At 45.8% G+C, this 72,089-nt stretch overlaps 1 protein-coding gene across 1 annotated transcript; it reads right to left on the bottom strand.

Annotated features, from left to right (window-relative positions):
* Nucleotides 1-25,515: 25,515 nt before the first annotated feature.
* LOC125525213 (putative protein phosphatase 2C 37) lies at nt 25,516-48,569 on the bottom strand. Its single transcript, XM_048690222.2, has 5 exons — nt 47,873-48,569; nt 47,465-47,751; nt 45,622-45,652; nt 45,425-45,536; nt 25,516-25,838 (listed from the first exon to the last, which is right to left on the bottom strand). Exons 1-5 carry the CDS (start codon nt 48,428-48,430, stop codon nt 25,516-25,518), a joined length of 1,311 nt encoding a protein of 436 aa, XP_048546179.2. The 5' UTR covers nt 48,431-48,569.
* Between the last annotated feature and the right edge of the window lie 23,520 nt (nt 48,570-72,089).

The following is a 72,089-nucleotide window of genomic DNA, read 5'->3' on the forward strand; positions in this document are numbered from 1 at the left end:
CTTCTATGAAGCAATGAGGACAATCCTCAGTTTACGGACCTAGTCCGCATAATTGCTACTTTCAACTTTCAACTAATTTTTTTCTAGGAACATATCTAAACAGTAGAACTAAAGCGCGAGCTACGACATAATTTGCAAAATCCTTTTGACTATGTTCAGGATAATTAAGTTCATCTTATGAACTCCCACTCAGATAGACATCCCTCTAGTCATCTAAGTGATTACATGATCCGAGTCAACTAGGCCGTGTCCGATCATCACGTGAGACGGACTAGTCAACATCGGTGAACATCTTCATGTTGATCGTATCTTCTATACGACTCATGCTCGACCTTTCGGTCTACTGTGTTCCGAGGCCATGTCTGTACATGCTAGGCTCGTCAAGTTAACCCTAAGTGTTTTGCATGTGTTCCGAGGCCATGTCTGTACATGCTAGGCTCGTCAACACCCGTTGTATTTGAACGTTAGCACCTAACACCCGATCATCACGTGGTGCTTCGAAACACGAACTGTCGCAACGGTGCACAGTTAGGGGAGAACACTTCTTGAAATTGTTGTAAGGGATCATCTTATTTACTACCGTCGTTCTAAGCAAATAAGATGTATAAACATGATAAACATCACATGCAATCAAATAGTGACATGATATGGCCATCATCACTTTGCTCCTTTTGATCTCCATCTTCGGGGCTCCATGATCATCATCGTCACCGGCATGACACCATGATCTCCATCATCATGATCTCCATCATCGTGTCTTCATGAAGTTGTCTCGCCAACTATTACTTCTACTACTACTACAGCTAACGGTTAGCAATAAAGTAAAGTAATTACATGACGTTTATGTTGACACGCAGGTCATAAATAAATTAAGACAACTCCTATGGCTCCTGCCGGTTGTCATACTCATCGACATGCAAGTCGTGATTCCTATTACAAGAACATGATCATCTCATACATCACATATATCATTCATCACATCCTTTGGCCATATCACATCACATAGCATACCCTGTAAAAACAAGTTAGACGTCCTCTAATTTTTGTTTGCATGTTTTACGTGGCTACTATGGGTTTCTAGCAAGAACGTTTCTTACCTACGCAAAACCACAACGTGATATGCCAATTGCTATTTTCCCTTCATAAGGACCCTTTTCATCGAATCCGATCCGACTAAAGTGGGAGAGACAGACACCCGCCAGCCACCTTATGCAACTAGTGCATGTCAGTCGGTGGAACCGGTCTCACGTAAGCGTACGTGTAAGGTTGGTCCGGGCCGCTTCATCCCACAATGCCGCGAATCAAGATTGGACTAGTAACGGTAAGCATATTGAACAAAATCAACGCCCACAACTACTTTGTGTTCTACTCGTGCATAGAATCTACGCAATAGACCTAGCTCTGATACCACTGTTGGGGAACGTAGCAGAAATTCAAAATTTTCCTACGTGTCACCAAGATCTATCTATGGAGAGACCAGCAACGAGGGGAAGGAGAGTGCATCTACATACCCTTGTAGATCGCTAAGCGGAAGCGTTCAAGAGAACGGGGTTGATGGAGTCGTACTCGTCGTGATCCAAATCACCGATGATCCTAGTGCCGAACGGACGGCACCTCCGTGTTCAACACACGTACAGCCCGGTGACGTCTCCCATGCCTTGATCCAGCAAGGAGAGAGGGAGAGGTTGAGGAAGACTCCATCCAGCAGCAGCACGACGGCGTGGTGGTGGTGGAGGAGCGTGGTACTCCAGCAGGGCTTCGCCAAGCACCGCAAGAGACGAGGAGGAGAGAGGTAAGGCTGCGCTAGGGTGAGATCAAATCGTCTTCTGTTGGGCAGCCCCAAAACTCAACTATTTATAGGAGGAGGGGAGGAGGGTGCGCCTGTTGGGGAACGTAGCAGAAATTCAAAATTTTCCTACGTGTCACCAAGATCTATTCTATGGAGAGACTAGCAACGAGGGGAAGGAGAGTGCATCTACATACCCTTGTAGATTGCTAAGCGGAAGCGTTCAAGTGAACGGGGTTGATGGAGTCGTACTCGTCGTGATTCAAATCACCGATGACCAAGTGCCGAACGCACGGCACCTCCGCGTTCAACACACGTACAGCCCGGTGACGTCTCCCAAGCCTTGATCCAGCAAGGAGAGAGGGAGAGGTTGAGGAAGACTCCATCCAGCAGCAGCACAACGGCGTGGTGGTGATGGAGGAGCGTGGCAATCCTGCAGGGCTTCGCCAAGCACCACAGAAGAGGAGGGAGAGAGAGATGCAGGGCTGCACCAACAAGAGATCGAATCACGTCTGTTTTGGGGCAGCCCTAGGCCTCTATTTATATGGGGAAGGGGAGGGGCTGCGCCCCCTCTAGGGTTCCCACCCCTAGGGGGGGCGGCAGCCCTAGATGGAGACAAGGGTGGCGGCCAAGAGGGGAGAGGGGAGGGAGGCGCCACTAGATGGGCCCTAAGGCCCATCCCCTTTAGGGTTTGCCCCCTTCCCACCTCTTAGGCGCCATGGGCCCTTGTGGGAGGTGCACCAGCCCACTAAGGGGCTGGTCCCTCACCACTCTTAGCCCACGCAAGCCTCCGGGGTTGGTGGCCCCACTTGGTGGACCCCCGGGACCCTCCCGGTGGTCCCGGTACGCTACCGATAAACCCCGAAACTCTTCCGGTGACCAAAACAGGACTTCCCATATATAAATCTTTACCTCCGGACCATTCCAGAACTCCTCGTGACGTCCGGGATCTCATCCGGGACTCCGAACAACATTCGATCACCACATACAAACTTCCTTTATAACCCTGGCGTCATCGAACCTTAAGTGTGTAGACCCTACGGGTTCGGGAGACATGCAGACATGACCGAGACGTTCTCCGGTCAATAACCAACAGCGGGATCTGGATACCCATGTTGGCTCCCACACGTTCCACGATGATCTCATCGGATGAACCACGATGTCAAGGACTTTAATCAATCCCGTATACAATTCCCTTTGTCTATCGGTACGATACTTGCCCGAGATTCGATCGTCGATATCCCGATACCTTGTTCAATCTCGTTACCGGAAAGTCTCTTTACTCGTTCTGTAACACATCATCCCGTGATCAACTCCTTGATCGCATTGTGCACATTATGATGATGTCCTACCGAGTGGGCCCAGAGATACCTCTCCGTCACACGGAGTGACAAATCCCAGTCTCGATTCGTGCCAACCCAACAGACACTTTCGGAGATACCCGTAGTATACCTTTATAGCCACCCAGTTATGTTGTGACGTTTGGCACACCCAAAGCACTCCTACGGTATCCGGGAGTTGCACAATCTCATGGTCTAAGGAAATGATACTTAACATTAGAAAAGCTTTAGCATACGAACTACATGATCTTGTGCTAGGCTTAGGATTGGGTCTTGTCCATCACATCATTCTCCTAATGATGTGATCCCGTTATCAACGACATCCAATGTCCATGGTCAGGAAACCGTGACCATCTATTGATCAACGAGCTAGTCAACTAGAGGCTTACTAGGGACATGGTGTTGTCTATGTATCCACACATGTATCTGAGTTTCCTATCAATACAATTATAGCATGGATAATAAATGATTATCATGAACAAGGAAATATAATAATAACTAATTTATTATTGCCTCTAGGGCATATTTCCAACAGTCTCCCACTTGCACTAGAGTCAATAATCTAGTTCACGTCGCCATGTGATTAACACTCACAGGTCACATCGCCATGTGACTAACACCCAAAGAGTTCTGGGTTTGATCATGTTGCTTGTGAGAGAGGTTTTAGTCAACGGGTCTGAACCTTTCAGATCCATGTGCGCTTCACAAATTTCTATGTCATCTCCTAGATGCAGCTACCACGCTCTATTTGGAGCTATTCCAAATAACTGTTTTACTTGGAGCTATTCTAAATTGTTGCTCCATTATATGCATCCGGTATCTCTACTCAGAGCTATCCGGATAGGTGTTAAGCTTGCATCGACGTAACTCTTTTACCACCTCCATAATCGAGAAAATTCCTTAGTCCACTAGTTACTAAGGATAACTTTGACCGTTGCCCCGTGATCCATTCTTGGATCACTCTTGTACCCCTTGACTGACTCATGGCAAGGCACACTTCAGGTGCGGTACACAGCATAGCATACTGTAGAGCCTATGTCTTAAGCATAGGGGACGACCTTCGTCCTTTCTCTCTATTCTGCCGTGGTCGAGCTTTAAGTCTTAACTTCATACCTTACAACTCAGGCAAGAACTCCTTCTTTGACTGATCCATCTTGAACACCTTCAAGATCATGTCAAGGTATGTGCTCATTTGAAAGTACCATTAAGCGTTTTGATCTATCCTTATAGATCTTGATGCTCAATGTTCAAGTAGCTTAATCCAGGCTTTCCATTGAAAAACACTTTCCAAATAACCCTATATGCTTTCCAGAAATTCTACGTCATTTCTGATCCATAACATATACTCATCAGAAATTCTATAGTGCTCCCACTCACTTCTTTGGAAACACAAGTTTCTCATAAACTTTGTATAGACCCAAAATCTTTGATCATCTCATCAAAGTGTACATTCCAACTCCGAGATGCTCACTTCAGTCCTCAGAAGGATTGCTGGAGCTTTGCATCCTTATTAGCATCTTTTCAAGATTGACAAAAACCTTTCGGTTGTATCACATACAACCTTTCCTCAAGAAAATCGTCGAGGAAACAATGTTTTGACATCCTATCTGCAAGATTTCATAAATAATGCAGTAATTGCTAATATAATTCCAACAGACTCTTAGCATCGCTACGAGTGAGAAAGTCTCATCGTAGTCAACTCCTTGAACTTGTAGGAAAACATCTTAACGACAAGTCGAGCTTTCTTAATGGTGATACTTACCATCATTGTCCGTCTTCCTTTTAAAATCCATCTGTACTCAATATCCTTACGACCATCGAGCCGTTCTGCCAAATTCTACACTTTGTTTTCATACATGGATCCTCTCTCGGATTTTATGGCCTCGAGCCATTTATCGGAATCCGGGCCCACCATCACTTCTCCATAGCTCGTAGGTTCATTGTTGTCTAGCAACATGACTTCCAAGACAGGATTACATATCACTCTGAAGTAGTACGCATCCTTGTCATCCCACGAGGTTTGGTAGTGACTTGATCTGAAGTTTCATGATCACTATCATAAGCTTCCACTTCAATTGGTGTAGGTGCCACAGGAACAACTCCCTGTGCTCTGCCACACACTAGTTGAAGAGACGGTTCAATAACCTCATCAAGTCTCCACCATCCTCCCACTCAATTCTTTCGAGAGAAACTTTTCCTCGAGAAAGGACCCGATTCTAGAAACAATCCCTTATTGTTTTCAAATCTGAGACAGGAGGTATACCCAACTGTTTTTGGGTTGTCCTATGAAGATGCATTTATCCGCTTTGGGTTCGAGCTTATCGGCCTGAAACTTTTCCACATAAGCGTCGCAGCCCCAAACTTTTAAGAAATGACAGCTTAGGTTTCTCTAAACCATAGTTCATACGGTGTCACCTCATCGGAATTACGTGGTGCCTTATTTAAAGTGAATGTGGTTGTCTCTAATGCTTAACCCATAAACTATTGTGGTAATTCGATAAGAGACATCATGGTATGCATCATATCCAATAGGGTGCAGTTATGATGTTCGGACACACCATCACACTATGGTGTTCCAGGCTGTATTAGTTGTGAAACGATTTCCACAATGTCTTAATTTTGTGCCAAACTCGTAATTCAGATATTCATCTCTATGATCATATCATAGATCTTTTATCCTCTTGTCACGACGATCTTTCAACTTCACACTGAAATTTCTTGAACCTTTCAATAATTCAGACTCGTGATTCATCAAGTAAATGTACTCAACATCTACTCAAATCATCTGTGAAGAAAGAACATAACGATATCCACTACATGCCTCAGCACTCATTGGACTGCACACATCAAAATGTATTACTTCCAACAATTTGCTTTCTAGTTCCATTTTACTGAAACCGAGGCTTTCAGTCATCTTGCCCATGTGGTATGATTTGCATGTCTCAAGTGATTCAAAATCAAGTGAGTCCAAACGGTCCATTTGCATGGAGTTTCCTCATGCATATACACCAATAGACATGGTTCGCATGTCTCAAACCTTTCAAAAATGAGTGAGTCCAAAGATCCATCAACATGGAGCTTCTTCATGCGTTTTATACCGATATGACTTACGTGGCTGTGCCACAAGTAGGTGGTACTATCATTACCATCTTTTGGCACGAACATGTGTATCACCATGATCGAGATTCAATAAACCATTCATTTTAGGTGTAAGACCATTGAAGGTATTATTCAAATAAACAGACTAACCATTATTCTCCTTAAATGAATAACCGTATTGCGATAGACATAATCCAATCATGTCTATGCTCAACGCAAACACCAATCTCGATGGTAGAGGGAGCGTACGATATTTGATCATATCAACATAATGTATATCCAATATACTTCTATCGACCTTGCCAGCCTTCTAATCTACCAAGTATCTAGGGTAATTCTGCTCCAGTGGTTGTTCCCCTTATTACAGAAGCACTTAGTCTCGGGTTTGGGTTCAACCTTGGGTATCTTCACTAGAGCAGCAGCTGAATTGCCGTGTCGTGAAGTATCCCTTCTTGCCCTTGCCCTTCTTGAAACTAGTGGTTTCACTAACCATCAACAATTGATGCTCCTTCTTGATTTCTACTTTCGCGGTGTCAAACATCGCGAATATCTCAAGGATCATCATATATATCCCTGATATATTATATTTCAACACGAAGCTCTAGTAGCTTGGTGGTAATGACTTCGGAGAAACATCACTATCTTATCTGGAAGATCAACTCCCACTTGATTCAAGCGATTGTTGTACTCTGACAATCTGAGCACAAGTTCAACAATTGAGCTTTTCTCCCTTAGTTTGCAGGCTAAGAAATCGTCGGAGGTCTTATACCTCTTGACGTGGGCACGAGCCTGAAATCCCAATTTCAGCCCTCAAAACATCTCATATGTTTCGCGACATTTCAAAAACATCTTTGGTGCCTCAATTCTAAACCATTTAACAGAACTATCACGTAGTTATCAAAACGTGTATGTCAGATGTTCGCAACATCCACAGACGACGTTCGAGGTTCAGCACACTGAGCGGTGCATTAAGGACATAAGCCTTCTATGAAGCAATGAGGACAATCCTCAGTTTACGGACCTAGTCCGCATAATTGCTACTTTCAACTTTCAACTAATTTTTTTCTAGGAACATATCTAAACAGTAGAACTAAAGCGCGAGCTACGACATAATTTGCAAAATCCTTTTGACTATGTTCAGGATAATTAAGTTCATCTTATGAACTCCCACTCAGATAGACATCCCTCTAGTCATCTAAGTGATTACATGATCCGAGTCAACTAGGCCGTGTCCGATCATCACATGAGACGGACTAGTCAACATCGGTGAACATCTTCATGTTGATCGTATCTTCTATATGACTCATGCTCGACCTTTCGGTCTACTGTGTTCCGAGGCCATGTCTGTACATGCTAGGCTCGTCAAGTTAACCCTAAGTGTTTTGCATGTGTTCCGAGGCCATGTCTGTACATGCTAGGCTCGTCAACACCCGTTGTATTTGAACGTTAGAATCTAACACCCGATCATCACGTGGTGCTTCGAAACACGAACTGTCGCAACGGTGCACAGTTAGGGGAGAACACTTCTTGAAATTGTTGTAAGGGATCATCTTATTTACTACCGTCGTTCTAAGCAAATAAGATGTATAAACATGATAAACATCACATGCAATCAAATAGTGACATGATATGGCCATCATCACTTTGCTCCTTTTGATCTCCATCTTCGGGGCTCCATGATCATCATCGTCACCGGCATGACACCATGATCTCCATCATCATGATCTCCATCATCGTGTCTCCATGAAGTTGTCACGTCATCTATTACTTCTACTACTACAGGTAACGGTTAGCAATAAAGTAAAGTAATTACATGACGTTTATGTTGACACGCATGTCATAAATAAATAAAGACAACTCCTATGGCTCCTACCGGTTGTCATACTCATCGACATGCAAGTCGTGATTCCTATTACAAGAACATGATCAATCTCATACATCACATATATCATTCATCACATCCTTTGGCCATATCACATCACATAGCATACCCTGCAAAAACAAGTTAGACGTCCTCTAATTGTTGTTTGCATGTTTTACGTGGCTGCTATGGGTTTCTAGCAAGAACGTTTCTTACCTACGCAAAGACCACAACGTGATATGCCAATTGCTATTTACCCTTCATAAGGACCCTGTTCATCGAATCCGATCCGACTAAAGTGGGAGAGACAGACACCCGCCAGCCACCTTATGCAACTAGTGCATGTTTGTCGGTGGAACCGGTCTCACGTAAGAGTACGTGTAAGGTTGGTCCGGGCCGCTTCATCCCACGATGCCGCCGAATCAAGATAAGACTAGTAACGGCAAGCATATTGAACAAAATCAACGCCCACAACTACTTTGTGTTCTACTCGTGCATAGAATCTATGCAATAGACCTAGCTCATGATGCCACTGTTGGGGAACGTAGCAGAAATTCAAAATTTTCCTACGTGTCACCAAGATCTATTCTATGGAGAGACTAGCAACGAGGGGAAGGAGAGTGCATCTACATACCCTTGTAGATTGCTAAGCGGAAGCGTTCAAGTGAACGGGGTTGATGGAGTCATACTCGTCGTGATTCAAATCACCGATGACCAAGTGCCGAACGCACGGCACCTCCGCGTTCAACACACGTACAGCCCGGTGACGTCTCCCAAGCCTTGATCCAGCAAGGAGAGAGGGAGAGGTTGAGGAAGACTACATCCAGCAGCAGCACAACGGCGTGGTGGTGATGGAGGAGCGTGGCAATCCTGCAGGGCTTCGCCAAGCACCACAGAAGAGGAGGGAGAGAGAGATGCAGGGTTGCACCAACAAGAGATCGAATCACGTCTGTTTTGGGGCAGCCCTAGGCCTCTATTTATATGGGGAAGGGGAGGGGCTGCGCCCCCTCTAGGGTTCCCACCCCTAGGGGGGGCGAAAGCCCTAGATGGGGACAAGGGTGGCGGCCAAGAGGGGAGAGGGGAGGGAGGCGCCACTAGATGGGCCCTAAGGCCCATCCCCTTTAGGGTTTGCCCCCTTCCCACCTCTTAGGCGCCATGGGCCCTTGTGGGAGGCGCACCAGCCCACTAAGGGGCTGGTCCCTCACCACTCTTAGCCCACGCAAGCCTCCGGGGTTGGTGGCCCCACTTGGTGGACCCCCGGGACCCTCCCGGTGGTCCCGGTACGTTACCGATAAACCCCGAAACTCTTCCGGTGACCAAAACAGGACTTCCCATATATAAATCTTTACCTCCGGACCATTCCGGAACTCCTCGTGACGTCCGGGATCTCATCCGGGACTCCGAACAACATTCGGTCACCACATACAAACTTCCTTTATAACCCTGGCGTCATCGAACCTTAAGTGTGTAGACCCTACGGGTTCGGGAGACATGCAGACATGACCGAGACGTTCTCCGGTCAATAACCAACAGCGGGATCTGGATACCCATGTTGGCTCCCACACGTTCCACGATGATCTCATCGGATGAACCATGATGTCAAGGACTTTAATCAATCCCGTATACAATTCCCTTTGTCTATCGGTACGATACTTGCCCGAGATTCGATCGTCGGTATCCCGATACCTTGTTCAATCTCGTTACCGGCAAGTCTCTTTACTCGTTCCGTAACACATCATCCTGTGATCAACTCCTTGATCACATTGTGCACATTATGATGATGTCCTACCGAGTGGGCCCAGAGATACCTCTCCGTCACACGGAGTGACAAATCCCAGTCTCGATTCGTGCCAACCCAACAGACACTTTCGGAGATACCCGTAGTATACCTTTATAGCCACCCAGTTACGTTGTGACGTTTGGCACACCCAAAGCACTCCTACGGTATCCGGGAGTTGCACAATCTCATGGTCTAAGGAAATGATACTTGACATTAGAAAAGCTTTAGCATATGAACTACATGATCTTGTGCTAGGCTTAGGATTGGGTCTTGTCCATCACATCATTCTCCTAATGATGTGATCCCGTTATCAACGACATCCAATGTCCATGGTCAGGAAACCATGACCATCTATTGATCAACGAGCTAGTCAACTAGAGGCTTACTAGGGACATGGTGTTGTCTATGTATCCACACATGTATCTGAGTTTCCTATCAATACAATTATAGCATGGATAATAAACGATTATCATGAACAAGGAAATATAATAATAACTAATTTATTATTGCCTCTAGGGCATATTTCCAACAGCGCCCCCTCTAGGGTTCCCACCCATAGAGGGGCGGCAGCCCTAGATGGAGGGGGCGGCCAAGAGGGGGAGAGGGGGGCGCGCCCTAGGGTGGGCCTTAGGCCCATCTGCGCCTAGGGTTTCCCCTTTCTCCTCCTAGCTGTGCCTTGGGCTTTGTGGGAGGCGCACCAGCCCACTCAGGGGCTGGTCCCTTCCCACTTTTGGCCCATGCAAGCCTCCAGGGCTGGTGGCCCCACTTGGTGGACCCCCGGGACCCTCCCGGTGGTCCCGGTACGTTACCGATAAAACCCGAAACTTTCCCGGTGACCAAAACAGGACTTCCCATATATAAATCTTTTCCTCCGGACCATTCCGGAACTCCTCGTGACGTCCGGTATCTCATCCGGGACTCCGAACAACATTCGGTAACCACATACAAACTTCCTTTATAACCCTAGCGTTCTCGAACCTTAAGTGTGTAGACCCTGCGGGTTCGGGAGACATGCAGACATGACCGAGATGACTCTCTAGTCAATAACCAACAGCGGGATCTGGATACCCATGTTGGCTCCCATATGCTCCACGATGATCTCATCGGATGAACCACGATGTCAAGGACTTAATCAATCCCGTATGCAATTCCCTTTGTCCATCGGTACGATACTTGCCCGAGATTCGATCGTCGGTATCCCGATACCTTGTTCAATCTCGTTACCGGCAAGTCTCTTTACTCGTTCCATAACACATCATCCCGTGATCAACTTCCTTGATCACATTGTGCACATTATGATGATGTCCTATCGAGTGGGCCCAGAGATACCTCTCCGTCACACGGAGTGACAAATCCCAGTCTCGATTCGTGCCAACCCAACAGACACTTTCGGAGATACCTGTAGTGCACCTTTATAGTCACCCAGTTACGTTGTGACGTTTGGCACACCCAAAGTACTCCTACGGTATCCGGGAGTTGCACAATTTCATGGTCTAAGGAAATGATACTTGACATTAGAAAAGCTTTAGCATACGAACTACATGATCTTGTGCTAGGCTTAGGATTGGGTCTCGTCCATCACATCATTCTCCTAATGATGCTATCCCGTTATCAACGACATCCAATGTCCATTGTTAGGAAACATAACCATCTATTGATCAACGAGCTAGTCAACTAGAGGCTTACTAGGGACATGGTGTTGTCTATGTACCCACACATGTATCTGAGTTTCCTATCAATACAATTCTAGCATGGCTAATAAACGATTATCATGAACAAGGAAATATAATAATAATCAATTTATTATTGCCTCTAGGGCATATTTCCAACATGTTGGCTCCCACATGCTCCTCGATGATCTCATCGGATGAACCACGATGTCGAGGATTCAAGCAACCCCGTATACAATTCCCTTCGTCAATCTGTATGTTATTTGCCCGAGATTCGATCGTCGGTATCCCAATACCTCGTTCAATCTCGTTACCGGCAAGTCACTTTACTCGTACCGTAATGCATGATCCCGTGACCAGACACTTGGTCACTTTGAGCTCATAATGATGATGCATTACCGAGTGGGCCCAGTGATACCTCTCCGTCATACGGAGTGACAAATCCCAGTCTTGATCCGTGTCAACCCAACAGACACTTTCGGAGATACCCGTAGTATACCTTTATGGTCACCCAGTTACGTTGTGACGTTTGGTACACCCAAAGCACTCCTACGGTATCCGGGAGTTACACGATCTCATGGTCTAAGGAAAGGATACTTGACATTGGAAAACTCTAGCAAACGAACTATACGATCTTGTGCTATGTTTAGGATTTCTCCTAATGATGTGATCTCGTTATCAATGGCATCCAATGTCCATAGTCAGGAAACCATGACTATCTGTTGATCAACGAGCTAGTCAACTAGAGGCTTACTAGGGACATGTTGGTGTCTATTATCCACACATGTATTACGATTTCCGGATAACACAATTATAGCATGAATAAAAGAAAATTATCATGAACAAGGAAATATAATAATAATCCTTTTATTATTGCCTCTAGGGCATATTTCCAACAGTCTCCCACTTGCACTAGAGTCAATAATCTAGTTACATTGTGATGAATCGAACACCCATGGAATTCTGGTGTTGATCATGTTTTGCTCTAGGGAGAGGTTTAGTCAACGGATCTGCTACATTCAGGTCCGTATGTACTTTACAAATATCTATGTCTCCATCTTGAACATTTTCACGAATGGAGTTGAAGCGACGCTTGATGTGCCTTGTCTTCTTGTGAAACCTGGGCTCCTTGGCAAGTGCAATAGCTCCAGTGTTGTCACAGAAGAGCTTGATTGGCCCCGACGCATTGGGTATGACTCCTAGGTCAGTGATGAACTCCTTCACCCAAATTGCTTCATGCGCTGCCTCCGAGGCTGCCATGTACTCCGCTTCACATGTAGATCCCGCCACGACGCTCTGCTTGCAACTGCACCAGCTTACTGCCCCACCATTCAAAATATACACGTATCCGGTTTGTGACTTAGAGTCATCCAGATCTGTGTCGAAGCTAGCGTCGACGTAACCTTTTACGACGAGCTCTTCGTCACCTCCATAAACGAGAAACATTTCCTTAGTCCTTTTCAGGTACTTCAGGATATTCTTGACCGCTGTCCAGTGTTCCTTGCCGGGATTACTTTGGTACCTTCCTACCAAACTTACGGCAAGGTTTACATCAGGTCTAGTACACAGCATGACATACATAATAGAACCTATGGCTGAGGCATAGGGGATGACACTCATCTCTTCTATATCTTTTGCCGTGGTCGGACATTGAGCTGAGCTCAATTTCACACCTTGTAACACAGGTAAGAACCCCTTCTTAGACTGATCCATATTGAACTTCTTCAATATCTTATCAAGGTATGTGCTTTGTGAAAGACCTATGAGGCGTCTCGATCTATCTCTATAGATCTTGATGCCTAATACGTAAGCAGCTTCTCCAAGGTTCTTCATTGAAAAACTTTTATTCAAGTAGGCCTTAATGCTGTCCAAGAGTTCTATATCATTTCCCATCAAAATTATGTCATCTACATATAATATGAGAAATGCTACAGAGCTCCCACGCAGAGGACCAGTCTGATCCAGGCGCGAGATCCTCTGCGCTGGGGGTCTCTGTAGTACCTCCTGCCACTACTCCACGTCGCACATGGCTACAACAAGGTTTAATTAAACCCGTTGATTATAAACATATCACAAAGCATGGGATGATCTGTTCAACAGGTGAACCAGGAGAACCCAGCACTCTTGAAGAGGCTCTTGGTGATGCACATTGGAGAAAGGCAATGCATGATGAGATTGTGGCACTAAGGAAAAATAAAACGTGGCACTTGGTTCCTCCAAGACAAGGTAAAAATCTTATTGACTGTAAGTGGGTCTTTAGGATAAAAAGAAAAGCTGATGGAACTATTGACCGTTACAAAGCTAGACTCGTTGCAAAGGGCTTTAAACAAAGATATGGTATTGACTATGAGGACACGTTTAGTCCAGTTGTTAAAGCAGCTACCATACGTCTTGTCTTGTCCATTGATGTATCTAGGGGATGGAGTCTACGACAGCTAGACGTTCAGAACGCGTTCCTCCATGGTGTTCTGGAAGAAGAGGTTTACATGAAACAACCTCCTGGGTTTGTAAATGCACAGGCACCACTTCATGTGTGCAAACTTGACAAGGCGTTGTATGGACTGAAACAGGCTCCAAGAGCATGGTATTCTCGCCTCAGTAAAAAGATGCAAGCACTTGGTTTTATTCCTTCAAAATCTGACACTTCGTTATTTATTTATAACAAGTCAAGAATATCCATATTTGTTCTCATTTATGTTGATGATATAATTGTGACAAGCTCATCTGATGAGGCAATAACAGCACTGTTGAAGGATTTAAGTGCAGAATTTGCTCTCAAAGATCTAGGGGATCTACACTGCTTTCTTGGTATTGAGGTTAAGCAGCACAAGGATGGTCTTCATCTCTCCCAAGAAAAGTATGCAGCTGACTTAGTAAAAAAGGCTGGTCTGCAAAGTTGTAAGCCTGCACCCACTCCTTTATCCAGCACAGAAAAATTATCTCTTGCTGAAGGAGAACTTCTAGACGCAGAGAATAGTACAAAGTACAGAAGCCTGGTAGGTGCTCTTCAGTACTTGACATTGACACGACCAGATATCTCATTTGCTGTTAACAAAGTATGTCAATTCCTTCATGCACCTACCACAGTTCACTTGACTGCTGCAAAACGCATAGTGAGATATGTGAAAAATACATTGAGCATTGGTCTGAACTTTAGCAAGTCATCCTCCACACTTATCAGTGCTTTCTCTGACTCAGACTGGGCAGGGTGCTTAGATGACAGACGCTCAACTAGCGGTTTTGCAGTGTTCTTTGGACCTAATTTGATATCTTGGAGTGCAAGGAAACAAGCCACAGTCTCTGGATCTAGCACAGAAGCAGAGTATAAAGCATTGGCCAATGCAACCGCAGAGATCATATGGGTGCAGTCAATTTTGAAGGAACTAGGTATGAAAAACACTAAAGCTCCATGTCTATGGTATGATAATCTAGGTGCTACCTATTTATCAGTAAATCCAGTTTTTCATGCTAGAACTAAACATATTGAGATAGAATTTCATTTTGTCCGTGAGAGAGTTGCAAATAAACTCTTAGACATTCGGTTTATTCACTCCCAAGACCAAGTTGCAGATGGTTTCACCAAAGCTCTTCCCACAAAAAGTTTTGAAGTCTTCAAGTATAATCTCAACTTGATGAAGTTGTGATTAAGGGAGGATGTTAAACATATATGCGTTATATGGTTAGCGTGTACAGCAAGGAGGATCGCCACCGGAGGAGGGGTAGTTATACGGGATACTCTTGTATTCTTTATCTTGTTTTATCTCTTGTATTCTTCTCTCTCAAGATGTAATCTCTCCAACAAACTTGTACGCGTATTAGGGCTCGCACCCCTCTATTTAACACGCAACACGTCAGCCTGGATCGGCAAGACGTTTACCGCATTCGCACAATGCCTTCAATTCATCATGTTCTTTGCTTGCCTAAATCGGCTCTCATCCTCATTTGTGGTATTCACAGTGCTTGTTTTTTATGATCCAAGGGTTGTGCATCTTTGCAAGAGTTGCAGGAGGATTATCAGCCCCCTGACATGTAAAAAATATTGCATTCAAAGCTTGGTGTTCTTCGTTATTATTGTTCCTAATTTAAAGGGGATTGATATGTCTACGTAGGAAGTTTTAGTGGGATCACCTTCAAATGACCTGTCATGTGAAATAAATTGGATATTAGTAAATGTTACTAAGAATTAGACATTGTGTTGTTTTTCATAAATTTTCTGAACTGCCTTGGAGGAAGCAGGTAGGAAATACTGATGAAAGCTCAGTCATTGACACTTTGGCATGAGCCGAGGGCTCAGACTGTCTCGCCGCTGCTGGAACTCATCTTACATTCAATGCTCTTGAGCAGCGGCTGATCGATTTAGTGTTCTGATAGTAATAAGAGTTGTCCGTATTTCTTCTTTCCTGTACCATAAATACAAGGGAGAAGTATATTTTTTGTCCCTAAACTCTTTCGAAAGTATAGAAATAGTCTCCGAATTTCAAAACCAGCAAAACTTAATCCCTCAACTTTTCAAACCGGATTAGTTTAGTCCCTCATACCGCTTCGAGTGGTTTCAATCTGATGTGGATATGGTTTTGACCAAAAACTTGAAACGTTATCTAGGTTTGACCGCCACGTCACACTCCATGTCATTTTTTTCAAAACACAGTGCATGTCACCAAGGGTCCCCAGTACTCTCAGGCGCGGCCAGTTCGGATGAGAAGCTGGACAGCGTCGTCCATGACGGTCATGCGGCGGAGATGAAGCGCTCGAGCGGCCAAAGGAGCTCGGCGACCCAGGGCATGGCGTTGGCAGAAGAGTGACTTGGCCTCCTTGTTGCACGGGCCATCGAGCTGCAGCCTGCGCCCGGCGAGACACCGCTGACCTTCTGGACAGGAGGCCTGAGCAGGAGGAGGAGCTCGAGGCGGAGCTCGGACAAGCCCTCCGCGGTCACCTCCACTGACGGTGTTGGCCATGCATCCGATCGTTTGTAGCGGCGTGTAAGGTGCAGTCCAGGGAGCAGCACATCACGCACGTGTGTATTCTGGGCAAGATTGGATCAGCATGTTCGTTGTGCTTCGCTTGCATCTTCGGCGGGCTGAATCAATACATACATTCACATATATTCCAGTAGCTAGTCTGCACTTCGTGTTATGTGGAAGCATCGACTGGCCGCCACACGCATGCAAAGCGGGCCAAGCACCTTAATCTCGCGCGCATGTCGACCCAGCTCGCGCTCCTTCCTGGAGCACGCCTGCAGGCGCCGCCGTATTTGCTCGTTGCACACACTGCCGGGCGCCGTCGACACGCACTGCCGCTCGCTGAGCATTATACCGAGCACCTTTCGTGCACATGTCCGAGTCAAAAACCACACCATGTCAGCAGAAAATCACCCTAAGCGAGACGAGGGATTAAACTTATCCGGTTTTGAAAGTTGAGGGACTAAACTTATCCGGTTTTGGAAGTTGGAGGACTAAGTTTTGCTGATTTTGAAGTCGAGGGACCATTGCTATACTTTCAAAAAAGTTGAAAGACGAAAAATATACTTATCCCTAAATACAAACATATGTGCTACACTACTTTCCTGGACTGCAACGACAAGGCACTGGTTACTATGGCGCTTGTCTAGATCATCCACGGCACATCAGATGCAGGACGCAAGAGTCCAAGACTTGCAGGTTTGCCCTAAGCTCATGCCCAGTTGCCCACCATATGTTTGTTGAAATGCTCCAGTGATAGCTACAACAAAGATTTAGGACTATGCATTTTTTCCTTTTTTGTTTTTTTCTCTTCCTTTTCTTTTGGGCGTGCTTGTGCTGCTTCCGTCCCAGCATCTATCGTTGGTTGTATCGGTGTTGTTGCTTTGTAATACAAAGCGGGGGAACCCTTTTTCGGTAATAGATGTTGTCAAAGCAGATATCAAGAAAGCCACAACATCTGATGGCCATGGCTAGATCATGTCTTGGGGCCGGAGTCGGATCCGCGAGGAGAGAGGAGGTGCTTGTGTCGCTGCAGCATTACGCAGAGCATCACGGCTTCCAAGGTCACACTCTGATGGCGCCTGCCCTGCCACACCATCCACACATGCTGGTATGTCATCTTCCTTTCCCTACACCGCCACGTACGGATAGCTGAGCTGCTCTCTCCCTTCCAAAGGCACAACACTTCCTCTTTTTAAAATCAGATGAATGTAGATATTAGATATTTACTAAAAAGGGATACTATATATTTTGGATTGAAAAATTAATTATCGGACCAACTTCTTGGTACTTGCAAGTTACAGGTCAATGTGGAGGAGGTAACTGACCTGAAACATCCTATTTCCTTAAGGTACAAATGGCTCCCTCCCGTGGATGACAAGGATGATGATCATTGTCGGCACGGCCAACGACCTTGCCTTTCTCCACGACGCCAACCTGCCGGTGATCTACAAGGCCTCCAACATCTTGCTCGACTCGGTAAGTCACACATAACTTCAGACTTTCTGCTAAGAAAAGAGGCAGTTTTCAAATGTCTCATTTTGGAACTGTAGTGATGGTTACTGAGAAATGGGGTCGAACAATACTAAACACCTCTCATGCTGAAACTACCACAAAATTATGTGACAAATAAAAAATAATTTGATCTTGAATCTTAATTTTAAATCTTTACCTTTTGACCAGTTGAACCATCCAAGATGTCATGTTTCTGAACTTAGCTAGCCCAGTGCGTTAAAGTGTAGCCCTGACTTGACTCGAACTCTGAATATTCTTGGATGAGTGCCAAAGCCGAGAAATCTTATATTGTCCTAGCCGCACCATCAACTTATCAAGATACATTTTGCCGTCGTGGTCACATAATGTACTTTGTCTACCTATATTTGAGAATGAATCCAGCTTTTGTACAAGAGTGCTTTGAAGTATTTACTCTAGCAGCTATCTATCTGTAAGCCATGAACAAGGATCTAACTTATTTACATCTTTCTTTCCTCCGTGGTGCAAGCTGCAGGGTCAGTCTGAGGTCGACTCGACGGACAGGGTAGCAGGAGGAGCGGATGTGAAAAAGCGGTGGTCGTCAAGGTCGACTTCATCTGCTAAGTGTGCATCTACTTTTCGACAGTGCTAAACATTGTTTTGAAGCACCTCCCTTCTTTGTAATCATTCATTTAGGCTGCAAGACTGCTGCTTCTCTGTTCATATAAGCTTATCCATATACATGATGCTCCTGTCTTTGCTCACCTGATGTATTTGTAAGAATGTGCACTGCCAGCAATGTATTTTAACTGCTGTAACTTATTTTTGTAAGATGGTACTGTCACTTCTATTGGATTCCTCCGCTTTCTAGAGTTCAGTAAGTTATATAAGTTCAACAATAGTTGCAGCATCTTGTTGATCGCAGTAGAACCTCAGCAAATCAAACGACGCGCCGCCGCAGAAACATATAAATAAGACGAACCCTAAGCCGTTGCTTTGTACGCTACGGACACACAATTGGTATCGGCCCCGTTTTGGAGCTCTACTTATTTTTAGGGGACTTTTTTTGTTTTTGACTTTTTTTAGACAAACTCGTGAAAGCTTTATTCAACCGTCACAATGTTTACAGGGACGAACAAAAACTCGCCGGGGTGGCCTAACCAAACATGGCGTTCGTTCCCCAATGTTAATGCATGCTTCGCAAGGTTGTGAGCTTCCAAATTCGATGGCCGAAATTCATGACTAAAAATGCAAGTAAAAGATCTAGCTCGCTCCGTTATTTCATGTACCACCACTCCATAAGACGCCGTGGTTCCTCCTTTGATTGCATCAACAACAGCCTTGCAATATGAAGCGACAAAAACTTTTTTGTTCTTGATAAGAACAAGTTTCCAAGCTAGGCTACCAATCCAGAGTCTACCTGCACACTGGGCTGGGCCTCCGCCAGCCGTTTCGTCAACTTTTTCGTTTTAAAAAAGTGATTTTTGTTTTGAACTCTATTCAGCATTTAAGTCTCCACTTTCTATTGTTTCGGTAGAAGGCACACAGCCTGTTCGACCTTGAGCCTTGCCGATTTACTTCTTCTCAGTGCATACTCTTTTCTTTTCTTCTCACATTACGGTTTTTGAAACAGGCTCCTTCAGTTTTCAAGGCCGGTTTTCTAAGTTCTTAATTCTGTTTTTGGTAGGTTTTCTATTTCTCATTTTTGGTTTATTTTTTATTTTTAACTATTTCTCTTATTTTTATTTTTCCTTCTTCAAACTCAATAAATTTCAAATTTTTATTTTTTTTGCAAAATACGCAAAGAGCCTGATTTTTTTAATGCACGAATTTTTTCACGTTCAGTACATCTCTTTTAAATTAATGAAAATAATTTGAAATTCATGAATAATTTTCAAATTAAAAAATTTCCAAAATTTACCGGTGATGTTTTCTCGAGTATGTGACCTTCTTTATAAAATTTGTGAACTTATCTCAAGTTGATGAATATTTTCCAAATTAGTAACTTTTTCCCCAAATTTGTGAACCTTTTCGAAGTTCGTGGACTCTTTTTGACCTTGTGAATGTCTTTCAAATCCATGAACATATTGAATTTTATGAAAATTTTCAAATCCTTTAACAATTCTTGAATCCGTGAAATTCATGATTTGTTTTTCGAATTCACAGTCTTCTTTTGAGGTTTTTCAGTTAATGATTATTTCAAGTGTGTGAATTTTTTGAGATTTGGGATTTTGTCAAATCCACGAATGTTTTCCATTCATGAACATTTTCCATATGGGCGAACTTTTTTTAATTCTTCACTTTTTTATAATTCATGACTATTTTTTGAATTCTTCAATATTTTGTCAAATTAGCAAGCATTTAAAAAAATTAACGAATAAGTTTTCATATGTGATTTTTTTTATTCTTACAATTTTTAAATTCCTGGATTTTTAAATCACTGTTTTTCACAGTCATGATAAATTTTCTGGTTGCTTGATTTTTTTAATCTAGAAAAGAAGATTCTGTCTTTTTACAATCGCAAACTGTAATAGCTAAAAGCCCGAAAAAAAATGAGTGTGTGGTGATCCGTCTGCGATAGCGTCAACAATTAGAGTCCGAAACCAGCTGGCATCGTGCGAGCTGGGCCTCAGCCCGTTCGTAGACAGACTTTTGACGCCTGAAGCGCCAATCAGGAGCTCTCATTCTTTGTTGATGAAGTCGAATTCAGTTGTACTTCAACACTCATAAATTTATAGAATTCATTTAGGTTAATCACGCACTCATAAATAGGAGTACAGTAGTTTCTAAACTCCACGAACTCTGTTTCCAGCTTCTGTTTTATGACCACGCACCACCACTCACGGGGATTTCTTTTTCAGAGGACCCATGGCCTTTTTCTAGTCAACATACAGGAAAGCCAACAAATTTAGAAAAGTTTGAATTAATTAAAAAAACTGGAAAATTTAAAATAAAAAGAATATTTGAAGAAAAACTTGCCCTTTATCTGGCTGCAAAATCTTTTAATTTCGCTGACGTTAGATGACATATTACTACTACGTTTTTTCTTAAATTGGTCTAGGAAGCGCAAGAAAGGGCAGGTGAGACGGCTGCTTTCATTTATCACTCGTAATATGGATTGTTATTTGTAAGTGGAGAAAATCACATCCACATTATTGTCAGTTTTTGATTCCACCTGATTATAAGCGAGCACTATTCTTCCATCTCCCATGGCAGAGCGTAGTGGTTAGAACAGAATGTAGTACTGAGGGGAGTGGCGTAATCGGTATGCCGATTATTCTTCCTCTAGAGGGGCGTTTGGTTGGGCTTTTACTTGGTTTTTTCACTTTGGCTTATAAGCCAAAAAAGAAACACCTATTTAGATGTTTTTTTGGCTTATAAGGTGCTTTATGTGTTTTTTGGCTTATAAGCCAAAGTGAAAAAAGCCCAATGTAGTTAAGAATTATAGACCTAAGCCCAACCATCAGCTCCGCTCATGGACTCTCTCTTGGCTGCTCCAAGAAGAAGATGGTAACGAACAAGCCGGACATAAAAGGGTGCGTGCGTGCGTGCGTGTGTGTGTGTGAAGACGGAAGAACCTGCGAGACTTGTTTCTTGCAGGCACACAACCCGTATCCAAAGCCAAGAGTCTAGAGTAGGTCGGGCCTACCCCTGAGCCTGTCCCTCTTCCCTTCATATTATTTTGTGAAGTGCAACTAAAATATAAAGTAGCTGCAACGAAAATATTTCATTTAAAGGGAATTTACACACTTTATTATACATCAATCAACGAGTGCCTATAGTGTTAGACTAGTTTGACTTAAGTCTAAATACTTGGCAAATTTCTGTAAGCAGCGGCTACCAATACTAAAACCCATGAGCATACAATAGCTCATTCTAAAATAATCCATCAACAGGTCATTTAGATGCAAAAAGGTGTGACAAGTCCCGGGAGTCCTGACCCCCGCTTATCCCATGTGTTGAGTCCCGCTGAGATTCGTGCTCTAGTTTGTCGTATGGCAGACAATTTGCAGGGAAGCATGCTTATCCAGATTATTTAAAACAGCTGCGTCGGTCGCAACACTAGGCATGCAGGTCACTGTGAGCCTATCGAAAGAGACAAGTGAGAGGCAGGTCACTGTACAAAGTCAGATGGATGGAGAGAGAAGAAAAGACATGAGAGAGAGAAGATGTTTTGTGTCTTCCATGGGAACATGTGTCAGAGAGAGGAGTAATGAGAGGAGAGAAAGGCCGTAAGGAAATAAGAGAAGTGAGGAGAGAACAGTTTTACTAAAAGAGAGAAAGTTGTTTGTGTTAGATTTTTATTAGGTTCATTTTCTTTCGGTTTTCTCCTTAGACTAGCCATAGTGGGAGTAACTTCAGCAGTAACATCGAGTCTAACTCAGCAAATTTGCTTATATGGCAATGAGTTAATGAGAGAGGTAGTAGTAGTAGTAATAACTTAGCTAGTTACTGTAACATCACATGTCCCAATGCAATATGAGTCTATAACCTAATAAATGAAGCTTTGCATGTTACCACACTTATGTTACTACCCACTATGAAGGTAGTAACATAGTCTAGGAATACGAGTATGTTACTAATGTATGTTACTCTCCATTGTGGCTAGTCTTAGTGGTACTGTGCACTTTTGACGTATCAATGTTGTGCCCATGGGAGTTATTAATAAGCAGAGTCATGGTCAACTTTGTTGTCTACTTTATTCACTGGAGTCACGGGAATGCGTAGTGGCTAGAACGTGGCCGAGTCAGAGGAATCTCGAATGAACAGTGCCCTATAGGGCCGCTCAGATTACTGTCTGTGTCCTCTGCTAATCATAAATGAGTGGCAGGCAAGGCAATGGTCCATATCTCAAGAGAAACTGAAATGACGCGAATGGTGGGATAGTGGGGTGTCTGTACACCCAGGAGTCAAAAATCCAGTCTCTACCCATTTAGATGTAGTTTACACACTTCATTATACAACAATCAAGTGCATGTAGTGCAACACCAATAGACTAGTTTGACTTAAGTCCAAATCCTTAATTACCAAATTTCAGTAAGCAGCAACTATCACTATTAAAATCACTAACCATGCAGCAGCTCAGCCTACAATAATCTATGGGCTTGAAGGGTGGTGATTCATAGAAGACTGGAAGTTGCTACTGTTTATTATTACAAGGAATGAAGCATACCACCTTGGCCGGTGCGACGACCAAAGAAGAAGGAAACACATGCATGGTCTACAACCACACACGGAGTTGCGGTAGACCGGACTTCAGGGCAGATCAACCCCGTCGCCACCATTAGCACGACAGCCGGTCCTAGCCACACACGATGATACGGGAGAACTGTTGTCCGTGGTAGGGGCGGACTTCACATCAGCAGAAACGGCTGGACGATGCTCTGGACAACGAGGGTACAACCGCGTCCAGCTGCCACGAGGCTGTCAGCACATATGAGCAGTGGAAGGGTAGAGAGGGTTTAAGGGAGGCACAGGTCATGGAGATGAGCGGGGTATGCGGCCGGAGAGAGTGCGAAAATGAAAGGAAGAGGGGGCTTGGATTATAAATTGGCCACGTACAGAACAACACTGGTCCGCGGGAAATCGAAGAGTCGGATTTAATTGATCAACATGGGTAGGTCATTTATAGAAGTCAGTTAGTGATATATATCAGTCCACTTTGTTTATCAGTGCCTATGCTCATTACTAACGCGTGGTCAGTGGCTGGTCAGCGATGAGCTGCCAGTAGTGTTCGGATATGTAGTACTGAGCCATAGAAATTGTTACAATGGGAGTTGAAGGCTGCATTAATCCTTTTGGGATTTGTGCCAAGAATATTTTGTATACACCATGGTCAAAATGTGTTTGAAGCGACTAGAGAATTGCTTCGTGTGTAATGTTAAAGTGCTTCCAGGATATTAAAATTTCTTTTTGTAAAACATTGCTTAAAATATTATAAGCTTATGCCCAAAAAATAGAATTTACGCCTATAGAAATTGCTTGCAACAACAAAAATATACCAATGTTAGTTTCTATGCGCCTAGGCACAATGCATATGCCACCAACGTTGGCCACGCACCCACCGCCTGCTCCACCTTCGTAGTAAAGGAACACGTGCAGAACCATCAAAGTATGTGGTACACCTAGCAAGCGACATGGAGGACCCACGGGACATGCTAGCAACACCAATGGAAGCACACCCACTGGGATGACACAAACTAAAACATGGTCACAACATAGAGACCAATTGTTTTCATTCAACTGATTTGGGATTATACAAAAATAAAGAAAAAATGAGACGAATTAGAACCTAGGTTGGATATGGAAGTTATGGGATCAATTCGTGCAGTCGGCGGACGTGTTGTTGCATGTGATTGTTGTTCCCAAAGAGGTCATGCATTTGAGGTAATTAAGGGCAGCAACAATAATCTTCTAAATCTTGGTGTGGCAATCCTCCATAGGTGAAGGGAACCGCGGCCATCTAATGTCGTAATGTACCATCTATGCTCTCTTGTAGTGGAAAGGGTGATCCATCAACATGGGGTGGTACAGAGATGGCGTGTCCCTCCAGATTGAGGAACCACATGGGAGAAGAGTGAGATGGATAGCGAGCAGCCGAGATGAAGTTGACGCTCATGTTAATTAATTGGAGACAAAAATGGAACAATAAGAGGGTTTAGTGGAGATGTTGTTCCGTATAGGGGGGCGGTTGAAAAAGGATTTGCCAAAAATTGCCAACCGTGGGATGAATTAGTTTCCTAGAGAACAAAACTTACTCTAGGTGCGAGTAGACTACCCACATGGGAAGTACAAGTATGTTTGAGTGTGAAATACAACTTCGTTACCATTGGAAGAAGATGTTTATTATCTTTTGGAGTAAAAATTATGCCCAGAAATGATTTCGTCGAAATCTATTAAGATCTGATCTAATTTCAAATATCTCAATGCGAGGAACACAATGATGGAAACAATTCATAATTTGGATGCTCAGGTTGCAAAACATTTTATTTTGAAATTCAGATCTCACAAAAAAAACTGTACATCGTCTTCCCAGCCTCCCTCTGAAAAAATTCACCAAAACTTTAGCGCTACTTATCGCCACGGGAGTTTAGTGATTTTCCAGGGGTATCTGTTACCAAGGATTTCCACCATACAAAGTAGTTTCGTTTTTGTTTTGTGGAGCAACTACCTTGTTTCGTATTAGCCCATTAGGCCTGCACCCTGCTTCAAACATGTAGTTAGCACTCAAGCAAAACAAAATGGGCTTCAGCCAGGTAATACCAGAGCGCTGGTGGGTGTAACACACAAGCACATTTGTTTGCTTGAGTGCTAACTGCAAACACCAAACCTGTATGAGATGAGTTCAGCAGGTTTGAGTGAAAACCACAAACAAAGCTACAATGAAGAAAACTAATGGGAATACTAAGCAACCAACATATATGTGACCAACATATTTTGTACATTTCCAATCATCCATGTTTATTATAAATCTCTAACCATGGCAATGTTTCATCCACATCAAGTCTAAGCTGCAAAGGAGATGATGACCTCATGCAATCTGCCAAGCTAACCTCTTGCCTTCAGATCAAGTACGACAACACTAATGTCATCCTGGCTATGCTTGCAGATTGCCATGTTCTTTAGGAGGGTTGCAGCATTGTTGCAGCCAACCTCTTCCTCTTGTCCTATCAGTGCACCCCCTCTAGGAACACCTTGGTTGTTCTTGTTTTCTAATTCTAGGCAGTTCCGCACGGCATTGCAGGCAATATGGTTCTCGATGACATCCCACAAGCCATCGCTCCCGAGGATCAGGCAGTCGTCATCCTCCGATCGAGTCGTCATGGTTATATCTGGCTCACATATCACTGCAGGCTTAAGGAGCTTGTGCCCTGCAAGTATAGTTCACTGTCATGAGATCGGATTCTAGAAGCATCAAATGAAATATGTACTAAACAAAAAGTATACTTCTTGTACAAATGAATGAACTTGTGAAAAATAAATAAAAAACTGGAATAACTCTTTAGAATCTATTAAGGGGAACAACTCTTATATATTGATCAAAACCAGGAATGGAAATCTGATCATAAATATTGCCTAAAACATCAATGTTCTACGCACATCGATCAACATTAAAACATTTGAGTTTTATAAGGAATGTGAATGCAACAATACATGATAACATCCTTGCTAAAGGTAACTGTGTTAAAATGATACGAAGTCATGATTGTCCAAATGAAATATTATTTTATAAATGATATCTTCCTTTATTCTAGTTATACACAAGGTAACAATTGGTTTCAGCTATGAATGCCTTCAAATAATTTTCTACGTTACAATAGTGTTATGGATAACACGAATCGTTTTTTATTCTCATGCAAATAAATGTCTCCATAGGCAAACTACTCATGTATGCTAGATATTTAGGAAACTTGCATTAAGTAGAGCTATGGTTTAATCAAGGCGATGCTGCACCCGTCCCCTCCCTCCCTCCCCCGGCACATCATCCAATTGGTGTATACCACTTCGGAGCTGGCTAGGCATCCTAGCTCGCTGTGTGGGTCAACATGCCCAATACTAGCCCGTGAGGGGCGAATTCGACCAAAAACAGGTTTTTGTCCAAAAATATATTTTATTTCCGATAGATCTTCAAATTTGCAAAGAAAACTCGATTTCTGGAAGAAAAAAAATAGGGAGAGGTCACTAGACCACTATAAAGTTACGGAAATATTTCGGATTTTTTAAGATTATTTGGAAAATTTACAGAAGGCGTTGGAAACTTTTAGAAAAAAACTTTAAAATCGAGGAGAGGCTTATAAAATTTCTGAGAGGTTGCGTAAAATATGAGCACCCTTTGAGGTTCTCTTTTCACATTATTTGACAACACTTCTTTTATTCGTCACTCTCCAGGAGATATACAGAGGCCCAGGGAAGATTGAGAAAAATAGGGATACTTATCCCAAAAAAATAAATGGAGCCATCTTAGTCCCCCATGACTCATTCCCCATCTACATTTTTAGCTATGTTTGAACCGAACCTTCCCCACCTCGAGAAAATAATTCTCCCCCCTTCTCTCCTCTATCTCTCTATCTCTCTATTTGTCTCTATCCCCTCTTCACCAACGACACTCATGAATGAAATCCTAGGGATCAAGAATTTCTCCACAAAAGAAAATGCAGAAACTTGCCTTGGAGGTCATGATGACTTGGAAATTCAAAGGTATTACTTTCCTCTTCTCCAGGTTGCACTTTATTCATGGATGATGGGTGTGGCTTTCCTTCCAGTAGTGGTGGACTAAGCCAATGACTTGTCCCCTTGTCTCTACACCGGTGGTTTGGATTTTGGTCAAGGGCTAGCGTTGAACGACTGCATGGCTGTCCTATGCTTGCAGCGGCGATGCTCGCAGGTGCCATGTCCTTCTCGGTGGTGCTACAATGGCCTTTGGCTGTGTCTCTCCTCAAGCACCAAGGGAAACCCTTATTTCGGTTCACTGGAACAGGCAGCGGCGGTCACGACGTCGTGTCCTTCATCAAGGCGTTGCCTTTGCTATATGTGGAGTCATCGGAGTTGGAGCTTGAGTGGTCTAATTTTGTGGTTTGGGTTGCCTCTCTGGGCATCGGCCTCCAGGGTGCAATGTATGCCATAACCAAGGCTTCTAACATGTCTTCTTCCTCTGGTTTGGCTAGGCCCGACCACCCACTAGCCAACTTGTCTAGGAGATATGGTTGGAGCGGTACATTTGACCAACCAACTCCTATGGACTTTGTCGCGTCTTGGTTGTCTAGTGCATCCGTAGGGACGTGGTCTGGTGGATCGGTGCCCCGTCTCTTCGCCATCTTGGCTGGAGATCGCCCAAGGCGAGTTGTCTTGCTCTCGGTTGTTGTAGGCGCGGTTCTAATAACTTGGATTAGCATGCAGTTGCTTGCCTTTTTGTCATTTTATCTGCATGTGGTGTTGTAGTAGTCGCTTGGCCCTTCTTATATGAAATTATAATGCATCCTTCCATGATGTAGTCTAGAAAACAAATCCTTTCGTATCCGCACATGCATGGTCGTCATCGCTCATACTAAACTTGGTGCCATTACCTTGATCACATTTTCGGTTTGTTGTGTTGTTGGACAAAAGCCTTCTTGCCTGCCCAATATGTTGTTCATGCTTTATCTTTTTGCAATGCCTAGATGGATGAACAAAGACTGGTTCATACAACCAATGTATCAAAAAATGTCATGTAAAGACGAGTAGTAAAGCCATTCGAGTGGTCATGGTATTTCAAACTAAGGGATAGAGTCGAGACAAGAACAACAAGATACTTGTAATGAGAGCTTTAGCAGCCTAGTGCATCGGCACAAAAATTATAAACAGTTGAGGTGGATATCGCCTGATCTAGTGCCAGGCAGGGTCATGGAGGCAGTTATTCTCCGGGTCCGGCGCTTGGTAACATCAGACTAATACATATCTCCAACATATGGTATGTATGGCAATATGAATGCTCCAGCAACATTAGTTAGCCTAACTTGATGAAACTAATGATGAAATTGGTAATGTACTTGATGTCGTTGTGCATTAGAAAAAGATATTTGAGGAACATGGCTAAGGGACAACCAATATCTCCTTCATGCACATGAGAGAGAGAGAGAGAACCTATTATGGGAAACTATTCCCATATGGTTATGATTACTATTACACCACAATGTGTACCAAAAAAGAGTAAGTAATGTCAAGTGACGCGTGTTACCAATTTTACTCATGCCCAACTACAAATCTAATGGACCTCGATATATGTGGATGGGTCTCATATGTCACCTCACTGGTTACACACCCACAGTTCATATCAATCCACCACCCCATATCTTTTTGTCCTACGTCGTGGGACAAGAGCCTTCTTGACCTATTGCCTTCTTGCCTGGAGAAGATGTTCTTGACGTTTAACTTTTTTGCAATGCCCGGCTGGATGAATAAACAACTGTCAACCAATGTATAAAAACACATCATGAGAATATGAGTATATAGTAAAACCATTTTGAGTGGCCATGGTACCTGATAGAGTTGAGACAACAACAACAAGATACCGGTAGTGAGAGCTTTGGCAGACAATTGCGTTGACACAAAATTGTAAATAGTTGAGGTGGATATCGCCTGGTCTTGTGGTAGTGGGCGCAGTGGAGGTGGTTATTTATCAGATTCGGCACTTGGTAACATCAAGTACATATCTCCGACATATGGTATGTTTGGCAATCTGATTGCTCCAACAACACCAGTTAGCCCAACCGGACGAAACTAATGAGGAAATTGGTAATGATGTCACTGTGCATCAAAACAAGAGATTTGAGGAATATGGCTAAGGGACAACCAATATTTCCTTCATGCACACACATGGAGAGAGCGAGAGAGAGTAGACAATTCGAGGTGGCCAGAGAAATAAGCGTCCAAATATTGACTTTCTTCTCACATGCCTCATGCCAGTACTAGAGGTCACACCAATGTGATAGAGATGAGCCTGGATGACCAAAGTACAACGGGAAGCTACTACGTTAATAAACCATGCAAAGAAAAAGGCCGTTGGGCAGAACAACTGGCCAGAAAATAAGCCGTCAAGACATTGATGTTGGAGAAGACAAAATTTTCAATAACTCGAGCCGGGGAGACTGGAGGATACTTTATTTGCCACACTAGCGCTAGCGCCATCACCATTGTTGTGCCAGCAGAGATGACTTTATTGTGTGGCCGCAGTCACCATAGTGTGAAGGGTCAAAGTTGTGGACAACTAACATCTACATAAAATCGCCCAAAAGGGGAAAGATATAGCTATCCCCATATTGTTATGATTACCATTATACCAAAGTGTGTGCCAAAAAAGAGTAAGTACCGTTAAGTGTTGGGTGTTCCAAAAAATTTCCAAGCCCAACTACAAATTTAATGGACCTCGATATATGTGGATGTGTCTCATATGTCATCTCACTGGTTATGCACCCACAATTCATATCCATCCACCACCCCATATCTTTTTGTCCTTCCTCTTAGCATATCATGTCTCTCCATTGTTGGTCATGTATTTCTAGTAGTTGAGATCCTTTCATATCCGTACATGTATGGTCTCCATTTCTCATACTAAACCTGGTGTCGCTGCCCTAGTCACATTTTCGGTATTGTTGTGCCGTGGGACAAAAGCCTTCTTGACCTCTTGCCTTCTAGCATGCCCACGATGTTATCCATACTTTATCTTTTTGTAATGCCTGGCTGGATGAATAAACACTGGTTCAAACAACCGATGTATCAAAAAGCATCATTGGAAGATGAGTAGTAAATCCATTTTGAGTGGCAATGGTACCTCAAGCTAAGAGATAGATTCGAGACAGGAACACCAAGATGCCCGTAGTTAGAGCTTTGGCAGCCTACTGCGTTGGCAGAAATATTGTTAACAATTGAGGTGGATCTCGCTTGATCTTCTGCCAGGTGGGTGCGCTTATTCGCAGAATCTGGCGCTTAGTAACGTCAAACACATATCTTCGACATATGGTATATATGGCAATCTGACTGCTCCAGCAACATCAGTTAGCCAAACCCGATGAAACTAATGAAGGAATTGGTAATGTACCTTGATTTCACCGTGGATCAAAACAAGAGATTTGAGGAACATGGCTAAGGGACAACCATTACTTCCTTCATGCATAGGGAGAGGAGAGGAGAGGAGGGAGAGAGAGAGAGAGAGAGAGAGAGAAAGAGAGAGAGAGAGAGAGAGAGAGAGAGAGAGTAGACACTGCGAGGAGATGGGATAATTAGACATCCAAACATAGATTTTCTTCTCACATGCCTCACGCTAGTACTGGTGGTCGCACCAATGTGATAGAGGTGTGGCTGGAGGACCAAACTTCAAAGGGAAGCCACTTCATGAATAAACCCTGCAACCCATAAGGTCATCAGCCAACACAACTGGCCAGAAAACAAGCCGTTAAGGCATCAATGTTGCCACACACAAAAATTTCAAGAACTTGAGTCAGGGAGACTCGAGGAGAATTTAGTTGACACACTAGCGCTACCGCCAACACCATCGTTGTGCTAGCTGAGATGACTTTTATTATGTGGTTACATTCACCATAGTGTGAAGGGTCAAAGCTATGGACAACTGACATCTACATAAAATCTCCCAAAAGGGGAAAGATATAACTCCACCTGCTGGTAGATCGGGGCCTCTCCATCCCCCACTCCCACAAGATATATCAAAGATGGTCGCGGGGGAAGTGGGGCGGCGATCTACCAACAGAGGAGAGATGATGGCGCAGTGCGCCCGGTTTGGAGAGGAACAATTTCAAGAAAAAGAACTAGTCCTATTTTTTTACCTAATTAAGAATGAAAATTAATAGGACCTTGAAGATATCTATGAAAACTCAAATAGTTATTAGGCATGCTTATTACCATTAATTTTAAAACTTAACATGACAATTCTTACTATATATGCTTGTTTATTAGTACTCTTTGTGTTGGGGTTCATAAGACCCTCCATATCTTAAGAATAACTTTGACCATTAATTTAATCACCACAATAAGAAACAATATAAACAATTTAAATCATTGGTTCCTTTGAATGGGTAAATATATGATAAGTTTGAACATATATGACAAACATTTTAATGATAAATTAGTGGTCAAAGTTTTTCTCAAATAACATGTGGGCTCGGCCTTATAAACCAGAGTAGAGTGAGTTCTTAATTCTGAGCCAGACGATAATTGTTGGAAATTCACCCTCAGGATAATTGTTGGAAATTCACCCTCAGGCACGATACGAGCCCTTGGCTATCAGTTTTGTGTGCGCGTGCGTTCGTGCAATTGTATGTGATCGATCCTGAGGGTGAATTTCCAACAATTGGTAACCCTGCTAGCGCCTGGGGGCGGGCAATATAGTCGCCAGTGCAGCGACAATGAGGAGCGGGCGATATAGTCGGTGGGTGGCACAGCGATGTAGAGGTTTTGGCGGTTGTCGTTCGGCGAAGCGACTACAAGAAGGCTGCGAGGACACTGTCGCAAGAGAAGTGACGGGTGATTGTCGTTTGGCAAAACGACCCGGAGGAAGGCGACAGGCTGTCGTCGACAAGGTGCTGGTGATTGTTGATGGTTATGGAGGTGTCAAGATGGCACCAAGTAGTTCATCGAGATCATCGTTGGAGGGTGCAAGGTGGAGATGGCGAACTTGTGAGCTGTCGTCAAGGTGTGCACATGAGTTCTTGTAAGATGCGTACAAGAGCTCAGGTGTGTGAGTCATCTGCTGAAGTTGAGATGCGTCATTGGTGAAGGAGAATTGCGAGCGAGAGCGGGCAGAAAAAGGAATTCATGCCTTGTGCTTTCGTTTGTGGTCGTGGAGTTCCGGCGAGTTCATATACGGTGGAGATAAGTTGCACGTATAATGCGAGTTGTGTTGCCGCTGGACAGGAGGTGTCGTTTGATAAGTTGTGTCACCAACGACAACGAGAAAGTGAAAATGTGGCGTGTGAAAAGATGTGTCTCCCCGTGCACAAGCAACCGGCGAGAAGTTGAAGATCAATGTGAAGAGGACGCACACCAGTTAAGTCGAGTTCCTACATGAGGCTATGCGTTTAGTCAGCATGTAGCACGCTAAGATGTGGCAGCGTGGCTGGTAGTCCGAGTAATCATTGGTTTCAGTCTACAAGTTGGCATGAAAAAGAAAAGTCGATGATGAAGTGGTGGTCACCGTTGAAGAACAAAGAAATTGTGGTATGATAAGTCGCGTCATTGGAGGCAACCGGCGTGACAAGAGGTGGTCTTCTCGTTTGCGTAAAGAGTCGATGGTTGGATTAGGGGGTGAATGTTGGGTAATCCAAACAATACATGAGTTAGTTTTGGTATAAGTATTAGAATTAAGGAGGTCTCTAGTTGTAGTTTTGTAAGTATTGGAGTCTTTCTACTTGAGTTCGGTTAGAGTGCAATCAAGCTAAGATCAAGTGAAGGACCCATCGCGACAAAGTGTCTCCCCTAGCGATGGCTAGGGTTTACCTCCTTACGACGACTCCTGCCGCAAGTCCACCATAGCTGGCGTACCCGGCCGTCCCCCAGTCCCCCCGTCCTCCGTTGGTATGTGTGGCGTTCTGTAGTCGTCGCCCCCTGATTCTCCATGGCGGCGGCATCGGATGCATTCTCATCTACGAATCGTGGTTCCCAAGGAAGAGCGGATCACGACCTAGGTGATTTCTTCGACAAGCTGGACCTCCATGAGGAGGAGTTTGAGGATGTTGTGGTTGAAGAGGAAGCCCCATAGCTGTTGGAGGAGAATCGTTGGCTAGCCCTTGCTAGGGTTCATACCAGGAAAAACTTCAGCCAATCTGCTTTCTACAAGGACATGAGGGCGGCTTGGAATTGTGCCCAGGCAGTTCGTTTTTGGCCAATTGGCCCAAATCTGTTTGTTGTTCAAGTTTACTACCTTGGTGATTGGGACCGTATCATGTCCCAGGGGCCATGGCTGTTCCGCAATATGGCAGTCCTGTTGACGCCTTATGATGGTTTCTCAAACGCCGAGGAGGTGCCGATAGTGTACATGCCAATCTGGCTCTAGATCCATAAACTGCCGGATGGATATTGCAGGCAGGATTTGATGGCAAAATTGCTTCGATCTGTGGGGGAGGTTCTGGAGACTCGAATTACAGGAAACTCGAGAGGGGACTATGTTCGTGTTCGAGTGAAACATGACATCAGGAAACCTCTAACCAAGTTTGTAAGCATTGTAAAGGGAAAGACTCGCAATATCTATGCAGTCAGGTATGAGAAGTTGGCGAGGCTTTGCAGCGCTAGTGGTATCATTGGCCACGAGCACAAGGAGTGTGGCGACGGGGTGTTTCTAGAGAAGGACCTCAAGTTTGGCGATTACTTGTATGCAGATCCTCCGGTGAGTGTTCGTTCAGACTAGGAATCCAGCCAGAGTGAAAGGAAGATCAATAGTGACTTGACGGTTCCCAAGTCGGCAGCAGGTAAAGGGGAGGCTATGGCAGATGGAGAACTCAAGGACACGACTTCTAGTCCACTTAAATCTCCTTCCTCTTTGGACATGGACTTGGATAAATCTTCTCATAAGCGTTTGAATATGGATGTTGTCTTGGTGACACCTCCTGCTGTTGTATCAACTACCCCGGCTGGGGAGGTACAGCTGATCATGCATGGGAAGGTGGCTGCTGATTCGGTATCTCCCAGCAACAGTACGGGTAGAAAAAGAGCTAAGATGGATGGTGAAAACTCAAACTCTGAAAAAGTTTCGGCGGGCTCCCAGGAGGAGCGCCGCCAGTCCCAATGACTCACCTATTTTGGACTGCCGGGGGGCGGGGAACCGCCGAACAGTTCGTGAAGTTGGGGCTCTTGTAAAAGCCCATTCCCTGAGTTTGGTCTTTCTTGCTGAAACAAGACAGACCAGTACAAAAATTGAAAGATTGAAGTGGAAATTAGGACTGAAATGTTTCTGCGGCATGGATTGTGAAGGCCGTGGCGGGGGACTAGCTTTGTTCTGGGACAAGTCCCTCCAGGTGACAGTACTGGAATCCAGTAAAAGATTTATTGATGTAAGTATTATTGATCAAGGTTCTAGAAAAGCATGGAGGTTTACTTTCGTCTATGGTGAACCACGTGTTGAACATCGCCATCGCATGTGGGAACACTTGATTAGATTAAAAGGGACCCCAACTCTACCTCGGGTAGTCTGCGGAGATTTTAATGAGGCTCTTTGGCAACATGAGCACTTCTCGCGTACTAGTAGAGGTGAGAACCAGATGGAAGCATTCAGAGACACACTTTTGTTATGTGAACTTGGGGACTTGGGGTTCTCCGGTGTGCCATATAAATATGCTAATGGACAGCTAGGGATTGCTAATGTCTGGGTTCGGCTAGACCGGGTGTGTGCAACTGATGATTGGAGGGAGATGTTCCCTTATGCGAGGGTGCATCATCTCGTCTCCCCTCGATCGGATCACTGCCCCGTTTTATTATTCTTGGATGATTCTGATGACCGACGCCGAAGGGGGACGCCTAAATATGAAATAATGTGGGATAGAGATAAGAAACATCCGGAGGTGATTTCAAAGGCATGGGCGCGGGCTCATCAGCGGGGTGACTTCGGCAATGTTGCAGCTTCTCTTAAATCAGTTATGTCTGACCTTCAGAACCGGAGTAAAGATAATTTTGGGCATGTTGAGAAACAAATTGAGGAACTCCGACATGAATTGGAGACACTACAACTTACTAGAGCTGACCGTGTACTGATCCGCCTAGATGAACTACTACACCGTGAGGAAATGATGTGGCTGCAGCGTAGCCGTATTGTTTGGTTGAAGAAAGGTGATCGTAATACTCAATATTTCCATCGGCAAGCAGTTTGGCGAGCTAGGAGGAATAATATAAGGAGATTACAGAAAGAAGATGGCTCGTGGTGCAGTGTACCCACAGAGATGGAACGCATGGCAGCTTCATACTTCAAGGAAGTGTGTACAAAGGATCCCACTTTATCCCCTGATGCAATTTTAGAGTTTATTGTGCCGAAGGTGACAGAGGATATGAACGAGAGGTTGCATGCTCCCTTTACTGATACTGAGATCTCAGATGCCTTATTCCAAATAGGACCGTTGAAGGCACCCGGTCCGGATGGTTTTCCAGCTCGGTTTTATCAGACAAATTGGGGCTGTTTGAAGGGGGAAATCATAGCTGCTGTTCTGCAATTCTTTGACACAGGCCACTTGCCAGATGGGGTTAATGATACATGTATTGTCTTGATCCTAAAGGTCCAGCACCCGGAGTCGCTAAAGGATTTCCGTCCGATATCGTTGTGCAATGTGATATATAAGATTGTATCAAAATGCATGGTTAATCGTCTCAGGCCCCTTCTCATAGAACTTATCTCTGAAAATCAAAGTGCGTTCATTCCGGGTCGACTAATCTCAGATAATTCGATTATAGCATTTGAATGTATCCACCATGTCCAAACCTCCCCCGGAGGTAATGATTTTTGTGCTTATAAGCTGGATCTCTCAAAAGCTTATGACCGGGTTGATTGGGGTTTTCTGGAGCGTGCACTGTTGAAGTGGGGTTTCGCCCCCCAGTGGGTGTTCCAAGTTATGGAATGTGTTCGTTCGGTCAGATATTCGGTGAAATTTAATGGACGTCTCTTGGAGCAATTTACACCTTCCCGTGGTTTGCGACAAGGTGACCCTTTATCACCCTTTTTATTCCTCTTTGTGGCTGATGCATTGTCTGCTCTATTACATAATGTTGTCCAACAAAGAGGTCTTGAAGCTATCAAAATATGTAGAAGAGCTCCTGCTATCTCACATTTGTTGTTTGCGGATGATTCTCTGCTTTTCTTTTGAGCAAGTAGCGAGTACGCGGCGGTTGTCAAGGATGTTTTGAGCACTTATGCTTCAGCTATGGGTCAACTCATAAACCCTTCGAAGTGCTCCATCCTGTTTGCTGACAGTTGTCCTAATCAAGTTGCTGATGATGTAGAGCATATTCTGGGCGTGACGCAACAAGAATTTGAACCTAAGTACTGGGGGCTCCCTGTTCCAGAAGGGAGAATGCATAAAGGTCGTTTTGAGTCTTTACAGTTCAGATTGAGCAAGCGTTTGGTTGACTGGAGTGAACCCCACTCTTCTTTTGCTAGTAAGGAGGTGCTGATAAAGGCTGTCGCTCAGGCCATCCCAGTCTATCTGATGAGTATTTTTAAGCTGCCTCTTTCTGTTTGTGATGACTTGACAAAAATGATCAGACAATATTGGTGGGGTGTGGAAAATGGTAAGAAGAAGATGGCATGGGTTGCTTGCGAAAAATGACCCTCCCAAAAACTAAAGGGGGCAATGGTTTTCATCATATGCGAGCTTATAATCAGGCCTTGTTGGCCAAACAAGCCCGGAGGCTTCTTACGTCCCCGGAATCACTTTGCGCAAGACTTATTCAGGCTAAATACTTCCCAAACGGGAACCTGTGGGATACAGTATTTCCGACTAATAGTTCAACGGTGTGGAAAGGAATCGAGCATGGCCTGGAATTGGTAAAGAAAGGGATGCTTTGGCGCGTTGGCAATGGTGCAAGTATACGAGTGTGGAGGGACCCCTGGATCCCAAGGGGTCTGCCGTTCACACCGATTTTGCCAAAACGCAATTGCCGCCTTAACAGAGTTGCAGATTTCCTTGATGACCGGGGTAATTGGAAAACAGACTTGTTGCAGCAGTTTTTCTATCAGGCGGATATTGAATCGATACAGATGATCCGGATGTCCCCGCGGCAACAGGAGGAATTTATATCATGGCCATGGGACATATCAGGCAACTTGACAGTTAAAAGTGCCTACAATTTGGCAATGTCCATTCAAAGTGAGCAAGTCTGTACGGGTGCTTCTAGCTCCTCACCTATGGGTGAGCGACCCATATGGAAGCTAGTCCGGGGGGCGGCTGTACCTCCCAAAATGAGACATTTTGGTTGGCAAGTCAGCTCAGGATCATTACCCACAAATGCAGAGAAGTGCAGGAGGCACCTAGGGACATCCGCGTATTGCAGTCTATGCAATCGGGACAAGGAATCTTCATTTCATGCCTTACTAGTGTGCCCTACGGCAGCTCTCTTGTGGGATACAATGCGGTTGGTCTGGCCATTACCAAACCGATTGGACATTATATGTACAGGAGACGAATGGCTCCTTCATCTCCTTGCTGAATCACATGAAAAAGTCAGGAGCAGGATCATTATGGTTTTGTTGCGAAGTTGGCACCTTCGAAACGAAATCACACATGGTAAACCAATCCCACCACTAGAAGTCTCCTGTTCGGTTCTATCTAGCTATTACAACACTTTCAATCAAATCTCGGTGAGTATTGAGGAGATTATTAAAGGAAAAGCCTCGATGACAGCTGAAATAAACACACAAGTAAGAGCTCCATGTACCCCGCAGGCCATGGCCCAACCCTTCAGCGGGCGAGGTCGCGTTATCGACCGACGGCTCGTTTAACCCTATGGATGGCTCGACGGGCACATGCATGATTCTAAGAGATGATAAAGGTGGGGTTATTTTTGCGATGAAGCCCTAGAAGCAGAACTACAGGCTATGATGGAAGGGCTTAAGTTGTCGGTGGAACATTCAAATGCTACAATCCTGCTTCAATCTGATTGTGGTGTGGCCCTCAAGATGCTCTCCGAGGATTCCTTTAATAGATCAGCTTATGGCCATTTGGTTTCGGAGATCAAAAGTTACTTGAGTGATAGGGTTGTTATTCCTTTAAAATCCTTCGTGAACAGAATAGGGTTGCACATTTTTTAGCAAACTTTGATAGATGTGGTGACAGCACAGCCTGTTGGTTGGGTCAACCACCTCCATGCATCAGCAATTTAGTCGCTGAAGATTGTAACTCTATCATTATGGAATAAAAACCCTATACTCTTGCAAAAAAAAGAGTGCGATCAAGCTGCCGGATGATTAATTTAGGAAATCTAGGTTTAGTTCGTTTGTACTTTCGTCATACTAGTATGAGTCCGATTAGAATATAGAGTCAGATTAGAATAGATTTGACCGTGAGGACTTGGCCGGACGTGTATAAATACATGGGCAGGCTATAGCTGTGTAACACGAGAGAAAAATCAGAAAAGAAATAAAAAGAGGAAAAACAGGGCACGATACGAGCCCTTGGCTATCAATTTTGTGTGCGCGTATGTTCATGCAATTTTATATGATCGATCCTAAGGGTGAATTCCAACAATAATGATATGCAATACAACATTTTAACTCCAAAATATTTTATTTTTAATTTTCCACTAGAAGGCAACAGGTTGGTGCATAGAAAATGTCCTCCTTTATTCGTATAGAAATAATTTTGTTTCCTTGTGTGTAAGAACCCAACGGGCACACTTTTAGAAAAGAATCACTGTTGACGAATTAGTAGCAGCCTGTTGATATAGTTGCATTTATTTTTGTTTCCTTGCAGATAGATTTTATCCGAGTCGTCCTTGCAGATAGATATACCAAAGATGGCAGCGGCAGAGGTGGGGTGGCGATCTACCAACAAAGTAGAGATGGTGGCGCACTGTACCAAGGTTGGAGAGGAATACTTTCAGGAAAAAAACAACTAGTCCTATTTTTTAGCTAATCGTGAATGAAAATTATTAGGACCTTGCAGATATCTTCGGAAACTTAATTAATTATTGGGCATACATATTACCATTAATTTTAAAGCTTAACATGACTATTCTTACTATCTACTCTCACTTCTCTCAGTCTTTTTGCTTGCCTTTTTGGCATAATTGTATCTTTGCTTGCCTGGCTGGTCCAAAGTCACTATATTTTCGTTATAGAGTTACTTTTCATAGTCCAAAATAAACAGAGATAAAAATTGGGGGCGGGCGTAGCTACCACCATGGGTAGCAAATTATTTCTGATAGTTCTAATGATATATGTTTGAACACATATAACAAACATTTTAACGATAAACTAGTGGTCAAATTTTTCTCAAAAAAAATGTGGGTTGGGCCTTATAAACTCAAACAGAGTTTGTTCTTAATTCTGAGTCAGATGATAATAATATGCAATGCTATATTTTAATTTAAGAAAACATTTTAATTTTATTTTCTACTAGAGGGCAACTGGCTGGTGCATAGAAGATGACCTCCTTTAGTGATATAGAAATACTTGCGTTTCCTCCTTTATTTAAGAAACACTTTTTGAAACAAATCACACTTGGCCATTAGTAGCAGCCCCTGTTGATATAGTTGCATTTATTTGTTTCCTCCCAGATAGATTTTTTTAAGTCGTCCTTGCAGATAGATATACAAGGGAGTAATGCTACATCTACAGGAAATTACGGGGGAGAGTGGTTTACAGAGTGACGAGGCATTATTTCATTGGTCAATTTTTGGGGCACCGGCCCACCCCTGAAAATCAGGGGGCGGAGGTATGATTATTATTATTTTGCGGGAAAAAGTGTTTTTTTACGAGGTATGACTAGACGAGAAGGGAGGTCCGTAATTTCCTGTTGATTACCTGTAGGTGTAGGATTATATTGTACAGGTTGGCTATTTCACATCTAGATGTGAAATAGCTATCTCACGTCTAAATCCAGAACTGTTAGATTATCTGTCTTTAATATTTGTGCATAACGTGATGGTCTAGTTGTCGTGCTCGCTCGCGGCGCGTTGTCTCCCTGTCAGGTCGTTGCTAGTGCGTTGTCTCGCTTGCTGCCTGTGTGCTCGTTACTAGTGCGAGGTCTTGTTGGTTTTCACAAGCAGGTCTATGCTGGATCGTTGCTAGTGCGAGGTTCCGTTCCTTTTTCCATTTCCATTCACAAGTCTGTGTTACACCTTGTCCTAGTTCATTTTCTTGTACGCTCCCATTTGATTCCCAGTATTTGTTTTTTTCGTTTCTGTTTTATTTTCCTTTTTTCTATTTCATTATTTGTTTTAAATCATGAATTATATTAAATTCATGATTTTTTGTTTTATTTATATTTTATATTTTTATCTTTTCCATTTTTTATTTTTATCCATTTAAAGTTAATGAACTTGGTTTTACTCTGTCATATGTTTGCTTAAAATGTCCTACAAATCTTGATTGTGGGTTATTTTGGCATGCGCTGTGTCGCGTCGTGTGTTTGGTGCTTGTCGACTTGTTCGTGTGTGCGTCTTTTGTTGGCCGGTTTTGTAACGTGGTCTGGGGTCCCGTTTCAGATCGGTTTGCTAATTATCATCTAAATGAGGGTTAACAATGTTTCATCTAACTCGTATATCATTAGATACACATGATTCTGAGTGATGTTCTTTGTCTTTGCGCTGTGTTGTCTGTTTGTCCTTCGTGAAACAGTGAGACCCGATATGACATTTTCTAGTGGGCCGTTATTATGTTTTGTGTATGGTTTTTTTGTGCAAGGCAACGTGTCCTTCTATTCACAGTTTTCTTTTATTTTTTGGTTTTGATCGTGTATCTAGATAGGAGTGTAACTAGATTTTTTGTTTTCAGATTTGCTAAATCTAATCTAGATGAGTTTTAGCTCATCGACGTCTATAATTGTTTGATTTGTTTGCTTTAATGTTCACACAAACTCGATCATGCACGCATCTGTCAACTTATTCTGTTTTGTCGCGCGCCCTCTTGTCTCGTCTGTTTTGTGTCATCATGATCCCGCATTTATTTTCACATGGGCCCATATATGTCATCATTTGGGGGTCTCGATCATGAAGCTTATCCCTCATCTTCTCACTGACCGACCTTTGACCCCTGTTATTTATTTTCCATCCTAGTTATAGGTCCATCCTTGACATGTGACTGGCATGTAGTTTGTTTCATTCTAGTTACAAGTCGACCATTAACTAGCAACTAGGATCGTAGTTTCGTAGTTGTCCCAAGTGCAAGTCCATCCTCGACTCACTGCTAGAGCATGTGTATTTGTTTCTCATCCCAGTTGTAGGTCCACCATTGACACGCGACTAGGACTGTAGTTTGTTTCATCCTAGTTGCAAGTCAACCTTTGACTCACAACTGGGCTCATAGTTTCCTAGTTATCCCAAATACAAGTCTACCCTTGACTCCTTGCTGGAGCATGTGTTTTTATTTTTCATCCAAGTTGCAGGTCCATCATTGATACACAATTGGGCGTGTAGTTTGTCTCATCCTAGTTGCAAGTAGACCCTAGACTCGCAACCGGGCTCATAGTTTCGTAGTTGTCCTAGGTGCAAGTCCACCCTCGACTCACAACTGGCTTGTAGTTTCGTAGTTGTCCTAGATACAAGTCCACCCTCGACTCCTTACTAGAGCATGTGTTTTTATTTTTTATCCAAGTTGCAGGTCCACCATTGACACACAACTGGGCGTGTGGTTTGTCTCATCCTAGTTGCAAGTAGGCCCTTGACTCACAACTGGGCTCGTAGTTTCGTAGTTGTCCCAGGTGCAAGTCCACCCTCGACTAGCAACTGGGCACATAGTGGTCAGACTTGCAAGCCCACCCTCAACCCGCAACTAGAGCATGTGTTTTTGTTTTTCATCCTAGCTGCAAGTCCACCCTTGACTCGCAACTAGGCCCATAACTTGTTTATCCCAGTTGCAAGTCAACCCTTGATTCGCAACAAGCTCATAGTTTTGTAGTTGTCCCAAGTGCAAGCCCCCTCGACTCACAATTGGGCTTGTAGTTGTCCAAGTTGCAAGCCCGCTCTCTACTCACAAACTAGAGCATGTGTTTTGTTTTTCATACTAGTTGCAAGTCTACCTTTTGATTGCAACTAGCTCATAACTTGTTTTATCCCAATTGCAAGTCGACCCTTAACTCGCAATTGGGCTTGTAGTTTCATAGTTGTCCCAGTTGCAAGTCCACCCTTGACTCGCAACTGGGCTCGTAGTTGTCCCAGTTGCAGGTTCATCATTAACACGCAACTGGGCATGTAATTTGTCTCATCCTAGTTGCAAGTCGACCCTTGACTCACTACTAGGATCATAGTTTCATAGTTGTCCCAGGTGCAAGTCGATCCTCGACTCGCCACAGGGCTCGTAGTTTTCACACTTGCAAGTCCACCCTCTAATCACAACTAGGTTCATAGTTGTCCGAGTTGACAGTCAACCCTTGACTCGCAACTGGAGCCTATGTTTTTGTTTTTCATTATAATTGCAAGTCCACCCTTGACTAGCAATTGGGCTCGTGGTTTGTTTCAACCCAATTGCAATTTGATCCATTAATCGCAACTGGGCTCGTAGATTCATAGTTGTGCCAGTTGCAAGTCCGCCCTTGACTCGCAACTAGCTCATAGTTGTCCCAGTTGCAAGCCCACCATCGACTTGCAACTGAGCATGTGTTTTGTTTTTATCCCAGTTGCAAATCCACGCTCAACTCGCAACTGGGCTTGTAGTCTGTCATTTGTCCCAGATGCAAGTCCACCCTTGATTCGCAAATAGTATCATAGTTTTGTGTAGTTGTCCCAGTTACAAGTCCACCCTTGACTTGCAACTAGGCCTATTCTTTGTTTCATCCCAGTTGCAAGTCCACCCTTGACTCGCGACTGGGCTTGTAGTTTTGTAATTGTCTCTGTTGCAGTTCCACTCCCGAATCGCAACTAGGCCAATAGTTTTGTTGTTGTCACTGTTGCAAGTCCACCCTCTGACTCACAACTCGGTTGTTTGTTTTGTCATGCACCCTCGACTCGTAGATGGCATCATAGTATTGTGTAGTTGTCCCCGTTGCAAGTACGTCCTCAACTTGCAACTAGACCATAGTTTGTTTTCATCCTAGTTGCTAGTCCAGCCTCGACTCGCAACTTCAGCATGGTTTTGTTGTTGTCCCAGTTGCAAGTCTAGCCTCCGACTCGCAACCGGGCCGTTTGTTTTGTTCCCAAATGCAAGTACACCCTCGGCTCACAACTCGCATAGTAGTTTTGTGTAGTTCCCAATTGCAAGTCCGCCCTTGACTCGCAGCTAGGCCATTGTTTGTTTCATCCCAGTTGCAAGTACACCCTTGACTCACAACTGGGGTTGCAGTTTTGTAGTTGTCCCAGTTGCAAGTCCACTCTCGACTCGCAACTCAGCCCATAGTTGTCTTGTTGTCCTTGTTCCTCCGACTCACAGCTAGGCCTTTTGTTTTGCTAATTGCAGTGCACCCTCAACTCGCAACTGGCATCGTAATTTTGTGTTGTTCCGGTTAAAGTCAATGCTCGACTCACAACTAGGCCGTTGTTTGTTTGTATACCAGTTGCAAGTCCACCTCGACTCGCAACTTGGGCATGATTTTGTCGTTGTCCTAGTTGCAAGTCCAATCTCTGACCCGCAACTGGGCCATTTGTTTTTATCCCGGTCGCAAGTCCACCCTCAATTCACAACAGACATCATAGTTTTGTGTAGTTGTCTCAGTTGCAAATCCACTCTTGACTTGCAACTAGGCATGTTGTTTGTTTCATCCCAATTGCAAGTCCGCCCTTGACTCGCAACTTGACTCGTAGTTTTCTAGTTATCTCAGTTGCAAGTCCACCCTCGCTTCGCAATTGGGCCTATACTTTTGTTGTTGTCCCTGTTGCAAGTCCACGCTCTGACTCGCAACTGGGTCATTTGTTTTGCTAGTTGCAAGTGCACCCTCGACTTGCAGCTAGCATCGTAGTATTTGTGTAGTTATCCCGGTTGTAAGTCCATCCTCGACTCTCAACTACGACATAGTTTGTTTTCATCCCGGTTGCAAGTTCACCCTTGACTCGTAACTTGGGTCATGGTTTTGTTATTGTCCCAGTTACAAGTCCAATCTCTCACTCACAACTGGTTTGTTTGTATCCATCCCAGCTGCAAATTCACCCACGATTCACAATGGGCATCGTAGTTTCGTGTACTTGTTCCAGTTGTAAGTCCAACCTCGACTCGTAACTAGGCCCATTATTTTTTTCTCCTAGTTGCAAGTCCACTCTCGACTTGTAATAGGGACCATTGTTTGTTTCTTAAAATTCTTCTTGTTTTTTCTTCATTTCCTTACCTTTTTTATAATTTCTAAATCTGTTTCAAAATATGAATATTTCAGAAATTTGTGAACATAGTTTGTGAATCGGCGAACATTTTTTTAATCTGCAAACAAATTTTGAATATCGTGAATATTTTTCTACTTCGTGAACATTTATCGAGTGTACAATCAATTGTTCAGTATGAGTTTTAAAATAATTTAGTGCATATTAGAAAAATGTTCACCATATATTAAAAAAGTTCATCGTATATTAAAAGAGGTTTAGTGTGTACTAAAAATGTTAAGTGCATATTAAAGAAATGGTCATTGTGTATAATTAGCAAAATTCATCATATATAAAAAAGCTCACTGTATATTAAAAATGTTCAATTTATAGTACAAAAAGTTAGTGTATATTCAAAAGATGGTCATCGTATGTTAAAGGATTGTTCACCGTATATTAAAACAATTTTTTATTCATTAAAAAAAATTCTAATTTGAAAGCATTTATGTAAATTCATGAATAATATTTTTTGTGAAAAAACGAAAAAAAGTGATAATGCAAAAAAACAACAACAAATCCTTGTTAGCCTATTAGAAGCTAGCGATCAGAGACGTACTTGTAAAAGTTTGCTACCGGACGCATAAGCTACATCGAGCACTGCATCATGTACATCGAGCAATGCATAGGCTACAGCCATCGCACATGCATTGTGCACAACTAGCTAGCTATTAGATACACATATGGTGGGACGTGCGGGGCGAGATGTTTTTTTTTATGGGAGGCTTTGACAAACTAAATCAAACAAACAAGACAAACAATAAAATAATAAGATAATGCTGACACTATACTTAGATGTGAGATACATCTAGATGTAATATAGACGGACCCTATATTGTATACAAGGCCAACAATGATGCACGGGAATGAAACGTCTTTTTCTTTTTTGCATGGAAGAAAACGTCGTGTGCATAAGAACTAAACGGACGACACGCCGTTGATATGTACGAGTACACACGTGCATAATAAGAACCAAACAGTAGGTACGGCGTACCTAATGCGCGAGACATTGCAAGCACTCCCCGTACGCGCAGCTGCCCGTCGTCGGAGGTGCGCACTTTGCCGCCGGCCGCGTCCACCCGCGCCCTCTCGTCCGGCCGCTCCCGCTGCATCCACGCATCAATATAAATTTGTCCGGTCAGACGAGACCAAAGGAGAGAAATACGATACGCATGACACAATTATTCTCACCTTGTGGTCCTGGGAGAGTGGTAAGGCGTGTTAGAAATAAACCGTGATGGGTATGCACCCAGAGTACGTGTGTGCGTGTGTGTCACGATGGTGTATGTGCGTGTGCGTGCAGTCGTGGCCATGGCGAGTTGGTTAGTCCAGCGCGTAGTGTTTAGTCCAGGTGGTTAGTTGGTTAGCTAGCTTCATGGCATGATAGGATAGTCATGCATGTAGTTAGTTAGCTGGATAAGTTGTTAGCTGGCCGGATAGACTTCATGGTTAGTTAGCATGCATCACAATAGGGGAGGTGGCGTGTGTGCCAGCCTATAAATAGAGGCCGATCTGAGTTGGTTGAACTTACGTGGTACGTGCCACAGTTTGAGCTGGAGAAAAACGCTGTTCGTCAGCGAGGCGTTTGTCGCCGCAAAACACCTATGCGTTTACTTCTTCTTCTACCTCTGTCCCCGAAAACCAGTTCGTGCTATCTAGGGTTAGACCCAACAATTGGTATCAGAGCCTCGTTTGTTCCTCTGCTCGTGGCCATGGCGATCGTCCCGCACGGCGCCGGGGGGAGCACAGTGTCCATGGCGATGCCGATGCTCACACCGGACAACTACACGATATGGGCGATCAAGGCCGAAGCCATCCTCGACGCCCAGAACCTCTGGGAAGCGGTGTCGCCGGCCGGCGACGCGGCGGTCGACGCGGGGAAAAACAAGACGGCGAGGGCGGTGCTGTTCGGTGCACTCTCAGAAGACTTGTTGATGCAGGTATCGACGAAGAAGACAGCGGCTGAGGTGTGGGCCAGCTTGAAGACGAGGTTCGTCGGCGCTGATCGGGTCCAGGCGGCGCGGCTCTCCACTCTCCGTGGCGAGTTTGACAACCTGCGCATGGAGGAGGGGGAGGCGCTGGACGCGTACGCCGGAAAAATCGGCGGCATGGCAGCAAGGTATGCTGGCCTCGGCTCGACGCTCGGTGACGCCGCCATGGTGAAAAAACTGCTCGACACGGTGCCTGATCGGTTGTATGCCGCGGTGGCCGGGATCGAGCAGTTCTGCGACGTGGAGACGATGGCGTTCGAGGAGGCGTTGAGTAGGCTCAAGGCGTTCGACGAACGCTTACGTCGGCGCACACAGGACAACGGCGGACGAGGCAGCGATCAGCTAATGTTCACAGCGGCCCAGTGGGAGGCACTGCAACGTCAACGCGGCGGCGGCCTCGACCACGATGACGGTGCGAGCAGCGTGGCCTCGGGCACGAGACGGCGGCGCGGGAAGTGCTACAACTGTGGCGTTCGTGGCCACTTCTCCCGTGACTGCCGGCAGCCGAAGAAGGAGAAGGCGCTCCTCGCCGACGTCGACGAAGAACCTGGCCTCCTGTAGGTCACGGTTTAGGGGGAGAATGTTAGAAATAAACCGTGATGGGTATGCACCCAGAGTACGTGTGTGCGTGTGTGTCACGATGGTGTATGTGCGTGTGCGTGCAGTCGTGGCCATGGCGAGTTGGTTAGTCCAGCGCGTAGTGTTTAGTCCAGGTGGTTAGTTGGTTAGCTAGCTTCATGGCATGATAGGATAGTCATGCATGTAGTTAGTTAGCTGGATAAGTTGTTAGCTGGCCGGATAGACTTCATGGTTAGTTAGCATGCATCACAATAGGGGAGGTGGCGTGTGTGCCAGCCTATAAATAGAGGCCGATCTGAGTTGGTTGAACGTACGTGGTACGTGCCACAGTTTGAGCTGGAGAAAAACGCTGTTCGTCAGCGAGGCGTTTGTCGCCGCAAAACACCTATGCGTTTACTTCTTCTTCTACCTCTGTCCCCGAAAACCAGTTCGTGCTATCTAGGGTTAGACCCAACAAGGCGTTGCCGGCGCGGCAGAGCACGGCGCGGGAGTCGCCGCAGTTGGCCATGAGGATGCTGCCGCGGACCAGGAGCGCCACCACGGCAGTGGACCCCATGATGGGCAACCCCGATTCCGACAACCCCATCCCCAGTGTGTCCGTCTGCTCGAAGCTCCGCTTCAGCGCCGCCTCCCACGCGCGACGCTCCGCCTCTTCATCATTTTCCGGGTGCTCCATCCGGTAGGCAGTTGCCACGCGGGCCAGCCCCTCCGCCAGTATGACGTGCATCTGGTCACTGCAAAGGGCCGACACCTGCAGCACCATGTACCACGTAGCAAGCAAATCAAACGCCGACATCAAGCACTCAACCCGGAGGTGGCGTGCAAGGTGCTCCAGTCTGGCAGCATTTGGAGGAAAGGGGACGGGGGTTTACCTGTGGGCCACCGTGGCCGTCGAAGACGGCGAAGAAGTGCATGGGGGAGCCGTCGGCCCAGGCGCAGAAGGACGGGCGCAGCGACACGCTGTCCTCCATGCCCTTCCGCTGATCCAGTCCCCGCTGCGACACGGACCCGAACGCGAGGGACCACACTGCCGCCGGTGCCGCTTCACCTGGCAGTAGAGGCGCCGGCGCCGCCACCACGCGGGAGCTCTCCCCTTCCTCTGGGCCCGTGAGGTAGCCCTCAGACCCCTCCGAGGATGCGTAGTACCCAGACAAGAGAGGTGAGGGCTGGACCTCGCCTTCCTCCGATGCCACGGCAGGGTTGGCTCTCGACTCGCCAGCGGTGCTGGCCATAGCTACAGAGTACACTGATGGACGACGCGAAGGAGCAGTCCGGTTGAGCACAACGCGCGTGGGCTCCTGAAGCAGCAGAGGCTTCGCTACCAAGCGACCTGCGGGAAGAGGAGGAAGACGCTCCTGCAGCAGTTTTGTGTATAAAGAAACACACGGATTGAGCACACGTATCTTATCTATAAAGTAGCTAGTACCCATATTAATTTTCTCATCTTATTCATTATTATCCTTATTAATTTCTCCTCTTTTCAATATTTCCTATTTTAATGTCACTTATTTTCTTTTTCCTGCATTTTAATGTTTTTTATCCATTTTAATGCTTCGCATTTAAATCCATTCTATGTTCCATTTATTTACAGAAATATACTGCTTATTATTGCAAGTACTAAAAAAACGGAGAGATATTAATTTTCCCCGAATTACACATTGCATTAGGTCATCCGTTTCTCCTTTAGAATATTTATTTCATTGGTTTTTATTTGCTATCTCAAGCCACTCCAACCACAAGCTCTTGCCACGCTCTCCTGGGAAAATTACAGATTGTTAAAGACAACTACCTAATGCACAATATCTTGCATATGATTTATGTCGCTAAGTGGAGTCTATATCGTCATTTATGTCTTCTTCCCAAAACTTTTACTCCAAAAAAATAAGGAAATAATGTGTAATTAAAGCATCGCGATAAATAAGCAGTAATCTCCACTCCAAACTTAAAGCTTGGCTGTGGATTTATTGTATGTGCCATACGCTATTCATAGCTACAAAATTGCAATCTCTTAAAAATGTTCTTGAATACAGTATTTCTTTTGTCACATAACCCATATGTTGATGATAAAGTTTGCTGTATGAGCTTGTGGCATACTGATCCGACAGGTGGCAGGTATACATTCAGATGCTGCAGCTCTAAGGGAGGGTAGTATATGGCACGCGGCTTCGTGGATTGTTCAACAAGAAGTGTTTGGGCATATTCGAAAGGCAATATTGTGAACATTGTACATCGATTTCCTTATTCCGCCATCAGCTTCTATTCATACGAGCGATACAAAAAGTTCAGTACTCACTATTGGAAATTTTGTATACGCCGGGTGTGATGGTCTTCGCCGGGAGCCAAACCACAGGCACTCAGAAAAGTAAGAGACGCCGAGCGTGACTCTCGGCAAACACATATTAATGCCGAGAGTAGGCCTCGGCAAAAAGGCAACACTCGGCAAAGGAACTATTTGCCGAGGGCCAAGTGGCACCACACGGCAAAGTTTTGCCACGTGGAAGGCTGCAGGATGAAGACGAAAAAAGTTCCGGTGTGAAGTGTTTTTGCGCCACACTCCTATGGAAAAAAAGTTCATCGTGTATACAAAAAAATATATTCATCATCTATTCAGAAAAGTGTTCATCATGTACTTGAAAAGGTGTTCAACAGATATTTGAAAAAGTGTTCAACACATATTTGATAAATGTTCATCTTCTATTTGAGAAAGTGTTCAACACATATTTGATGTTGATCATGTGCTTCAAAAATGTTTACCGCGTATTTCAAAACGTGTGCATAAGAACCAAACAAACTACAGGCCTTTGATACAATAGTAATATGTTCGTACCTGAAGCCCGCGACATGGCAAGCCCCCCAATCCCACACTTGCCCGTCGTTGGAGCGCCGCACTTTGCCTCCGGCTGCCTTAACACGCGTCCTCTCGTCCGCCCGCTCCAACTATATCCACGCCTCATCAAGCTCAAAATTTGCCCATAGGAGAAAAAGACAATGTGCATGACGCGATTAATCTCACCTTGTGGTCCTCGGAAAACAGGATGCCAACAGGATGCTGCCGCGGGCCAGAAGCGCCACCAAGGCAGTGCGTCCGCCTCTTCGTCAGCCCCATCAACAGTGCATACGCCAGCTCGAAGCTCCGGTTCAGCACTGCATCCCACGTATGACACTCCACCTCTTCGTCATTTCCTAGGCCGGCCAGCTCCACCACCATGATGGCGCGCATCTGTTCCCTGCACAGCGCCGACACCTGCACCGCCACCATGTGGGAGCTCTCCCCTTCCTTTAGGCCCGTAACGTAACCCTCTGACTCCTCCAAGGATGCGTAGTACCTGGACAAGAGAGGTGAGGACTGGACCTCACCTTCCTCCAAGGCCACGGCAGGGTTGGCTCCCGACTCGCCGGCGGCGCTGACCATAACTACAGAGGAAGACAGGAGCGCTCAGCTGTACTTCCGCTTAATTTTTGTAGAGGAAGACCGAAGCAGCAGAGGAGGAAGACTGCAGCGTTCCTGAAGCAGTTTTGTCTATAAAGAAACGCACGGATCGAGCACGCGTATCTTGAAATATTCACCGTGTACTTGAAAAACTGTCCATCACATATTTCTAAAAAAATGTTCATCACATATTTGCAAAAAACATGTTCATTGCATATTTCTGGAAGAAAATTTGGATCACATATTTGTTAAAAAGTGTTCAACACATACTTTCGTTTCTTTGTATATTGTATAAGATAGATATGTACAAAGCCAATGTTAATGCATGCAAACAAAACGTGTACGGATGTATCTAAAGTATAGGTAAATCTGACCCTGACCCCAAGGTTTGCTAAATCCTCCACCGGTCTCATTAACAATCACCTTTTATTTAACGGAACTGTGGTCGTTCGGAGATAGAGATTAGCTTGCTTAGCGGCGGCCCGCGGGTCGTTAAAAGTTTCTCCGCTGTGCTCTGGCCCGGGGCCGATCTGAGGCATGACCGTCTACGAGTTCATGAAGGTACGACGGGCGGTTCGGACCTGACGTGTGTTCCCAGGGATCTGATCTGGGGCGCTGGAATTATTTCACCGAGGAACGGCCGGCCGCTTTGGCTGTCCATCATCTACGGTGATATGTGTAGCGGACGTGGCGTTTCTAGAGAGTACCGTGTCCACTCTAGGCCTCATGATATGTGTAAGTTCCCGTTGTTATTTTTTGCTCTTCTGTGAGTCTCTCTGAGGTCCCTGTCTGAGATTGATTGTTGTCTCTTGTCTGTCTGTGGTCGCTCGGCCCGTTCCTGATTGCAACAATTTCTGACTGTGGTCGCAAGGTCGTCCCGTGCCAGGCTTAGGCAATACTTCTTTCTTTCCGTAAATAAATATAAGAGATCTAAACGACTTTTATCTTTTCTTCTAGAGGGAGTACTTGTTGTATGAGTGTGCCTCGGAACAACTTGTATCCAAACCACACGACATGGCAAGCATTCCGCACACGCGCAGCTGCCCGTCTGCGGGGGTGCACACTTCTTCTCCCGCTACCATCCCAACCAGCGGCTCTAGCTAGATCTATGCATCAAGCTCAAATTCGTATAGCCAGACGATACCAAAGGAGAGAAAGGCAATACGCATGACGCGATTAATATCACCTTGTGGTTCTCGGAGTGTGGCTAGGCGTTACCAGCGCGGCAGAGCACGGCGCGGGAGTCTCCACAGGTGGCGATGAGGTTTCTGGCGCGCACCAGGAGCTCCACCACGATGGTGGGTGGACCCCATGATGGGCCATCCCGCTTCAGCGCCGCCTCCCACGCACGACGCTCCGCCTCGTCAGCCTTTTCCGGGTGCTCCTTCGGGTAGTCTGTTACCGTGCCTACCAGCTCCTCCACAAGTATGACGTGCATCTGGTCCCTGCAGAGGGCCGACACTGCACCACGATGTAGCAAGCAAATCAAAGGTGTAGCGGAAAGAGCGTGGATGGTGCCGACCATTAGACCTGGAGGTGGCTTGGAAGGTTACCTGGGGGTCGCCGTGGCCGTCGAACACGGCAAAGAAGTTCATGGGGTAGCTATCGGCCCGGGCGCAGCGATATGGCATCCTCGATACCCTTTCGCGGATCCATCCCCCACTCCGACACGGACCGAAAAGAGAGGGACCACACTGCCGCCGCCGCCGCTTCAGCTGGCAGCACCGCGGCAGGGGCGCCAGCACCACACCCGATCCATCCCCTTCCTCGGTGCCTGTCAGAAACCCCTCCGGCTTCGACGATGTGTTGTACCCGGATGAGGGCAGTGGGGACTGCGCCTCGCCTTCCACGGAGGCCATGGCGGGGGCGGCTCCCCACTTGCCGGCGGCGGGAACATTGTTGACACCCGTGTTGGCCATAACTACAGATCGACGATCACTAAAGGGAGCAGATTGATTAGAATAGGCGAGGGCCCTAAAGCAGAAGAGAATTCGCTACCAAGCAAGACTTGTGGGAAAGAAACGACCACATAAGGGGCGGAGTAAAGCTGGGGGATGAAGAAGAAAAGAAATCCGGTCTTTGGGAGCGAACCAGTTTTGTGTAACCGACACGATATATGGAATTGTGGCTACACGGCGGCAGGCGACAGACACATGTTTATCCATTTATTACTCGTAATTAATTTCTACTCGTTTTTAATATTTTAGCATTATTATCTTCGACTCCCTCCGTCCCATAATATAAGTGTTATTTACACTACTCTACTGTGAAAAATGCTCTTATATTATGGGATGGAGGGAGTATCTTTCATTTATTATTTTCTTTTCTTTTGTGGAAAAAACTTGATTACTCATTGATCAAACTGACATAGCCGATGACGCCCTCCCTCCCATGTGGCCCTCGTGTTGCCTCCCGGGCGCATCGGGGGCGATCTGATCTTTCATCGCGCCGCCTCACCTCGTCCCCCTTCCCTCCCTCGCCGCCACCAGAGACGGCCATCCGCAAAGCCCGGGCGGGTGCAGGGGAAGGTGGCGGCGGGGATCTCGGCGCCCGAATCAAAACATATTCACTGCGTATTTAAAGAAAGTTATTTGTATTTAAAAAATATTCATCATGTACTTAAAAAATGTTAATCACAAATTTCTGAAAAAGTTTGCATCACATATTTGTCAAAACAGTTATGCATAAAAATGACCATCATCTTCCGCTGAACCTGCACAAGCTCCGACGTCGACACGAAAGCCATTGGCCATACTGCCGCCACCGTTGGAGACATCTCCTTCCTCGACGTAATTTAGGGACGCCACTGAACCCTCTGATTATGTGTAGCACCTGGATAAGGTGTGTGGGCACCTCAGTAATTTAGGGACGCCACTGAACCCTCCGGTTATGTGTAGGGACGCCACTGAATCCAGTGGGTGTCATTTGTTTCTGAAATTTCATATGCGAGTAGAGTGGTAGATCATGTATGCGGAAAAAAAATTCAGATCTTTTGGAAAAAAGTCAGTACATATTTTATTTCTGAATTTACTATTCATAACGGGTGCATGTGTCGAACATGTCCCAAACAAACATGTTCATTGAAATCTCAAAAATTTAAAATTTCCCAAGCTGAACTGAGGTACGTATTTGGGGAGTGTTAAAAGGAAAGCATAAAAAATGGGAAACGACAGAAATAAAAACCTTCCAGTTTCACGGCATTAATTGGAATTGACAGCTCCCAACATGCGTTTAACAGTGAACATCACCCTCTGCAAAGCTGTCAGCAGACTTCGAAATCCAAAGAAAGAAAGAAACGCAGTAGTGCTTGCTGGCGCGTCCAATTAGTGCACACGAGGCCGGCCGAAACACAGCCGCGCGCAGATCAGATCGAAGCCCCGAGGAAACCCTTCCCTTCCCAGCTTCAATCCCGTTTCCTGTTTCTGATCCAGCCTGCTCCTACGCGACGCGATCGATGATGTACAAGCTCGGTCTGAACAACCTATGCCAGCAGCCGCGGTGGGCGACGCCGGCGTACACCGACCGGTGCGAGGGCCCTGACCACGCGTCAAGGTTCCATTCCACTGCCGCAGTCAGGACCCACGCGAGGGTCCTCCGTCGGTGGCGCTGAGTTCAGCTGGCCAGAGTCTGGGTCCCGCACACTCATCCAGGCGCAGGACCTCGCCGCAAGGGCAGCCTTGGAGGACGTCGCCGCCAGGGAAGTGTTGGAGCACCCCTCGTCACCTCTGCAACTACTGACCGGTGAGTATGTATGCGCCCTAGCTGGCTAGATCTCGTTTTGTTCAAGATTTTAGGGCTCCTGTTAGCGCTAGATGCATGCGCCGTCGCCGCTCCGCCCCTCGGCAGCCACTTTCCAGTGAGTATGTTTGCGCCTTAGCTAGCTAGATCCTGTTTTGTTCAAGATCCTCGAGCTCCGGCTAGTGCCAGATATATGCGCCGTCGCAGCTTCTAAGTCAACTACGAAAGCAGACGTGAGACTACTCCTAAGAACCTGATCCGCCACGACTGATGGGGCCTCGTCGTGCTCGACAAGATCACAGAAGATTTACTTGCTAACAGTACATCCAGACTCTATACATATAAGTGGGTTACGTTGCCGGTTGTTTGCATACCACCATATATACTAGTAATAATGTACGTGCAATGCACGTTTATATTAGGTAGGATATTAGTTGCACGTTATATTAGGTAAGATATATCTATTGCACGTTGGTATTTGGTAAGATATCAATTACTTTTTTCGCAGGAATGGTAGGATAATAATTACATTGCAGATTTCATGGGAGGATAGCGTTGAGTCAAAACGTGTTTATAGCCAATTGCAGTGGTGGGTAATTAGAGCGTTAAACATGTTTGGTGCTCCACATTGGAGCGATTTAAACCGCTAGATAACATGATTTGACGGTCAAGATGGTTTGGATCTACCCATTTAGGTCTTTTTATATTGGCATAGATAAGTGGTGTCAACTGTTAAATGAATGTTTAAGCCCTTTTGGTTGCAAGCTACTCTTTTGGGGCGGCCGGAGTGGGCGCCGTCCCAACATGACCAGGAAGAGGAAACGATTAATCATCTATTACTCACGTGTGTGCTTGCAAGGACAAGATGGGACTATTATCTGTGGGGCTTTGGGGCGGCCTGAGTGGGTGCCGCCCCAACATGATTCCCTCACCCTTGGCTGATCAGTAACCAAGGGCCTAACAACATGATCATAAAGGACCTTCGCACCATCTGTGGGCTTACAATGTGGGAGATCTGGAAGCACATGAATGCCGTAGGCTTTGACGGTGCATGGTTGTCCGTTGAGTTGCTGTTTCGCCGTATAAGATTAGAGGGTTTGGTGTGGGTGTCGGTGGGCCTACTGAAAGGGAATGTAAGCCCCTTCTTCAGTATGCTAGCAAGGCGGGAAAGTCGTGAGGAGTAGCGTGTTATGTTGCTAATGTAACTATGGTGGAGGCATTCTTTTGCCTTTCTTCTTAATATATGATATGCACACTCGTGCATATTCGAGAAAAATATTGCTAGCTACTCAGAGAGCGTCTAGTAGAAATGGATAGCTTATTGGCTATTGAAAATTATTCTTTTGTTTTTTATGTTCTCTTGACTGGCCTTTACTACCTATATAAATGCCCCTCATGCCAAAAATTGATTTGATTTCTTTTTCGTGTCTATCACGCCGTTGTGACGTTTTTATTCCTGCCACTAAAAATGTTCATGATGATCGTTTACACATGTTTCTTCTATATTTGTGGTACTCACTAATTTATTTATATATTGCAGAAATACATCTATCTTACAAGTCACAGTTACGAAATTATGCTGAAGACCTACAGAAAGATTTACATTTGTATAACACCACTCAGACTGGTCTGCATCATGAACCTATCTTCAAGTCAACGGTGACCATAGATGGGCGGACATCTGGAAGTCTGCAAGAATATGCTACAAAAAGGGAGGCAGAATCGGCTGCTGCGGCAACTGCCCTAGTGGCAATACGTCAAGAAGCAAAAAAGATAAGAGCAAATGCTTATGGTTTGTTTGATATTTTTTTTTTATTCTCATGGGAGGCATTTTACTTGCACCGTCTAACCTCTGTATCAGCACTAACATCCTTTGGAATTTATATGTATTAGTAATAAACACATTCATCACCACCTTGGATTTCAATATTCAAGAACTGAGTAAAAACTGTATTGATTCACTCACTTCATTTAGTGAGAGTTGACAAACTGGATCTCTCTAAAATGTTCAGCATAAAAAATAACCCATGTCCCTCCAAAAAAACCCTCTTGTCTAAAAATTTAACCCAAACTAACCCTTTTGCTCAACACCAATTAGTCTGGTGTTCAACTTGGCTAGATTGCTACGATGTTTTGGCTCAATAAAAGCCTGCCAGAGGTTCAAACGGCACGTAATGCCCGGGGGGTGGATTGTAAACGGGCTGGGTAGGCCCACCAACTCCAATTTTGCGCCGTACATCCGCAAGTGTGTAGCATGTACTTGGATCAGTGAACGCCTCTAGCTCCCCCTACAACGGACGTGATACTAATTTGCAGAAGACGAGGAAGGCTGCAGGATGAAGAGGAAAAAATTTCTAGCGTGAAGTGTTTTTGCACCACACTCGTATGGAAAAAAAGTTCATCGCGTATATGAAAAAAATATATTCATAATGTATTGAGAAAAGTATTCATGATGTACTTGAAAAGGTGTTCAACGGATATTTGAAAATGTGTTCAACACATATTTGAAAAATGTTCATCTTCTATTTGAGAAAGTGTTCAACACATATTTGATGTTCATCATGTACTTAAAAAATGTTTACCATGTATTTCAAAATGTGTGCATAAGAACCAAACAAACTACACGCCTTTGATACAGTAGTAATACGTACGTACCTGAAGCCCGCGACATGGCAAGCCCCCCAATCCTGCACCTGCCCGTCGTTGGTGCGCCACACTTTACCTCCGGCCGGCTTGACGCGCGCCCTCTCGTCTGTCCGCTCCAACCATATCCACGTCTCATCAAGCTCAAAATTTTTCCAAAGGAGAAAAAGACAATGCGCATCACCGGCGGGGCAGAGCACGGCGTGGGAGTCGCCGCAGTTGGCCACCAGGATGCTGCCGCGGACCAGAAGCACCACCATGGCAGTGCGTCCGCCAAATCGTCAGCCCCATCCCCAGTGCATACGCCAGCTCGAAGCTCCGGTTCAGCACCGCCTCCCATGCACGACACTCCGCCTCTTCGTCATTTCCTGGGCCGGCCAGCTCCCCCCCCAAGACGGCGTGCATCTGTTCCCTACACAATGCCGACACCTGCATCGCCACGTACCAAGCAAATCAAATGTGTAAGGTAGGGTGTTTATGTGTCGAGCACTCAACCTAGATATGGCGTGGAAGGTTTCCTAGTCTGGCCAAGTTAAGAAATGACTAGGTGAGGAGTGGGGAGGTTACCTTGGGGCCGCCATGGCCGTCGAAGACGGCGAAGAAGTGCATGGGCGAGCGGTCAGCGCAGGCGCAGAAGAACGGGCACAACCCCTTCTCCGATGCCGACCCGAACGCCATGGGCCACATGGGCCACACAGCCGCTGCCGTCGCTTCAGCGGGCTGTGCAGGAGAACCGCCACCATGCGGGAGTTCTCCCCTTTCTCTGGGCCCGTGACGTCGCCATCTGACTCCTCCAAGGATGCGTAGTACCCGGATAAGAGAGGTGAGGACTGGACCTCACCTTCCTCCAAGGCCATGGCAGGGTTGGCTCCCGACTCGCCGGCGGCGCTGGCCATAAATACAGAGGAAGACTGGAGCGCTCAGCTGTACTTTCTCCTAATTTTTGTGGAGGAAGACCGAAGCAGCAGAGGACGAAGTCTGGAGCACTCCTGAAGCAGTTTTGTGTATAAAGAAACGCATGGATCGAGCATGTGTATCTTGAAATATTCATCGTGTACTTGAAAAACTGTCCATCGCATATTTTTAAAAAAAGTTCATCACATATTTGCAAAAAACATGTTCATTGCATATTTCTGAAAGAAAATGTGGATCACATATTTGGTAAAAAGTGTTCTACACAAACTTTTGATTCTTTGTATATTGTACAAAGCCAATGTTAATGCATGGAAACAAAGCATGTATGTATGTCTCTAAAGTGTAGGTAACTCTGACCCTGACACCAAGATTTGCTAAATCCTCCACCGGTCTCCCTGATAATCACCTTTTATTTAACGGAACTTTGGTTGGAGATAGAGATTCGTTTGCTTAGCGGCCGCCCGCGGGTCGTTAAAAGTTTCTCCGCTGTGATCTGGCCCGGGGCCGATCCGAGGCATGGCCACGCACGCCTCGGTCCACGAGTTGACGAAGGTACAACGGACGGTTCGGGTCTGATGTGTGCTCCTGGGGATCTGATCTGGGGTGCCGGAATTATTTTGACGAGGATTCTGCCGCGGACCAGGAGATCCACCACGGCGGTGGGTGGACCCCATGATGGGCCATCCCGGTGCCGACCGCCCCATCCCCAGCGCGTCCGCCCGCTCGAAGCTCCGCTTCAGCGCCGCCTCCCACGCACGACGCTCCGCCTCGTCAGCCTTTTTCGGGTGCTCCTTCGGGTAGTCTATTACCGTGCCTACCAGCTCCTCCACAAGTATGACGTGCATCTGGTCCCTGCAGAGGGCCGACACTGCACCACGATGTAGCAAGCAAATCAAAGGTGTAGCGGAAAGAGCGTGGATGGTGCCGACCATTAGACCTGGAGGTGGCTTGGAAGGTTACCTGGGGGTCACCGTGGCCGTCGAACACGGCAAAGAAGTTCATGGGGTAGCTATCGGCCCGGGCGCAGCGATATGGCGTCCTCGATACCCTTTTGCGGATCCATCCCCCACTCCGACACGGACCGAAAAGAGAGGGACCACACTGCCGCCGCCGCCGCTTCAGCTGGCAGCACCGCGGCAGGGGCGCCAGCACCACACCCGATCCATCCCCTTCCTCGGTGCCTGTCAGAAACCCCTCCGGCTTCGACGATGTGTTGTACCCGGATGAGGGCAGTGGGGACTGCGCCTCGCCTTCCACGGAGGCCATGGCGGGGGCGGCTCCCCACTTGCCGGCGGCGGGAACATTGTTGACACCCGTGTTGGCCATAACTACAGATCGACGATCACTAAAGGGAGCAGATTGATTAGAATAGGCGAGGGCCCTAAAGCAGAAGAGAATTCGCTACCAAGCAAGACTTGTGGGAAAGAAACGACCACATAAGGGGCGGAGTAAAGCTGGGGGATGAAGAAGAAAAGAAATCCGGTCTTTGGGAGCGAACCAGTTTTGTGTAACCGACACGATATATGGAATTGTGGCTACACGGCGGCAGGCGACAGACACATGTTTATCCATTTATTACTCGTAATTAATTTCTACTCGTTTTTAATATTTTAGCATTATTATCTTCGACTCCCTCCGTCCCATAATATAAGTGTTATTTACACTACTCTACTGTGAAAAATGCTCTTATATTATGGGATGGAGGGAGTATCTTTCATTTATTATTTTCTTTTCTTTTGTGGAAAAAACTTGATTACTCATTGATCAAACTGACATAGCCGATGACGCCCTCCCTCCCATGTGGCCCTCGTGTTGCCTCCCGGGCGCATCGGGGGCGATCTGATCTTTCATCGCGCCGCCTCACCTCGTCCCCCTTCCCTCCCTCGCCGCCACCAGAGACGGCCATCCGCAAAGCCCGGGCGGGTGCAGGGGAAGGTGGCGGCGGGGATCTCGGCGCCCGAATCAAAACATATTCACTGCGTATTTAAAGAAAGTTATTTGTATTTAAAAAATATTCATCATGTACTTAAAAAATGTTAATCACAAATTTCTGAAAAAGTTTGCATCACATATTTGTCAAAACAGTTATGCATAAAAATGACCATCATCTTCCGCTGAACCTGCACAAGCTCCGACGTCGACACGAAAGCCATTGGCCATACTGCCGCCACCGTTGGAGACATCTCCTTCCTCGACGTAATTTAGGGACGCCACTGAACCCTCTGATTATGTGTAGCACCTGGATAAGGTGTGTGGGCACCTCAGTAATTTAGGGACGCCACTGAACCCTCCGGTTATGTGTAGGGACGCCACTGAATCCAGTGGGTGTCATTTGTTTCTGAAATTTCATATGCGAGTAGAGTGGTAGATCATGTATGCGGAAAAAAAATTCAGATCTTTTGGAAAAAAGTCAGTACATATTTTATTTCTGAATTTACTATTCATAACGGGTGCATGTGTCGAACATGTCCCAAACAAACATGTTCATTGAAATCTCAAAAATTTAAAATTTCCCAAGCTGAACTGAGGTACGTATTTGGGGAGTGTTAAAAGGAAAGCATAAAAAATGGGAAACGACAGAAATAAAAACCTTCCAGTTTCACGGCATTAATTGGAATTGACAGCTCCCAACATGCGTTTAACAGTGAACATCACCCTCTGCAAAGCTGTCAGCAGACTTCGAAATCCAAAGAAAGAAAGAAACGCAGTAGTGCTTGCTGGCGCGTCCAATTAGTGCACACGAGGCCGGCCGAAACACAGCCGCGCGCAGATCAGATCGAAGCCCCGAGGAAACCCTTCCCTTCCCAGCTTCAATCCCGTTTCCTGTTTCTGATCCAGCCTGCTCCTACGCGACGCGATCGATGATGTACAAGCTCGGTCTGAACAACCTATGCCAGCAGCCGCGGTGGGCGACGCCGGCGTACACCGACCGGTGCGAGGGCCCTGACCACGCGTCAAGGTTCCATTCCACTGCCGCAGTCAGGACCCACGCGAGGGTCCTCCGTCGGTGGCGCTGAGTTCAGCTGGCCAGAGTCTGGGTCCCGCACACTCATCCAGGCGCAGGACCTCGCCGCAAGGGCAGCCTTGGAGGACGTCGCCGCCAGGGAAGTGTTGGAGCACCCCTCGTCACCTCTGCAACTACTGACCGGTGAGTATGTATGCGCCCTAGCTGGCTAGATCTCGTTTTGTTCAAGATTTTAGGGCTCCTGTTAGCGCTAGATGCATGCGCCGTCGCCGCTCCGCCCCTCGGCAGCCACTTTCCAGTGAGTATGTTTGCGCCTTAGCTAGCTAGATCCTGTTTTGTTCAAGATCCTCGAGCTCCGGCTAGTGCCAGATATATGCGCCGTCGCAGCTTCTAAGTCAACTACGAAAGCAGACGTGAGACTACTCCTAAGAACCTGATCCGCCACGACTGATGGGGCCTCGTCGTGCTCGACAAGATCACAGAAGATTTACTTGCTAACAGTACATCCAGACTCTATACATATAAGTGGGTTACGTTGCCGGTTGTTTGCATACCACCATATATACTAGTAATAATGTACGTGCAATGCACGTTTATATTAGGTAGGATATTAGTTGCACGTTATATTAGGTAAGATATATCTATTGCACGTTGGTATTTGGTAAGATATCAATTACTTTTTTCGCAGGAATGGTAGGATAATAATTACATTGCAGATTTCATGGGAGGATAGCGTTGAGTCAAAACGTGTTTATAGCCAATTGCAGTGGTGGGTAATTAGAGCGTTAAACATGTTTGGTGCTCCACATTGGAGCGATTTAAACCGCTAGATAACATGATTTGACGGTCAAGATGGTTTGGATCTACCCATTTAGGTCTTTTTATATTGGCATAGATAAGTGGTGTCAACTGTTAAATGAATGTTTAAGCCCTTTTGGTTGCAAGCTACTCTTTTGGGGCGGCCGGAGTGGGCGCCGTCCCAACATGACCAGGAAGAGGAAACGATTAATCATCTATTACTCACGTGTGTGCTTGCAAGGACAAGATGGGACTATTATCTGTGGGGCTTTGGGGCGGCCTGAGTGGGTGCCGCCCCAACATGATTCCCTCACCCTTGGCTGATCAGTAACCAAGGGCCTAACAACATGATCATAAAGGACCTTCGCACCATCTGTGGGCTTACAATGTGGGAGATCTGGAAGCACATGAATGCCGTAGGCTTTGACGGTGCATGGTTGTCCGTTGAGTTGCTGTTTCGCCGTATAAGATTAGAGGGTTTGGTGTGGGTGTCGGTGGGCCTACTGAAAGGGAATGTAAGCCCCTTCTTCAGTATGCTAGCAAGGCGGGAAAGTCGTGAGGAGTAGCGTGTTATGTTGCTAATGTAACTATGGTGGAGGCATTCTTTTGCCTTTCTTCTTAATATATGATATGCACACTCGTGCATATTCGAGAAAAATATTGCTAGCTACTCAGAGAGCGTCTAGTAGAAATGGATAGCTTATTGGCTATTGAAAATTATTCTTTTGTTTTTTATGTTCTCTTGACTGGCCTTTACTACCTATATAAATGCCCCTCATGCCAAAAATTGATTTGATTTCTTTTTCGTGTCTATCACGCCGTTGTGACGTTTTTATTCCTGCCACTAAAAATGTTCATGATGATCGTTTACACATGTTTCTTCTATATTTGTGGTACTCACTAATTTATTTATATATTGCAGAAATACATCTATCTTACAAGTCACAGTTACGAAATTATGCTGAAGACCTACAGAAAGATTTACATTTGTATAACACCACTCAGACTGGTCTGCATCATGAACCTATCTTCAAGTCAACGGTGACCATAGATGGGCGGACATCTGGAAGTCTGCAAGAATATGCTACAAAAAGGGAGGCAGAATCGGCTGCTGCGGCAACTGCCCTAGTGGCAATACGTCAAGAAGCAAAAAAGATAAGAGCAAATGCTTATGGTTTGTTTGATATTTTTTTTTTATTCTCATGGGAGGCATTTTACTTGCACCGTCTAACCTCTGTATCAGCACTAACATCCTTTGGAATTTATATGTATTAGTAATAAACACATTCATCACCACCTTGGATTTCAATATTCAAGAACTGAGTAAAAACTGTATTGATTCACTCACTTCATTTAGTGAGAGTTGACAAACTGGATCTCTCTAAAATGTTCAGCATAAAAAATAACCCATGTCCCTCCAAAAAAACCCTCTTGTCTAAAAATTTAACCCAAACTAACCCTTTTGCTCAACACCAATTAGTCTGGTGTTCAACTTGGCTAGATTGCTACGATGTTTTGGCTCAATAAAAGCCTGCCAGAGGTTCAAACGGCACGTAATGCCCGGGGGGTGGATTGTAAACGGGCTGGGTAGGCCCACCAACTCCAATTTTGCGCCGTACATCCGCAAGTGTGTAGCATGTACTTGGATCAGTGAACGCCTCTAGCTCCCCCTACAACGGACGTGATACTAATTTGCAGAAGACGAGGAAGGCTGCAGGATGAAGAGGAAAAAATTTCTAGCGTGAAGTGTTTTTGCACCACACTCGTATGGAAAAAAAGTTCATCGCGTATATGAAAAAAATATATTCATAATGTATTGAGAAAAGTATTCATGATGTACTTGAAAAGGTGTTCAACGGATATTTGAAAATGTGTTCAACACATATTTGAAAAATGTTCATCTTCTATTTGAGAAAGTGTTCAACACATATTTGATGTTCATCATGTACTTAAAAAATGTTTACCATGTATTTCAAAATGTGTGCATAAGAACCAAACAAACTACACGCCTTTGATACAGTAGTAATACGTACGTACCTGAAGCCCGCGACATGGCAAGCCCCCCAATCCTGCACCTGCCCGTCGTTGGTGCGCCACACTTTACCTCCGGCCGGCTTGACGCGCGCCCTCTCGTCTGTCCGCTCCAACCATATCCACGTCTCATCAAGCTCAAAATTTTTCCAAAGGAGAAAAAGACAATGCGCATCACCGGCGGGGCAGAGCACGGCGTGGGAGTCGCCGCAGTTGGCCACCAGGATGCTGCCGCGGACCAGAAGCACCACCATGGCAGTGCGTCCGCCAAATCGTCAGCCCCATCCCCAGTGCATACGCCAGCTCGAAGCTCCGGTTCAGCACCGCCTCCCATGCACGACACTCCGCCTCTTCGTCATTTCCTGGGCCGGCCAGCTCCCCCCCCAAGACGGCGTGCATCTGTTCCCTACACAATGCCGACACCTGCATCGCCACGTACCAAGCAAATCAAATGTGTAAGGTAGGGTGTTTATGTGTCGAGCACTCAACCTAGATATGGCGTGGAAGGTTTCCTAGTCTGGCCAAGTTAAGAAATGACTAGGTGAGGAGTGGGGAGGTTACCTTGGGGCCGCCATGGCCGTCGAAGACGGCGAAGAAGTGCATGGGCGAGCGGTCAGCGCAGGCGCAGAAGAACGGGCACAACCCCTTCTCCGATGCCGACCCGAACGCCATGGGCCACATGGGCCACACAGCCGCTGCCGTCGCTTCAGCGGGCTGTGCAGGAGAACCGCCACCATGCGGGAGTTCTCCCCTTTCTCTGGGCCCGTGACGTCGCCATCTGACTCCTCCAAGGATGCGTAGTACCCGGATAAGAGAGGTGAGGACTGGACCTCACCTTCCTCCAAGGCCATGGCAGGGTTGGCTCCCGACTCGCCGGCGGCGCTGGCCATAAATACAGAGGAAGACTGGAGCGCTCAGCTGTACTTTCTCCTAATTTTTGTGGAGGAAGACCGAAGCAGCAGAGGACGAAGTCTGGAGCACTCCTGAAGCAGTTTTGTGTATAAAGAAACGCATGGATCGAGCATGTGTATCTTGAAATATTCATCGTGTACTTGAAAAACTGTCCATCGCATATTTTTAAAAAAAGTTCATCACATATTTGCAAAAAACATGTTCATTGCATATTTCTGAAAGAAAATGTGGATCACATATTTGGTAAAAAGTGTTCTACACAAACTTTTGATTCTTTGTATATTGTACAAAGCCAATGTTAATGCATGGAAACAAAGCATGTATGTATGTCTCTAAAGTGTAGGTAACTCTGACCCTGACACCAAGATTTGCTAAATCCTCCACCGGTCTCCCTGATAATCACCTTTTATTTAACGGAACTTTGGTTGGAGATAGAGATTCGTTTGCTTAGCGGCCGCCCGCGGGTCGTTAAAAGTTTCTCCGCTGTGATCTGGCCCGGGGCCGATCCGAGGCATGGCCACGCACGCCTCGGTCCACGAGTTGACGAAGGTACAACGGACGGTTCGGGTCTGATGTGTGCTCCTGGGGATCTGATCTGGGGTGCCGGAATTATTTTGACGAGGATTCTGCCGCGGACCAGGAGATCCACCACGGCGGTGGGTGGACCCCATGATGGGCCATCCCGGTGCCGACCGCCCCATCCCCAGCGCGTCCGCCCGCTCGAAGCTCCGCTTCAGCGCCGCCTCCCACGCACGACGCTCCGCCTCGTCAGCCTTTTTCGGGTGCTCCTTCGGGTAGTCTATTACCGTGCCTACCAGCTCCTCCACAAGTATGACGTGCATCTGGTCCCTGCAGAGGGCCGACACTGCACCACGATGTAGCAAGCAAATCAAAGGTGTAGCGGAAAGAGCGTGGATGGTGCCGACCATTAGACCTGGAGGTGGCTTGGAAGGTTACCTGGGGGTCACCGTGGCCGTCGAACACGGCAAAGAAGTTCATGGGGTAGCTATCGGCCCGGGCGCAGCGATATGGCGTCCTCGATACCCTTTTGCGGATCCATCCCCCACTCCGACACGGACCGAAAAGAGAGGGACCACACTGCCGCCGCCGCCGCTTCAGCTGGCAGCACCGCGGCAGGGGCGCCAGCACCACACCCGATCCATCCCCTTCCTCGGTGCCTGTCAGAAACCCCTCCGGCTTCGACGATGTGTTGTACCCGGATGAGGGCAGTGGGGACTGCGCCTCGCCTTCCACGGAGGCCATGGCGGGGGCGGCTCCCCACTTGCCGGCGGCGGGAACATTGTTGACACCCGTGTTGGCCATAACTACAGATCGACGATCACTAAAGGGAGCAGATTGATTAGAATAGGCGAGGGCCCTAAAGCAGAAGAGAATTCGCTACCAAGCAAGACTTGTGGGAAAGAAACGACCACATAAGGGGCGGAGTAAAGCTGGGGGATGAAGAAGAAAAGAAATCCGGTCTTTGGGAGCGAACCAGTTTTGTGTAACCGACACGATATATGGAATTGTGGCTACACGGCGGCAGGCGACAGACACATGTTTATCCATTTATTACTCGTAATTAATTTCTACTCGTTTTTAATATTTTAGCATTATTATCTTCGACTCCCTCCGTCCCATAATATAAGTGTTATTTACACTACTCTACTGTGAAAAATGCTCTTATATTATGGGATGGAGGGAGTATCTTTCATTTATTATTTTCTTTTCTTTTGTGGAAAAAACTTGATTACTCATTGATCAAACTGACATAGCCGATGACGCCCTCCCTCCCATGTGGCCCTCGTGTTGCCTCCCGGGCGCATCGGGGGCGATCTGATCTTTCATCGCGCCGCCTCACCTCGTCCCCCTTCCCTCCCTCGCCGCCACCAGAGACGGCCATCCGCAAAGCCCGGGCGGGTGCAGGGGAAGGTGGCGGCGGGGATCTCGGCGCCCGAATCAAAACATATTCACTGCGTATTTAAAGAAAGTTATTTGTATTTAAAAAATATTCATCATGTACTTAAAAAATGTTAATCACAAATTTCTGAAAAAGTTTGCATCACATATTTGTCAAAACAGTTATGCATAAAAATGACCATCATCTTCCGCTGAACCTGCACAAGCTCCGACGTCGACACGAAAGCCATTGGCCATACTGCCGCCACCGTTGGAGACATCTCCTTCCTCGACGTAATTTAGGGACGCCACTGAACCCTCTGATTATGTGTAGCACCTGGATAAGGTGTGTGGGCACCTCAGTAATTTAGGGACGCCACTGAACCCTCCGGTTATGTGTAGGGACGCCACTGAATCCAGTGGGTGTCATTTGTTTCTGAAATTTCATATGCGAGTAGAGTGGTAGATCATGTATGCGGAAAAAAAATTCAGATCTTTTGGAAAAAAGTCAGTACATATTTTATTTCTGAATTTACTATTCATAACGGGTGCATGTGTCGAACATGTCCCAAACAAACATGTTCATTGAAATCTCAAAAATTTAAAATTTCCCAAGCTGAACTGAGGTACGTATTTGGGGAGTGTTAAAAGGAAAGCATAAAAAATGGGAAACGACAGAAATAAAAACCTTCCAGTTTCACGGCATTAATTGGAATTGACAGCTCCCAACATGCGTTTAACAGTGAACATCACCCTCTGCAAAGCTGTCAGCAGACTTCGAAATCCAAAGAAAGAAAGAAACACAGTAGTGCTTGCTGGCGCGTCCAATTAGTGCACACGAGGCCGGCCGAAACGCAGCTGCGCGCAGATCAGATCGAAGCCCCGAGGAAACCCTTCCCTTCCCAGCTTCAATCCCGTTTCCTATTTCTGATCCAGCCCGCTCCTACGCGACGCGATCGATGATGTACAAGCTCGGTCTGAACAACCTATGCCAGCAGCCGCGGTGGGCGACGCCGGCGTACACCGACCGGTGCGAGGGCCCTGACCACGCGTCAAGGTTCCATTCCACTGCCGCAGTCAGGACCCACGCGAGGGTCCTCCGTCGGTGGCGCTGAGTTCAGCTGGCCAGAGTCTGGGTCCCGCACACTCATCCAGGCGCAGGACCTCGCCGCAAGGGCAGCCTTGGAGGACGTCGCCGCCAGGGAAGTGTTGGAGCACCCCTCGTCACCTCTGCAACTACTGACCGGTGAGTATGTATGCGCCCTAGCTAGCTAGATCTCGTTTTGTTCAAGATTTTAGGGCTCCTGTTAGCGCTAGATGCATGCGCCGTCGCCGCTCCGCCCCTCGGCAGCCACTTTCCGGTGAGTATGTTTGCGCCTTAGCTAGCTAGATCCTGTTTTGTTCAAGATCCTCGAGCTCCGGCTAGTGCCAGATATATGCGCCGTCGCAGCTTCTAAGTCAACTACGAAAGCAGACGTGAGACTACTCCTAAGAACCTGATCCGCCACGACTGATGGGGCCTCGTCGTGCTCGACAAGATCACAGAAGATTTACTTGCTAACAGTACATCCAGACTCTATACATATAAGTGGGTTACGTTGCCGGTTGTTTGCATACCACCATATATACTAGTAATAATGTACGTGCAATGCACGTTTATATTAGGTAGGATATTAGTTGCACGTTATATTAGGTAAGATATATCTATTGCACGTTGGTATTTGGTAAGATATCAATTACTTTTTTCGCGGGAATGGTAGGATAATAATTACATTGCAGACTTCATGGGAGGATAGCGTTGAGTCAAAACGTGTTTATAGCCAATTGGAGTGGTGGGTAATTAGAGCGTTAAACATGTTTGGTGCTCCACATTGGAGCGATTTAAACCGCTAGATAACATGATATGACGGTCAAGATGGTTTGGATCTACCCATTTAGGTCTTTTTATATTGGCATAGATAAGTGGTGTCAACTGTTAAATGAATGTTTAAGCCCTTTTGGTTGCAAGCTACTCTTTTGGGCGGACGGAGTGGGCGCCGTCCCAACATGACCAGGAAGAGGAAACGATTAATCATCTATTTCTCACGTGTGTGCTTGCAAGGACAAGATGGGACTATTATCTGTGGGGCTTTGGGGCGGCCTGAGTGGGTGCCGCCCCAACATGATTCCCTCACCCTTGGCTGATCAGTAACCAAGGGCCTAACAACATGATCATAAAGGACCTTCGCACCATCTGTGGGCTTACAATGTGGGAGATCTGGAAGCACATGAATGCCGTAGGCTTTGACGGTGCATGGTTGTCCGTTGAGTTGCTGTTTTGCTGTATAAGATTAGAGGGTTTGGTGTGGGTGTCGGTGGGCCTACTGAAAGGGAATGTAAGCCCCTTCTTCAGTATGCTAGCAAGGCGGGAAAGTCGTGAGGAGTAGCGTGTTATGTTGCTAATGTAACTATGGTGGAGGCATTCTTTTGCCTTTCTTCTTAATATATGATATGCACACTCGTGCATATTCGAGAAAAATATTGCTAGCTACTCAGAGAGCGTCTAGTAGAAATGGATAGCTTATTGGCTATTGAAAATTATTCTTTTGTTTTTTCTGTTGACTGGCCTTTACTACCTATATAAATGCCCCTCATGCCAAAAATTGATTTGATTTCTTTTTCGTGTCTATCACGCCGTTGTGACGTTTTTATTCCTGCCACTAAAAATGTTCATGATGATCGTTTACACATGTTTCTTCTATATTTGTGGTACTCACTAATTTATTTATATATTGCAGAAATACATCTATCTTACAAGTCACAGTTACGAAATTATGCTGAAGACCTACAGAAAGATTTACATTTGTATAACACCACTCAGACTGGTCTGCATCATGAACCTATCTTCAAGTCAACGGTGACCATAGATGGGCGGACATCTGGAAGTCTGCAAGAATATGCTACAAAAAGGGAGGCAGAATCGGCTGCTGCGGCAACTGCCCTAGTGGCAATACGTCAAGAAGCAAAAAAGATAAGAGCAAATGCTTATGGTTTGTTTGATATTTTTTTTTATTCTCATGGGAGGCATTTTACTTGCACCGCCTAACCTCTATATCAGCACTAACATCCTTTGGAATTTATATGTATTAGTAATAAACACATTCATCACCACCTTGGATTTCAATATTCAAGAACTGAGTAAAAACTGTATTGATTCACTCACTTCATTTAGTGAGAGTTGACAAAATGGATCTCTCTAAAATGTTCAGCATAAAAAATAACCCATGTCCCTCCAAAAAAACCCTCTTGTCTAAAAATTTAACCCAAACTAACCCTTTTGCTCAACACCAATTAGTCTGGTGTTCAACTTGGCTAGATTGCTACGATGTTTTGGCTCAATAAAAGCCTGCCAGAGGTTCAAACGGCACGTAATGCCCGGGGGGTGGATTGTAAACAGGCTGGGTAGGCCCACCAACTCCAATTTTGCGCCGTACATCCGCAAGTGTGTAGCATGTACTTGGATCAGTGAACGCCTCTAGCTCCCCCTATAACGGACGTGATACTAATTTGCAGAAGACGAGGAAGGCTGCAGGATGAAGAGGAAAAAATTTCTAGCGTGAAGTGTTTTTGCACCACACTCGTATGGAAAAAAAGTTCATCGCGTATATGAAAAAAATATATTCATAATGTATTGAGAAAAGTATTCATGATGTACTTGAAAAGGTGTTCAACGGATATTTGAAAATGTGTTCAACACATATTTGAAAAATGTTCATCTTCTATTTGAGAAAGTGTTCAACACATATTTGATGTTCATCATGTACTTAAAAAATGTTTACCGCGTATTTCAAAATGTGTGCATAAGAACCAAACAAACTACACGCATTTGATACAGTAGTAATACGTACGTACCTGAAGCCCGCGACATGGCAAGCCCCCCAATCCTGCACCTGCCCGTCGTTGGTGCGCCACACTTTACCTCCGGCCGCCTTGACGCGCGCCCTCTCGTCTGTCCGCTCCAACCATATCCACGTCTCATCAAGCTCAAAATTTGTCCAAAGGAGAAAAAGACAATGCGCATCACCGGCGGGGCAGAGCACGGCGTGGGAGTCGCCGCAGTTGGCCACCAGGATGCTGCCGCGGACCAGAAGCACCACCATGGCAGTGCGTCCGCCAAATCGTCAGCCCCATCCCCAGTGCATACGCCAGCTCGAAGCTCCGGTTCAGCACCGCCTCCCATGCACGACACTCCGCCTCTTCGTCATTTCCTGGGACGGCCAGCTCCTCCCCCAAGACGGCGTGCATCTGTTCCCTATACAATGCCGACACCTGCATCGCCACGTACCAAGCAAATCAAATGTGTAAGGTAGGGTGTTTATGTGTCGAGCACTCAACCTAGATATGGCGTGGAAGGTTTCCTAGTCTGGCCAAGTTAAGAAATGACTAGGTGAGGAGTGGGGAGGTTACCTTGGGGCCGCCATGGCCGTCGAAGACGGCGAAGAAGTGCATGGGCGAGCGGTCAGCGCAGGCGCAGAAGAACGGGCACAACCCCTTCTCCGATGCCGACCCGAACGCCATGGGCCACATGGGCCACATAGCCGCTGCCGTCGCTTCAGCGGGCTGTGCAGGAGAACCGCCACCATGCGGGAGTTCTCCCCTTTCTCTGGGCCCGTGACGTCGCCATCTGACTCCTCCAAGGATGCGTAGTACCCGGATAAGAGAGGTGAGGACTGGACCTCACCTTCCTCCAAGGCCATGGCAGGGTTGGCTCCCGACTCGCCGGCGGCGCTGGCCATAAATACAGAGGAAGACTGGAGCGCTCAGCTGTACTTTCTCCTAATTTTTGTGGAGGAAGACCGAAGCAGCAGAGGAGGAAGACTGGAGCACTCCCGAAGCAGTTTTGTGTATAAAGAAACGCATGGATCGAGCATGTGTATCTTGAAATATTCACCGTGTACTTGAAAAACTGTCCATCGCATATTTTTAAAAAAAGTTCATCACATATTTGCAAAAAACATGTTCATTGCATATTTCTGAAAGAAAATGTGGATCACATATTTGGTAAAAAGTGTTCTACACAAACTTTTGATTCTTTGTATATTGTACAAAGCCAATGTTAATGCATGGAAACAAAGCATGTATGTATGTCTCTAAAGTGTAGGTAACTCTGACCCTGACACCAAGATTTGCTAAATCCTCCACCGGTCTCCCTGATAATCACCTTTTATTTAACGGAACTTTGGTTGGAGATAGAGATTCGTTTGCTTAGCGGCCGCCCGCGGGTCGTTAAAAGTTTCTCCGCTGTGATCTGGCCCGGGGCCGATCCGAGGCATGGCCACGCACGCCTCGGTCCACGAGTTGACGAAGGTACAACGGACGGTTCGGGTCTGACGTGTGCTCCTGGGGATCTGATCTGGGGTGCCGGAATTATTTTGACAAGGATTCTGCCGCGGACCAGGAGATCCACCACGGCGGTGGGTGGACCCCATGATGGGCCATCCCGGTGCCGACCGCCCCATCCCCAGCGCGTCCGCCCGCTCGAAACTCCGCTTCAACGCCGCGTCCCACGCACGACGCTCCACCTCGTCATCCATTTCCGGGTGCTCCTTCGGGTAGTCTGTTACCGTGCCTACCAGCTCCTCCACAAGTATGACGTGCATCTGGTCCCTGCACAGGGCCGACACTGCATAACGATGTAGCAAGCAAATCAAAGGTGTAGCGGAAAGAGCGTGGATGGTGCCGACCATTAGACCTGGAGGTGGCTTGGAAGGTTACCTGG

Source organism: Triticum urartu, chromosome 7A, assembly GCF_056163025.1.
Source record: "Triticum urartu cultivar PI428250 chromosome 7A, HENAU_Tu73, whole genome shotgun sequence".
Lineage (NCBI taxonomy): Eukaryota > Viridiplantae > Streptophyta > Magnoliopsida > Poales > Poaceae > Triticum > Triticum urartu.

Coding starts and splice junctions, on each gene's coding strand:
- LOC125525213 (XM_048690222.2), bottom strand. CDS start 48,430: ATGGGTACTAGCTACTTTATAGATAAGATACGTGTGCTCAATCCGTGT. Junction 47,752..47,872: donor ACGGCCACGGTGGCCCACAG/GTAAACCCCCGT, acceptor ATGGTGCTGCAG/GTGTCGGCCCTTTGCAGTGA. Junction 45,653..47,464: donor GCCGTGCTCTGCCGCGCCGG/CAACGCCTTGTT, acceptor GGTTTATTTCTA/ACACGCCTTACCACTCTCCC.